We start from the raw sequence: 72,089 nt of genomic DNA on the forward strand, positions 1-72,089 counted from the left end.
CTGTGTACAGCACATTCTCTAGCTGTGTGTGGTCATGCACACCTTCAATCCCAGCACGTGGGAAGCATAAGTAGGAGGATCTCTGTGAGTTCGAAGCCACCCTGAGACTACATAATGAATTCCAGGTCGGCCTGGGCTAGAGTGCGACCTGACCTCAAAAGGTAAAAAGGAGGGCTGGAGAGATGGCTTAGCAGTTAAGGCATTTGCCTCTGAAGTCTAAGGACCCAGATTCAATTCTCCACGTCCCATGTAAGCCAGATGCACATGGTGGCGCATGCATCTGGAGTTTGTTTGCAGTGGGTAGAGGCCCTAGTGTGCCCATTCTCACTCGCTCTCTATCTCTCTCTCCCTCTCTCTGTCTCTAATAATAAATAAATAAAAATAAAAATATATTTTAAAAGGTAATAAAAATAAATAAAAAGGGAATACATTCTCTGAATAGCTGTAGGTCCTTGGACAGGGGCTCTCTGGACCAGCCCCAGAAGTATAAAGAGAGCTGGTTGAGCTCCGGCTGTTCATGTTTGTGTGCTGGCTGGTGGTGGTTTCTCTCTGCTCGGACCTAGGAAAGGGAGCCAGCTTCTTCTGCCATTGATGGAACTTCCCCTGGATCTGCAAGCTTGAAGTAAATCCCTTCCTTCCATAAACTGTGTCTGGTTTGGAGGTCATCTCAGCCGCGTGGAATTGACTACAACAACCCCTAGCTTGCCAACGTTAGTCGGCTCACCCGCCAGCTGCCATTTGCCACTTGCTGTGGCAGAGGTGATATCCAGCCTCTGGTCATGCCATGCTTTCCCCTGCCATCATGGAGCTTCCCCTTGAGCTTGTAAGCTGAAAAAAAAAACTTCCCTTTCTAAGATTTTTTATATACTTATTTAATTATTTGAGAAAGAGAGAGAATGGGCGTGCCAGGGCCTCCAGCCACTGCAAACGAACTCCAGACGCGTGCGCCCCCTTGTGCATCTGGCTAACATGGGTCCTGGGGAATGGAACCTGGGTCCTTTGGCTTTGCAGACAAATGCCTTACCCACTGAGCCATCTCTCCAGCTCCAACAACGTTCCTTTTATCAGCAGCTTTTAGTCGCGTGCTTTTCCCAGCAACTAGAAAGTGCTGCAGCAAGTCTGAGCCAACTGCCTCATCTGACCTTTTAGTCTCTCTGCCCCACGGTGACTTTGTCCTCTGTGAAGGTCATCTTCTAGTCTTCTGCCCATTCTCATGGTCCCGTAAGGCCGTTCTCCATCATCCCCACCAACCGAACATTTTACTTCCTGAAATGCACGGACTCAAAACTCCACTAGAGTCATTATCGCAATTACTGCGCGAGGCTGCTTTTCACATGCCTTCACGTAGGCCATTATCACAGTCACTGTGCATGTCTTTATTCCAATTAAGAACAATTCCAGATTTTAAAACACCTCAAAGACACCCATTGTCTTGTCTTCACTCCTCACAACGTCATCCTCTATAAAGCTACGTGTGAAACAACATCTCTATCCATGCATAATAGTGCTAATAACCTTCTCTTCCTAATAAGCTTTGGTATGGCATTTCATCAGATTCCTTTTGATCATAAAACTTTTTTCATCCGCTGTATTCTTACTCAAATGTTTACTTACCCTGAGGGAAAACCTGGTAGATCAATGAATCATACATCTGACTTATGGAGTAAGATAGAATGAAAAGTTAAAATGGACTTCCATGGTCATGTGTTCCACTCACCCATGACCGCAGAACCTTACATGTCTCTTGGGGGCTTCCTGCCTGGAGGAGCAGAACCTCTGATCACGGGCTCCGTGTATCTGTAAGCTCATCTGAGTTATTCTTGAGCCCACGGTGTCTGATTCTCACCCATGCTGGGCCCCTGTTGGTAGCCTCCCCTCGTCCCATCACGGGTGCCCTTCAAAGCTATCCTTGCTGTAAGATGGCCACGCCGGCTTCATTAATGAAACAGCTGCACGGTCTGTGGTCTGCTATAGGTTTCCTGGGGGGCAGCTTCCCTGGGCTCTGGGCAGGCTGGTACAGAGCCTCTTAGTCTGCCTGTCAGCTAGTTTGCTCCTTTCTCCTTCTAATTAGTGCCCGCTTCTTATCTGAGCATCCCATTCTCAGACAGAGCAACTGAGTCATGGACAGGTTGTTTTCTTTTAGAACAGTTCTGTTCTGCCCAGACCTGAATTAATTAGGGTCTGCTCACTGTGGCACAGCGATTCGCCCACCAAGTCTCCCTGGTGCTGTTGAATCCTGCCCATCTCTTAGCAAAACCACTGCTTCCGGCTGCTTGCTGAGCCCCAGTGATTGTAGGCTTCTCCACGGAGAGTTGGGGATCATGCAGTGGTGAGGTGTTTGAGCTGTGGTATCAGGCAAAACTACCTCTGGCCCAAGAACTACTCTTGTAAAATTAAGATTTGTTGCAGGTGTGTTTGTATGATGTGCATGTGTCTATGGGTAGTCATATGTGTGGAGGCATAAGTTTATGTGCACATGCATGTAAAGGCTAGAAGCCAGCCTGGGGACTCAGCCTAGTTTCTGTGGTCTTTGTTGGGTAGGGAGGCTTAGGAAAGGCAGGCACTGGCTGGCCCCTCCCACCTTTCCTAATCTCGGGTGCCTATATTGGGAATGCTGCTTCCTCTGATCCAATCACCTTCTGTCATCTGAATGTCCTTTGGCTCTCCACTGAAGATCCCTAAGGGGAGGGCTTCTGCCACATACTTCCCCTCATTTCCTTCTTCATGCCTCACTCAGCCTCCCACACAGGCAATAAACCTCGACTTGCTGAATGCAATTAAGTTCTTTGAAGCCCGTATGAGTCAAGGTTCTCTAGAATTAGTGCCCACACATCTTTGCCCAACCAGACTCAAGGCCAAGTGAGTCCCTAGAGATGCAGGAGAAAGTGTGACCCATGAAGAGGTGTGTTGCACCCCACTTCTGGTACCACAGTATGTGTGCGTCAGGGTTCTCAAGAGAAAGAGATTCTGTGAAATGACTATATATACATATTACAAGGGGGATTTATCAGATTAGCTTTCAGGATACAGGCCAGGTAGTCCAACAATGGCTGTCTACAGGCTGGACAGTTGGAGACCCTGCCAGCTGCTTAGTCCATGAGGCTGTATGCCTTAGCTGATGCCAATCTGGGGCTGAAGGCCTGGAGGGTTCCTAAAGAGCCACTTGTATTCAGTCCACATTGGAAGACTGAACAAGCTGGGTTCTGGTGTCAGCAGAGGGTGGCAGCCAAAGGGTGGTTGTTCCCAGCAGCAAGGAGCAAACGTCGGTAGGCAAAAGCAGGTGGCACCCACTCCAGGGAGGGTCTTCCCCTCTGCCCATCCTCCCAGGAACTCCTGCCCACTCTAGGGAGACAGTCTTCCCCATCCATTAATCTTTCTAGGAAATCCCCTCACACACCTGCTCCCAGGCCGGTCACTTCCTTGATTCCTGGTCCAATCAAAGTGACCGTTAAGATTAACTACCATAGCACCCAAAGAAACCAGGCCACACTCCTTGGCCCTTTGCCATTTCCTGAGCTCTTGCTTTGTTCATATGCTTAGAGATGAAAACAGCCTCAAGCCCTTCCCTCAAGGGGCTCACAGTCCATGGAAGAGAGAAAGCAGATGACCAAATAATTATAATTAAATACCAATTACAAAACCATAAAACCTACCCAGTCTGAGTATAATTAAATCATCATAATTATTTAAATTCAAAACAATAAAGACAACTAATTGTCAGGCATGGGCTTATCCTTTACTTATGTTCTGTACTTATGCCATTTTTACAAGAGCGCTGTGAGGCTTGCAAGGTTCTTATCCCACAGTTAAAGCAACTGATGTTGTAGTGCCTTTAAGGAATTCACCAGCAGAGAAGCCATGACTGAAACACAGGTATGTTTGAGTATGAGAGTCATGTCAACTTCGGGTTGGCTAAGGAAGGTATAAGTTTCTTTTTATAAAATATTTTTCTAAGCCAGGCATGGTGACACCCACCTTTAAGCCCAGCACTCAGGAGGCAGAGGTAGGAGGATCGCCATGAGCTCGATGCCACCCTGAGACTACCTAGTGAATTCCAGGCCAGCCTGGGCTAGAGTGAGACCTACCTTGAAAGATAGATAGATAGATAGATAGATAGATAGATAGATAGATAGATAGATATTATATATAATTATTACATATATATATACATATATATATGTAATCTATTCACTTATTTGTTAGAGAGAGAAGGGGAGAGAGAAAAAGGCAGAGAGAGAAAGAGAGAATGGGCACACCAGGGCCTCTAGCCACCACAAATGAACTCCAGATGCATGCACCACTTTATGTATCTGGTTACATGGGTACTGGGGAACAGAACCTGGGTCCTTCGGCTTCAAAGGCAAGTGCTTTAACTGCTAAGCCATCTCTCCAGCCCAAGAGGTCTAAGTTTCCAGTAACTTTAAGGCCACCCCAAGGTTTCTCCCTGCCACAGTGGTAGGAGGAGGCTAGATAGCTAGGCAGGACAGGGCAGAAAGCAGAAGGGCCTTGTCCTGTGTCCTCCGAGATGACCCACTCCAGACCTGGCCCCTGAGCCCTCAAGCCAGCTCGGAGCAGGAAAGACACGGGATCTGTGGGTCCTGTGTTGCTCCGTCCACGTTGCTGAGCAGGTTTCCATGAGCGGAGAGAGGTCGTGGAGGGGGTGGGAAGGCTGGGAGAAACAAGAGAGAAATCAGGCCTGCCAGGAACTCAGAGAGGAGCCACAGGAAACGCTTCATCTAAAAATATGCCCGTTTCTGCAAGGAAAGCAGTCATTTGCAGGTGTGCAAAGGCCCCGTGGCGAGGAAGGTGAAACAGTGCCGCAGGCAGACCAAGGGCCTCGCCGCAGACAGGAGCGTCCCGGGCAGCTTCCCAACATGCCGCGGGGAGGCAGGAGGCAAGAAACTGGTCCCGTGAATATCTTGCTCGCGTCGGCTGGTCCAGTGACAGATTTCGGCTAACATTTCCTGGGTACTTACTTACTACGTGCCAGGCACAGCAAGGGGCTTTGGGTATGTCACCTCCCGAAGTCCTTCAAACGAGGATGTGGGAGAGAAAAGGTGAGTCTGAGGCACTGTGTCTTTCCAAGGCCACACAGCTGCTGAGGGACAAGGATAGCGTCCCATCCTAGGTTCCTGGACACCTGCTGCTGACAGTCCAGCAGACCAAGCCACCTTCCCTCAGATCACGAGCTCTGACCCATTTCAGGTCAAGACCATTCGCTCTAATTATCCTAACAGACGACAGAGGTTTATCTTGTGTTGAGGTAAATCTGGTAAAATACACTTGCTAGATTTTTTTTTTTGCACATGTATGTGTGTTTGTATGTGTGAGGGCACGCGCGTGCGTGCAGGTATGTGCACCCGAGTACATGGGTGTGTGAGCATTTGAAATCCACAGGTGTCTTCACCAATAGCCCTCCACCTTACTTTTTAATACGTATTTATTTGCAAGCAGACAGAGATGGATGGAGAGAATGGGTGCACCAAACAAACTCCAGATGCATGCACCCCTTTGTGCATCTGGCTTTATGTGGGTACTGTGGAATCCAACTCAGGTCATTAGGTTTTATAAGCAAGTTCCTTAACCACTGAGCCATCTCTCCAGCCCTAACTTATCTTTTGGGTCAGGATCTTGTGATAAACTGAGAGCACACCTATTTGGCTGTACTGGCTACCCAGTGAACACCATTGATCCACTTGTCTCAGCCTCTCCAGGACTGGGAGTATAGGTGTGTACTACCTGTCCCGCACTTTTCAGCTGGGTGGTGGGGATCTGGACTCAGGACCTCATGGTTGAGCACCAAGCGTTTTGCCCCTGAGCCAGCTTCTCCGGCCCCATGTGCTTCTTTTGTCAGTTAGACGATGGTCCAGCCCCACAGGACTGGGGGCTGGAAGGTCCATTGTCAGGGAGAATGGAGAACCACTGAGCCCCTGGATCCAGAGACCTTCCGCAGCGATTATGAAGCAAGCAGCCCTCCTCTGTGGAAAATTCCAGAGGCTGGAGCAGGAGATGCGACGACCTTAGGGAGAGGGGCTGTTCCATCAGAAGCATCCAGCCTTTAGGGAACGTACCCTGTGCCCAGAGCAGGGAAGAGAGTTCCGTGCCATTCTCAGTCCACCTTGACCACCTTATCTGCCACCCTTCACCTCCACCAGTCTCCTGTACCACCACCTTCCACCCCCCCAACACCCTCTCTACTAACCGCCACCACCCTTGACACAGGCACCTCGTCAGCCTTTGGTGGCTGAGAAAACGAGCTCTCTGAGTTCAGACCTAGCTACTGTGACTCTGTAGGGCAGAGGAAACCTGACAGTGGGCAGGCGAATGGGACAAAGGCGTAGTGACGCATGATGTGCCCAGAGGCTGCCGAGGAAAGAGTGAGGACTCCAGGGCCCGGCAAGACTTACAGAGGACGAGGCCCTTGCTGGAGGACAGTGAAGACAGGGAGAGAGTACGGACGCACCAAAAAGCGGCGGTGCCCTGTGAGAGAGTCGGCCTGGGCGTGGCATCTGTCCTCCGCCTTCTTCCCCGTGACTGAGCCAGGCTCCTCCGTGACGAGGCCCAGGACGGGGGTTCATGACAAGCAAATTATCAAGCGAATTCTTCCTGGAAGATTCAGCCTAGAGGCAGATAGGGAAATTTAGAGAAAGCCCTTCCTGGTGTGTCTGGAAAGAAAATGGACAGGGAGAGAGAGATAGAAGGCAAGCAGAAACAGTAAATTACTTAATGTCCTTGTTGCTGTGACAAGAAGTAACTTCTGTCTCAGTTTCTCAAAAAAAAAAAATATGTATTTAAAAAACAAAAACGCAACTTGAGGCTGGAGAGTTGGCTTAGTGGTTAAGGGTTAAGGTGCTTGCCTGCAAAGCCTAAGGACCCAGGTTCAATTCCCCAGGACTCACATAAGCCAAATACACAAAATGGTGCATGCATCTTGGGTCCATTTGCAGTGGCTGGAGGCCCTGGAACACCCATTCTCTGTGTGTGTGTGTCTGTCTGTCTCTATCTCTCTCTTTCTCTCTGTCTCTTTCTCTCCCTCTCTTTATATCTATCAAATAAATAAATAAAATAAACATGAGAAGGAACTTAAAAAGGAAGAATTTATTGTGGCTTACAGTTTGACAGGTTCTGGTCCATTACGGTAGGGATGCTTGGGACATGAGACCGATGGTCCCAAGCTGACGGGAGCAGTGTGGGTGGAGCCCAGTGACATTCTGTGGGCCGAAGCACTTTTGAAGTAACAGTTGTGTGGGACATACTGTGTCGGCTTAGAGGGTGTGACACTCAGCAGAGAAAAACAAGGGTTGAAGAATCACAATGAAATTCTTCCTTCAGGCTGAAGCTGCCACATCACCATGCACTCTGTCCTGACGACCATCCTCGGTCACACATTCCCCATGGAGTCCTAGAGGCAGGCCATGAAAAGTCGGACATTTGTGTTTTCTGCTTGCTTTTATAGGGAACCGCCTGACTGAGCAGTGATTGGATTTAACTTAACAGGGTAAAATACTTGTTCTCCAGGGGCCCCAAGGTCCAGGACACTGAATTTTATAATGCACACAAGTCCCTTAGACCAGCCTAGTTCATGGGAAAACCTTGAACCGTGTGCAGGAATCTGTAAGCCCCTCCACAGTCTGGTCCGGTATCCCCTCACCTCCCTTCTCTCCTGCCAAAAGCGACCACATCCTATACTCGCCTCATACAGTCTGCCCCAAGCTGTAGAGTCCAATTCTGGCTTCCTGCAAAGCCCACCATCTCCCCACCATTCATACCCAAGCCCAGCCCTTCCCAAAGCCATCTCTGATGACGTCTGCATTGCCTGCCTTGCCTCCAAGCTAGAGGTAATAACTGAGACCCTAGCGTAAGAAATGAGGCTATCTCATATTCCATGAGCTAAGCGCTAAGCTCATTCTCATTTAGTCCATTAATGACCCTATCGTATAGGTATGACTGCAACATACCCATTTTCAACAAGCATTACAAGAGGTTATGAAAAGTACCCAAGCTCGTGTTGTTAGGTCAGCAAGAGAGCCAAGAGTTGAAAACTCAGAGTTAGTCCTAAGTCCATGGCATGCAGCTTCTTGGTGACATAGGTTTCATGCCACAAAGCACTGCTTCCCACCATGCACAGTTAGAATTACTGTTCATTTGTTTTTTCATCAGCAATATTTGTATCCAAATACCATAAATGATTTTTTAAATTATTTTTATTTATTTATTTATTTGTGAGCAGAGAAAGAGAGGGAGGCAGAGAGAGAATGGATGTGTCAGGGCCTCTAGCTACTGCAAACGAACTCCAGATGCATGCACCACTTTGTGCATCTGGCTTTATGTGGGTCCTGGGGAACCGAACTCTGGTTGTTAGGTTTTGCAGGCAAGCACCTTAACCGCTGAGCCACCTCTCCAGCCCTATGATTCTTCACACTTCCAACAACCATAAATCTTCAGGAATGAATGGATGATGAATAAAGGAATGCCTGGCTGAGTGAAGGAATGAATGGATGAGAAGATGCCTATGAGAGCATCCAGTTAAGGTAATGTTTATAAACATGAATAGGAGCCCCGTCACATTCCTCCCATTCTGCGGGGCTCTGGGCCTCACAGTTGAGACCAAGGCCCATTAGGCCTTCACATGTTCCACAAAGTTCCACCTTCCCAACCTCTAAGACGAGCCTTCTATCTAGGACTGACTTTCTGTCTCTTAGCAGCTTTTCTTCTCGTTATTGCTTGGCAAACAATATGATTTATGCATGAGACACACACATTAAGATGCAATGTAGTTATTCCAACTGTCATAACTACTAAATTGAATTGAATGGCAATCCAATGATAACTCAACCTCTGCAGAAAAAAAAAAAAAACCTCAGCCTGAAAATAATCAGTACAATAATACTGTAGACACATTGCCAGAAAAAAAAAAAAAAAAACTGCATAGACCGTAGGAAAGGTGATGTCATGACTGTCGTTTATTAATGCACACAGCTTGGGTATTGTACACTGAGGTGAAGGCCACTGGAATGTGGAGCTAATTTATCCAAACAGAATTCCTAATAAATACTTTTGATTGCTCCTTTGTCTCCATCCTTTACTAAAGACAGGCAATTAACAGAGTTTGCAATATTACAAGCAAATGATATTGGGTCTCTGCCCAGCCTGCCTACAAAGGACTTTTGCAGCAATAAAAATAATCAATTGAGTTCTTCATTTTCTTCTGGGTCCATGTGATTTCCTTAATAATGTCAATGCAGATTGCAATTTGCAGGTTGTGGAAATAAATACTGCTTGCATGAGGCATGAAATTTCAGACCACAGCCATGCCATATTTTCTTACACAATTACTTTGTTAGGAGGGCATCTGGCTTGGACAATTACAACAGACCTCAAGTCTGTGCCCAAGTTATCGTTTATAGACTGACCTATGTTCTGCCTTTTACACACTTTGTGTATTTATTCTTCTGTTTCCTTGCTTGCCATGAGTTGCGAAGGGAAAGAACAATTAGGCAACCCAGCACCACCCGGACAATTTGGCCACTAGCTGATTATTTAACCTATGTGCCTCTCTGTAAAATAAGCAAGTGAATGTGAAAATGCCTGGAGTTTCAGTTCCAAAGGTACCTAGGACATACAGCCCAGGAGCTCCAGCAAATGAATGTCTTATACCACAGCCAGCATGTGGTCAGCCCAAATTAGTCAACATTAAAAACCAACAATCTAGGGCTGGAGACATGTCTTAGCAGTTAAGGCACTTGCCTGCAAAGCCTAAGGACTCATGTTTGACTCTCGAGATCCCATGTAATCCAGATGCACAAAGTTATGCCAGCGTGTAAGGCCACACATGCACATAAAGTGGAGTATGTGTCTGGAGTTCAATTGCAGTGGCTGGAGGTCCTGGTACACTAATTCTCTCTGTCTCTCTCTCTCTTGCTCTCTGGTCCTCTCTCTCTCTAATTAAAAAAAAATACATAATAAAACAACAATCTGGGCTGGAGAGATGGCTTGGTGGTTAAGGCACTTGCCTACAAGGCCAAAGGACCCAGGTTCAATTCCCAGCCACCCATATAAACCAGATGCACAAGGTGGTGCATGTGTCTAGAGTTTGTTTGCAGTGGCTGGAGGCCCTGGTATGCCCATTCTGGGTGTGTGTGTGTGTGTGTGTGTGTGTGTGTCTGTCTGTCTGTTTCAAATAAATTAATAAAAATTAAAAAAATATTTAAACCTCATGGGAAATACCAGCAACCCCACTGAGAAGGGACCCCAGTGGAATGGACGCAGGGACAAGGGATTTCTTAGATGCCCAGTTAGATTTCAAATTTCATAGAAACAAGTTCCTTATCTTTGATTTCTGGTTAAGAGCATAACATACCATAGATTCTACATAAATATCCATGGGCTGACTGACAGGGGGTGTCCACTCATGGAAGAAGCTGGTATATACTCACCAGCATCCCAGCTATGCCTTGGAGAGTCCACAGTGACAATTCCTGTGGTTCTCAGTTGAAATCACTGGGTCTTAGAGACTTACCTTCCATAGAAAGTGTTTGGACACTTTTTGCTGGAACCCTTCCTGGTGGTGAGGAAGCCAACGTCCTTGAGCCTTGTAGGGAGGGGAGGGGAATTGCACAACCTCTTCAGGACATCCCAAGATTTAAAATGCACATAACATTTTAAAGAACTAAAAGTACGCAAATAACCTTTGCAAGTGAACTTGTGATAGACTGACCTGTGTATGGAAAAAAAAATCACTGAAAATCTCTATGGCTGGCTTCGCTACAGAAGCAAAACAGAATGGATATATAGCTCAGTTGGCAGGTTGTTTGCCTAACATGCATGAAGTGCTGGGTTCAACCTCCAGACCACACCCACTGGCCATAATGGCACACACCTGTAATCCTAGCAACCAGGAGGTGGAGGCAGGAGAACCAGAAGCTCAAGGTCATCCTTGGTTACATAACAAGCTCAATGCTAGCCTTGGAAACGTCAGGCTTTATCTTAAAATTTTTTTATGTGAGAGTGAAAAAGAGTGATACAGAGAATTGGTTCCTCCAGCCCCTGCAATCAAACTCCAGACACGTGCATCCCCTTGTGAGCACGTGTGACTTTGCGTGCTTGTGTCACTGTGTCTGGCTTACGTGGGACCTGGAGAGTTAACATGAGTCCTTAGGCTTCACAGGCAAGCGCCTTAACTGCTAAGCCATCTCTCTAGCCCTGTCTTAATTTTTTAAATATCGATTAACAAGGAATTGGGTTAATAAATTATGATACACCTACGTAGAACAATGCTATTGTGCCTTTAAAAAGAATAAAATTGGGGCTGGAGAGATGGCTCAGAGGTGAAGGTGCTTGCCTGCAAAGCCTAACAACCTGAATTTGATTCCCAGGTGCCCATGTAAGGCCAGATGTACAAGGTGGTGCATGCATCTGGAGTTAATTTGCAGCAGCTGGAGGCTCTAGTGCACCCATTCTCTGTCTCTTCTCTCTCTCTCTCTCTCTCTCTCTCTCTCTCTTCCTCTCTCTCTCTCTATGTCCTTGCAAATAAATAAATAAATAAATGACATATATAGTCAGGTGTTGTGGCGCACGCCTTTAATCCCAGCACTTGGGAGGCAGAGGTAGGAGGATCCCCATGAATTCAAGGCCACCCTGAGACTACAGAGTGAATTCCAGTCAGCCTGAGCTAGAGCGAGACCCTACCTCGGGAAAAAAATAAAAGATGACTGAGGCGCGTGCGTACAAGACGGTGGTTGGGGCTAGGAGAAGTTGGCTCTGCAAAGCACGTTTGCGTGTGTGCTCACGTGTGCACGAAGTGTCTACAACAAGGGCAATGGCCGAGCTGGGGGCAGCGCAGGAGGCTTTGGGTCAGATGCAGCCAGAGACAGACAGCGTGCTCTTTATTCCCATGCATAAGGAGTAAATTCCTTAACAAGCACATGCGTAGCCTGTTTTTCCTTTATTGACATTTAATTTTATTCATTTTTAATAAGGCAAAACACATGCACAAAATGATAAAGGATATAAAATGGTGTATAGAAAAAAAAAATCTCCCTCTTGGCCCTGTCCTCAGACAGCCAATCCCTGCCCAGGAAGCAACTAAAGGGATTCTTCTGGAGTCTCTCTCAAAAGCGGCCCTAAGCTCTGCAAGTGTCCTTTTTATAAGTAACCATAATTAAATGAACGGTGCTAAGAAGCATCCACTGAGCCACACTGCTCTCCAGCAAGGTTCCAAGGCTAGGCCAGGCTGGTGCCCAGCACTGCCCACTGCATAGTGGGAAAAGAGCTTCCTTAGTTTTGGGATATGCAATGTTTCCTAAGCTCTTTTGGCCTCACTTCCTAATCTGTACAACGAATGATTAATTCCCACCTCTTAGGTGGTCATAGGAGTAAGAATGGTTCACAGAGCATACTGTCCCTAAGACGCTGCTGTGCTGAGATGGGGGACCAGCTCCCTCCCTCCACCCTTGGGCCACCCTGAGCAGAGTTCCTGAAACCAACAGAAAGCCACACACTCCTGAACAGAGTTCCTGAAACCAACAGAAAGCCACACACTCCTGGACGATGCTCCAACACACTGGGACTATCCAGATCCAGTGCTTCTTTCCTTTTTCTTTTCCTTTTTTTTTTTTTTTTTTTTTGCGGGGGGGGGAGGGTGGATGGGGATTTGAGGTAGGGTTTTACTTTAGCCGAAGCTGGCCTTGAACTCACAGCAATCTTCCTACCTCTGCCTCCCACGTGCTGGAATTCAAAGCCCGTGCCAGCACGCTCTGCTCATCTCGTACTTTCTAAAGCAACGTTTCTATCTAGCGTGGTCAGCCAGAAGGCCCTGTGTGAGGCCTGACGCTGCCCTCGCTGGCCCGTCCTGAGGGATTCTTTACCTCCACGCCTTGAGTGTGTGACTTCTGCACCCCAGACCCTGGCCAGCTTGCAGCCTCGATGCTGTGGTGTGTGTCGGGGAGCCCCGTGGTCAGGGAGAGGGTAGCGAGGTAGGTCACAGTGCAGGATACAGGATTTCCAACCTGAAGCACGGTCTATTGTGGGCTTACAAAAAGCCCAGCTTATAGAAAAACAGATTCCTCAAATCAAGCAAGATGAAAGTCTTCGAAAAGGGAGTAAAAGTTTTCAATGGTCAGTTCAGGTTTATCATCACTGTAATGAAATGTAACCCATGCTATGTATAACTGAGATGGAAGACTCGCTCTGTCCAGTGCCAGGTTACTAAGATCACAGAGACCGAGAAGTGACCATTAGTAACGCAAGTCCCCACTTCTCCACCGTTCCTTCCAACCCCAAGCAGCTCAGATCTGATACCTGGCAAGGAAGCATTTGTCACAAAACCCTGCCATTTCCAGGGTCACTCCTATGGTCCTAGAGGCAGAGGGGGCGTTGTCTGTGACAGGCTTCCCTGGAGCAGCACACATGCACACACGCACACACACACACACACACACACACTCATATGCACATACACAAGCACACACATATACACACATGCATATGTAATACACACAAATATAAAGCCATACACACACGTATGCAAATATAGGCAGATGTCTAGAAATACACGAATGCACACTACATAAATACTTACACACTAACGCATATAGGCACATAAACCCATCATACATATGTAAACACACACACTAGTATTGTCGGGGGGCGGGGGGCTGAGGAGAGGCTGCCACGGGATGAAAGAGGCGCTCCGTGTTCCTGTCACTGTGTCTCTCCTGGCCATTCTACTGCTCAGGGTTCAGACCTCATTTCCCAAATTAAATCACAGATAGGAGAAAGAAAGTTTCCCATCTATTTTTTTTTTTTCAAGTAAATCTGGGGCGTTAAAGAGCACAGCTGCCACCAAGAATGTCAGCCACACCCATTGAATAAAAATATCTCTTAGCAAGTTATCCTAAATCAATTTTTTTTAATGAGTCCACCTTTTTTTTCTGACTTAGTCCTGGTGATTTAATAGCTCTGGGAGAATGCTACTGAAACAAGAAAACTGAGTATTTTTCTCTTGTATTTTCTGGGAGATTTATCTGCTAATCAAACATGTTAATTCCCAACACACTTACTAAGGCATTCCCAGATGTTCCAGACCACTTCTGGAGTTTCATGCTTTTGAAATTTGCATCTAACATGAGGCTCTCTGGGATGGAACTATGTCAAAAATAGGGGGAGGGGGAGGCTTAATTTCCCAGTGGTATTCCATCTTCCCAAGAGAAGAGGCCACAGATATGAGGGTGGTTGGCGGCCCTATCTTTTTAGCTATCACCATGCCAGGTATGGGCGGATCGACGCACTCCCCAGGCTGCCCTTGGCACGTTAGCTGCACAGCTACCATCTCACACTTTGCTTCTCTCCACCTCACTGATTGACAGGTGAGTTAGTATTGGAGATCAAACCCAGGGCTTCACGTGTTCTAGGCACGCACTCTCCCGCTGTCCTATTCCAATTACATGTGTCGATGAGCCACTCACTGTGCAACAGACAGAAGCTCCCTAGACACACAGGCGGGTCTAGGCATCAGCTCTGCCCTCACAGGAACCTGACTAAACGCAGCCAGATGCCACGCCCGGAGTATGGGCCCAATGCCAAAGGACCGCTCCTCTTACGCATGTAACAAATCCTTATGTTTTCTTTTTGAAAAAAATATTTTCTTAGTATTTATTTATTTGAGAGAGATAGAGAGGCAATTCAAGTGAGAGAGAATGGGCACACCAGGGCCTCCAGCTGCTCCAAAAGAACTCCAGATGCGTGTGCCACCTTGTGCATCTGGCTTATGAGGTTCCTGGGGAGTCGAACCTGGGTCCTCCGGCTTTGCAGGCAAACGCCTTAACCGCTAAGCCAGCTCTCCAGCCCTCTTATACTTTCTATGGACCAGGCTGGCTGCCAGTGATGGCTTTACCAATGTCAATTCATCTAATCCTCCCACTACATCTAGATACATGCTCCTCTTATCCCTTGGTGCTGGGTGGTGGGGGGAGAGTGAGGCACAGAGCCAGGAAGTAACTTGCCAAGGCCCAGCAGCCAGTCAGCGTGGGCTTCAGGTTCTGAGCCCAGGCACTCCAGCTCCAGGGCCACGCTCCTGCCATTAGGCTACCCAGCCCCGATTCAAAGGTTCCCTAACTCAAGTCACCTGCAAGTGATGCGGGGAGAATGAGACTCTTACAGCCACCCCGAGGAAGTAACGTTCACCATGTAAACATGAGTGATGCGCTAATGTTAATTCAGCTAACCAGGGAGGAAGCGGTTTGCAAGCTGTGGTTCTGGGCGGAGAAGGCGCGAGATGTTCTTGGAACTGGGTGAACCTACTGTAACAGGAAGGTGGAGAGGGAAGAAGGAAACAGCCTGGGGTAGGAGCTGGAACACATGCAAATCTACACTTCTTTTAACATCTACAGACTGCTTGTTCCGTGGCCCCGTTTCCCAAGAATAAGAGGAATCTGTCCTACAGGTTCGGCAGGGGGAAACTATATCAGCTTTGTGTCATCGGCGGTCTCCTGGGCTAGTGGTGTGTGAAATGGGCTGGAAGGGGGGGCAGACCCACGGGGAGGCAGCAGAACGGGTGGAGTGGAGGCAGATAAATGTGGATCAAGAGAATTGGGTGGGGGGGGGCTGGAGAGATGGCTTAGCAGTTAAACACTTGCCTGCGAAGCCTGAGGACCCCGGTTCGAGGCTCAGTTCCTCAGGACCCACGTTAGCCAGATGCACAAGGGGGCGCACGCGTCCGGAGTTCGTTTGCAGTGGCTGGAGGCCCTGGCGCTCCCATTCTCTCTCTCTCTCTGCCTTTCTCTGTCTGTTGCTCTCAAATAAATAAATCAAAATAAACCAAAAAAAGAGAACTGGGGTACACCAGCAATGGTGATTAATAATGCTGCATTGGGACAGGAGGCGACTGACAGTCACTCTAAAGATGATAGGCTCTCCCTGGGACAGCAGGAGATGTAGGCTATAGGAGAAAGTCCATGCCACAGGAACATCACACTGACTCACATGGACTTTTATGTACTATGGAGCCACTGGACAGCCAGCCCTTCCCCTCCCCCTCCACCTGGCATCCCGGTAGTGCTTCCCAGGGACACCGAGGTAAAGGTGAGCGTGGCCCTGGGGCCCTTCCTCCTGCAGCGCTGAGGGCACCGCTCCTGTAGGTTCAAGTTGAGAACATGAGAAGTCCCATCAGCAAGGGTGCACGTATGGACAGGAGGAAGATATGTGCACAGGTAGACCATGCTCCTCTTTTCGTTCCAGACCCCATCCAAGGGATCTGTGCCCCAACATTTGTCACCAAGAATCTTTCTTTTCTTGCTAGAAGTGAGTTCTGGTGAAGAGAGAATCCATAACACATACTGTGTGCCTCAACTTCCCCTCTGAACCCATGTCCTGCTGCCCTTGCAACATGCATCTTCTCTCACCACACCCCTCTTCGCGTCCTTGTGTCCAACCCTCTGTCTGGCTCCTCCCCCTGCCCTCTCCGTTTGCAGAGATCCACTCTCAGGTGGGTCTTACCAGAACTTCTCCTCCTCATCTCCTCAGGTGGGAGATGGGGTGACCAGCTCGTTCATGCTTTGCCTGAGACTAAGCCGTTTTCTGGTCTGTTGGCCGTAGGGTGCTAAATGAGGGAAGTCCCACACGCACCAGGATGTCCACTCACCCGAGTCACGTGCCTGCGTCACCTCTGCAGGCGATCAAGTCTCCTTGTCCTTGTGGCTCCTTCCTCAGTGGTGGATGTGACTCCATGGGATCAATCCTTCACCGGGCACTTTACCTGGCCCAGAGCAGGTGCACAGTCCGTACCAGCGGAGCCAGTGTCGGACCTGAGTACAGGACGAGAGTCAGGGGTAGAAGACGGGCCCCGTGCCTCACAGGCAGAAAAGGGAGGCCAGGTGGTCAGAGGGCACAAGACCAAAAATGCTCACAAGTGCAACTCGTGGCCTGAGGTCAGCAGAAGCCTGGCGCATGGAAGCCAAAGAACGAAGTTCATGTGCTTGTTTCTTCTGTCATCTGCCAGCCAGCAGTCTAGAGGACAGCTGAGCAGAAACTCTCCGTGGACGCAGTTCACTTGAAGAGCTGAGCCACGGGTGCTGGGCAGACAGGCAGGGAGCAAGCAAGCCTAAGGGGGGGGGGAGGACCATTTCAACGACAGAGGCTGCCACCCCAAGTGCCACTTGGTGAGTTGAGTGTGGTTCTACTGCAGAAAGACACTTGCTTTTCACACAGTACAGCCCCTGGACTTGGAGAAATGCCTTCATCGGATGGTCAACTGAGGCAGGCACTAGCTGAATGAGCCCCGTGTTCCAAGTAGGCTTAAGAGACTTCCAGAATCGCTCTGAACTGCACACCACACACATACACGTGTAAAAATGGGGGCTGGGGTGAGGGCTCAGTGGGTAAACTGCTCGCCGTGTTAATCACGAAGACGTGAATTTGGGTCAACATTCATGTAAAATGCCGAGGGTAGTGTGGCACATGCCTGTTATCCCGACACTGAAGGGGCAGAGACAGAAGTTCTGATCCTTAGGGGAAGCACGGTAAGTCGAATTGGTGAGCTATACGTTCAGCCAGTGACCCTGTCTCCAAGTACAAGGTGGAGACCAACTGAAGTAGACATCCAACATCGACCTCTGGTCCCCACATGCATGCACATGTCACACACACCTGAGCCTATACACATATGAACATGCATACACACATGCACACTGCCATGTGCCCCCCCCCACATACACAACCAAAGCAATTCTGAGTATACCTTGATGGTGACTTTGGTTTCCCATGCATGACACTCAGGATCTTAGGGTGAAGCCTTCTCTGGGTTCCAGTCCCAGCTGTGACCCTGGTAGCTAAGACCCTAACCTTGAAAACCTTCGGTTCTCAGCATCTGACACTGAAGGGCTCATTGTGAGGATAAGGAAGAGAAGCAGCCTGGTCTATAGTAGGTGTTCAATATAGCAAAAGTATCATTTTTAGTGGTGCTGTTAGCACCACATTGGTACATGAAGCTACCTAGCCAATCTGAGCTTTCTCCCTGCCCCCAGGGCTTCTGAAGCAAAACACAGCTCATTAATAAACAGCCAGCATATTTGCTTCTGCGTTGTCAGTCACATTGTTTCCTTATCTGATGGTCTTGCTCTGGAGCCCTATGTATGGCCCAAACACACTGACTAATTTTAGCATCTGCAAAGTGCCACAGCCTCAGCCACAGCAGCTCTCTCAAAAGCTGTGACTGAAATAAACAGGCAATTAGCAGGTTTTACAGGATTCTCTTTCCCTCACCCCACCCCACCTCACCCCACCCCAATACCTCTGACACATTAAGCTGATCACAACAGTTATTTTAAGGGCATTCAGCTGAGGTACAAATGGAGTTAGTGGTAACCTTGTGTTCTTGTGTCCTTCATGGAGATAGATATATTCTTGAGTCCCTGCTAGATGTAACAGTGTGAGGGCTGGAGAGATGGCTCAGCAATTAAGGCGCTTGCCTGCAAAACCTAATGACCCAAGTTCAATTCCCCAGTATCCATGTAAAGTCAGATGCACAAAATGGAGCATGCATCTGGAGTTCATTTGCAAGGCTAGAGGATCTGGCGCATCCATTCATTCTCTCTCTTTGCAAATAAATTTTAAAAAATAATTTTTTTAAAAAAATATTTATTTGAGAGGGAGAAAAAGGGAGAGACAGAGAGAAAGAGAAAGAATGGGCATGCCAGGGCCTCCAAACACTACAAATGAGCTCCAGCATGAGCCCCCTTGTGCATCTGGCTTATGTGGGTCCTGGGGAATTGAACCGGGATCCTTTGGCTTTGTAGGCAAACGCCTTAACCACTAGGCCATCTCTCCAGCCCTAAAAAATAGTTTTTAAAAAGTGAAATAGCCATGTGAGCATGAGTCTCCAGGCAGGTCTCTCCCAAGTGTGGCCTCACTTTCCTTAAAGATAAAAATACAGAAGCTGGACAGTCTTTTAAGGCTGGGGTCCACAGTGGGAGTGGTACTGAGTTGCAGTATGCTTTGGTTTCCTTATGGCTGGCATTTAACCTTCGGATATCTATGAAGCTCCTTGTAGGATCTAGGTGCTATGCTGGGTGTTTGAAATCGTCCCTCTCATGTCCACCCTGCCTCAGTCACCTGGAGGGATATCCTCACTTTGAGTCAGGCTCCTCAGACAAATTAGTCCCAAGTTTGGGTCTTGCCCATGTCTGCGTGGAATCTCCCACCTGCTCTACTCTCTGAACTCTGTTAGAAGAGCAGGGCCCAGGCTTGGGGTCTCCCGCATAAAGTGACCAGTCTTGGGAGTGGGAGAAGTTTAGGAGAGAAGGAATACTTGGCTCTTTTTAGCATTCTCTTATCCAGTGTGTGTGTGTGTGTGTGTGTGTGTGTGTGTGTGTGTGTGTGTGTGTGTGTTAGATGTGGAATGTATGTGCATTTATATGTTTAGGCACATTAGAAGGTGTGCAAGTGTACACGGGTGTGTCTGTGTGTGGAGACCAGAGATCAATGTTGGGTGTCTTCAGGCTGGAAAGATGGCTTAGCAGTTTTCCTGAAAACCCTAAAGACCCAGGTTCGATTTCCTAGTACCCACATAAGCCAGATGCATAATGTGGCACATGCATATGGAGTTCATTTGCAAGGGCTAGAGACCCTGGTGCACCCTTTCAGACACACTGTCTCTTTCTTCTTCTCCCTCAAAATAAATAAATAAATAAAAATAAGCCAGGCGTGGTGGCGCACGCCTTTAATCCCAGCACTTGGGAGGCAGAGGTAGGTGGATCACTGTGAGTTCAAGGCCACACTGAGACTACATAGTGAATTCCAGGTCAGCCTGGACTAGAGTGAGACCCTACCTCGAAAAACCAAGAAATAAAAATTAAAAATACTGGGTGTCTTCTTAGATTGCTCTATTTATTGATTTATTTGTTTATTCAAGGTAGAGTCTCACTCTAGCCCAGGCTAACATGGAATTCACTGCGTAGTCTCAGAGCAGCCTCAAACTCACAGCGAACCTCCTCCCTCTGCCTCCTGAGTGCTGGGATTAAAGGCGTGCGCCACCACGCCCAGCTCGCCTTATTTTTTGAAAGATCATCTGTCACTGAACCCAGAGTGTGTCGATCCAGCTAGACTGGCTAGCCACCTTGCTCTCAACCTCTCCAGCACTGGGATCACAGGCACACACTGCTGTGGAGTGCTAGGGAGTGAGCCCACTAAGCGATCGCCTAATCCTTTATCCAGTGTCACAGTAAAACAACCCCACAGATGAACACGTCGCTCCTTCTCAAGGTTCCATTGGCAGCACCCGAGGACTCCTGCAGTGAGGGCTGAACCCCAGCGTCTTCTGATAACCTACTGATACGTTCACTGTTAGACCTCAGGGGGTCAAGGGCAAGATTGAGGAGTCTTGGTTCTCTCACTTGAGAAAGAAAAATCTCTTCACTTCTGGTTTGGTGGCCTTGAATTCATGGGCAGCTGTGAAAATAATACCTGTGCTTCTCTCTTGGCCTTCTACTTCATGGCAATATGGAGTTTAGCTTACAAATAAGCTGAAAAGATGGTTACCTGCATAATAGACATTTTGAACAGTATCAGAAAGTTTTGCCTCTCCAAAACTACCTTCCCCATGGCCAAAACTTCAACCATCAATGATTCACCGGTGGGGAGGGCTCACAGACAGCCTTCTCGGTATTCAGTAGAATCCTTGTTAGTAGTTGTACCGGTGTGATCCATGAAACTATGGAGAAAAATTCTAGTCACCGGGCCTATGGCCTGCTCTGGCTCCTTTGTAATGTTGCATTCATTTTTTTTTTCTTCCCAAACCAATCTATCACACAGGATTTATTAATCTGTGCATTAAAATCAGCAAGCTGAGGCTTAAGGAGTTGAGGGAACTTGACAAAGGACTATAGGAATGATATGTTCGGAATTAAATAATCTGGGTGAGGTGGAGACTGTGGTGGGTCCTGGAAAACTGGCCAGCAAAGAGGGGTCTATCAGTGACCCTCCGCTTCTTTTGCCTCTTTTAGTCCAGTTCCCCAAATGTCCCAAGGACAAATCCCACAAAGGCAGCCAGAGCTTCTTCAAAGAACACCAATGGGGTTGGAGGGATGTCTTAGCGATTAAGGCACTTGCTTGCAAAGCAAAGGGACCCAGGTTCGATTCCCCAGGACCCACGTTAGCCAGATGCATAAGGGGGCGCATGTGTCTGGAGTTAGTTAGCAGTGGCTGGAGGCCCTGGTGCACTCATGATCTCTCTCTCTCTCTCTGCCAAATAAATAAATAAAAGTATTTTTAAAAAAACAATAAATAGGGCTGGAGAGATGGCTTAGCAGTTAAGCGCTTGCCTGTGAAGCCTAAGGACCCCGGTTCGAGGCTCGGTTCCCCAGGTCCCACCTTAGCCAGATGCACAAGGGGGCGCATGCGTCTTGAGTTCGTTTGCAGAGGCTGGAAGCCCTGGCGCGCCCATTCTCTCTCTCTCCCTCTATCTGTCTTTCTCTCTGTGTCTGTCGCTCTCAAATAAATAAATAAATAAATAAATAATTTTTTAAAAATTAAAAAAAAACAATAAATATCATTCATTTTGCTAAGGGGTGGGCTCCAACTAGCTAACACAGAGGTGTTGTCTATAGGGCTCTCCAGTGCCCCTTGGCCGTGGATTAGGTAGGCAAGGCACCACAACACTGGGCTCTGGCTCCTGGGAAAACCATTACATAACTACCCTGTTCTCCTCTCACCCCAGGAGAGATGCCAGCCCAGCCATTACACGAACAACACTTTTATTTTTAGAAACTGTTTTTCCCTGATAGCTTCGCAACCTCTCAGCTGCCACTCTCCAGACGAATCTAAATTAAAACACAACAGTGAAATATGGAAGCATGTTTTGTCCCGTCATCCTCTCTAACTCTCTGAACCCAGTGGGTGGGGCCCCTAATTTGTCTCCCAAGCAACAGGGAGGGGGAAGTGGTGAGAGAGGCAGTGCCTGGTCTGATGGTTTGCTGCCAACCAGTTATTATGACACCAGCCCGCTTGCAGAGCCTGTGAGAGCCCATAGGTGGGGAGTGTGGAGGACTGTAATTACACCAGGTAAAAGTGGCTCACCTGCTGAGCAAGAAGAGCCCATTAGAGAGTGTAGGGCAGGGTAGAGGGGAGGCTGGAGAGATGGCTTAGTGGTTAAGGCACTTGCCTGCAAAGCCTAAGAACCCATGTTCGACTCCCTAGATCCCATATAAGCCAGATGTACAAGGTGATGCATGCGTAAGGTCATGGATGTGCACAAGGTGGTGCGTGCATCTGGAGTTTGACTGCAGTGGCTGGAAGCCCTGGCACTCCAATTCATTCTCTCTCTCTCTCTCTCTCTCTCTCTCTCTCTCATAAAAACAAAACAAAAAAAAGAGTGGAATGGGAACAGTGTTCTCAAGGGATTGGATTTCTAGATTGCATATTCAAGTTCACTCTCAGGTTTGCCTTCTAATATCAGAAACAAAAGAGCCCTTGAGGAGCAGGAAAAGGGGACCCTGTCATTGTCCTCTGTCAGGTCCTGATAGCCAGAGCCCTAGGAAGACAGACATCCTGTCTCAGAGTCCTGCCCCAATACTGGAAACTGAGAAGCTAGCATTTCATGAGGTGCCAACTCTGCAATACAAGAGGGAAACAATAGTGTCTCAGTCCAGCAAGGCGGAACCACTGGCCACAGTGTGGAGCTTCCGCCAGAGAGCCAAAGGCTCTGACCCTGACTCGACTATTCCCCAAAGATCTCTGTGTCTAGTGTCCTGGCCTGTAGAATGGGAATCATTATAATGTCACCTTGATTGTGAAATGTAAGAGACAAAATGGCTTTAAACTTACAGGCATGTCCAATCTTTTAATACTGTAACATGACATTGTCATCTGTATAGCATTCATGTTCAAGAACTATACCATCAAATTCTTTTTGAAACTCTCTTGGTTTGGGGCTGGAGAGATAGCTCAGCAGTTAAGGGCACTTGCTTGCAAAGCCTAACAGCCTAGGTTCAAGTCCCCAGTATGCACATATAGCCTGATGAAAGCGGCGCGCGCATCTGGAGCTTGCTTTGAGTGACAAGAGGCGCTGGAGGGCTCGTGCTCACTCGCTCGCTCTCCCTCCCTCCATCTCTACTTGCAAATAAATAAATAAAATAATTTTAGCCAGGCGTGGTGGCGCACGCCTTTAATCCCAGCATTTGGGAGGCAGAGGTAGGAGGATTGTCATGAGTTTAAGGCCACCCTGAGACTCCATAGTGATTCCAGGTCAGCCTGGGCTAGAGCGAGACCCTACCTCGAACAACTAAATTTTATATATATATATATATATATACATATATATATATATATATATATATATATTTTTTTTTTTTTTAAGGGCTGTAAAGATGGCTTAGCGGTTAAGGCATTTGCCTTTGAAGACTAAGGACCCAGGTTTGATTCCCCAGGTCCCACGTAAGCCAGATGCACATGGTGATACATGCATCTGGAGTTCATTTGCAGTGGCTAGAGGCCCTGGTATACCCATTCTTTCTTGCCCTTTCTCTGACTCTAATAAGTAAATAAATAAAGAAAAAAACTTTAAGAAAAAAGAAATCTTTAGGTGAAAATATTTTTACATATATATTTTAAATAAAAATAAGAAAATAAATCTTATGCTTTAAGTGAGTTTACAGTTTGGTATTGAGCCATATTCGTAGCTATTCTGAGCCACATGTGGCTTGCAGACTGCAGGTTGGATATGCCTTCAACTTCCAGAACAAAGAAACTGTCCCATTTACAAACTCTGCTAAGTCAACAGCACCAGGTGCCAGGCAGGACACAGTTTTGGAATCAGCTACAAGGCCACAGTCCCGACCCCTCAGGCCCCTTTGTACAGCACAGGAATAACTTCTGGGAGGAGACTTGACATGGACGGCTGCAAGGGAACCACAGCTTGGACAGAGATTCAGTCCCATCCTCCTCCCCTGGGGCCTGGCCTCAGGATCTGATCCTAAGGGCGTTGGTGAGTCACTGTTGGTTACAGTGACAGCCCACTGTAATGCCACCTGCCACAAGATCCTTCCGGGGCACCAACAGGCCCGGAGGCTGGGTGCTCCCTCTTTCACACGTGCCCTGGACTTGAAACTCTCTTCCTTGTGATGCATTCCTGACACAGTGGCTACCTTGACACATCCCAGAAAGTAACAACACGCACATTGTTCCACCTTCTCCAGCCTCAGGAAGTGCCCTAGCCAAGCACAAAGGTGCCACCCAGATTCAGGCAGCGGGGACATGTGCTCCAACGCTTCCACCAGAGTCATGGTCACCCTCCCCTAGGTGGCCTGGGGCCCACTTGGGCCTCAGTTGAGGAAGTTCTTGGAGTCCTGATTGTGAAGGGTGGCTACAGGAAGGTAGACGCGGGCACAAGCTCAAACCATGTTCTTCTCTGCTTGCGACCGTGGAAAGTTATGCACTTACTACGACACAATGTTAAGACGTTAACATTAGCATAGTGAATTACCATCGCAACTGTGTCATTCAATCCATCCCACATTATCGATGAGGACAACCCAGTGAGGCTACATGACTTGCCGAGGCCACAGAAACCCACAGGCTCACCATGGTCTAAAATCCAAAGTCAGAGCCTGGGAAATCTGCCCTGCCCCACACACTCCAACCCACCCTCACTCGGAGCCTGGATCTACTTCTGGGGTCCTTTATTTTAGCTCATCGTCCCTCCCTCAGGTAGATGAGGTCTGGAGAGATGGCTTAGCAGTCAAGGCACATGCCTGCAAAGCCAAAGGTCCCAGGTTCAATTCCTCAGGACCCACGTTAGCAAGATGCACAGGGTGGCACATGCATCTGGAGTTCGTTTGCAGTGACTAGAGACCCTGGCATGCCCATTCTCTCCCTCTCTCTCTCCCTTTCTTTCGCAACTAAAAATAAATTTATTAAATAAAATTTTAAAAGGTGGATGAGACCAGAAGAATAGCATCAGAACTTGTCATCTGTGGCATCCTACATACATATATACCCCAAACACAATATGCACCCCACATACACATGCATATGCACATACACACACACATACACACAATCTTGGCTATAAATCCTGGCTCTCATCCTCATCTTCATGGCCCAGGAAGGTCAGCTCCCTGATCTATGCAGTTTGATTCTGGTTGTCAAAGCTTCCAGAATTCCACCTGTCATTCACCCAACACACTCCTGGGCCTCACCAGTGAAGCCTCCCTCACCTGCCCTGAGCCCGCAGATGAGAGAAGGAGGAAGAGAAGGAGAGAACAAGGCAAAGAGAACAACCGAAAGAGGCTGGGCTTTCCTAGCAGGCAGGGAAAAGCCAACACTGTAACCAAGACTCGGCCTATAACTCAGAAGAGTACTGACAGCTTGAAAGTCAATGTTTGGAGCCAGGCGTGGTGGCGCACGCCTTCAATCCCAGCACTCAGGAGGCAGAGGCAGGAAGATCACCATGAGTTCAAGGCCACCCTAAGACTACATGGTGAATTCCAGGTCAGCCTGGGCTAGAGTGAAACCCTACCTTGAAAAACAAAAACAATGTTTGGGGCTTACTTGTTGAGGCATTTGATTCCCCAGGACCCAAGTAAGCCAGATGCTCAAAATGGAACATGCATCTTGAGTTCATTTGCAGTGGCTGGTGTGCCCATTCTCTCTCTCTCTCTCTCTCTCTCTCTCTCTCTCTCTCTCTCTCTCTCTCTCTCTTTCTCTGTGTCTGTCTATCTCTATCTCTCTATTTCACAAATAAATAAATAAAAATTTAAAAAATAAAAATAAGAGCTAGAGAGATGGCTTAGCGGTCAAAGCCCTTGCCTGCAAAGCCAAAGGACCCAGGATGAATTCCACAGGACCCACATAAGCCAGATGAACAAAGTGGCACATGCGTCTGGAGTTCATCTGCAGTGGCTGGATGCCCTGACATGCCCATTCCCTCTCTTTCTCTCTCTCTCTCTCAAATAAATAAATAAATAATAAACTAAAAAAATCAATATTTGCATATCTTAGTGGAAAGATGACACCTTGACCACCTTGATCACGTTTTTAGTATAATTTAGGCCATTACTAACCAAGTGAATTAAGCAGGGCACCCAGCCCTGCTGCAGAATTCTCAGCGTATGTGCTGATGCATGGACGTGAAGCAGCCAGTGGTAGACAAACGTCCTGCCCTTGCTGACGGTAAGTGGTTCCTTAGAGGTGTCCTCTCGGGAAACGCAGTAGACGCAACAGACCGCACACAGAGGAGGGCCGGCCCTAGTGTGCTGCGGGCTGCAGCCCCCCACTAAATGACAAATGGCTCCCCTGAGGGCGGAGCTGGAAGGTTATGTCCAGGTCCTCCCTCCATCCCCCTCGGAGAAAGCCATCTGTCAGTGGCCACTAATCCTCAGCAGTGGAAGGGCGGGCAAGGGAGGCGCTCAGGCTGCAGCTCTTGGCAAGGGAAAAGGGGTCTCTGAGCCAGGGACCTTCATGGGGGAAGCTGCTCCCAGTGTGAATGGCAACGAAGGTACCATGACCAGTGAGGCGGGAGTAGGGCTGCTGGGCTGTTCTCGAGCTACAGGGGCCACTGACAGTGTCCCACGATGGCAAAGGGGTCATTCTCCCCCGTGCCCACGACCCAGGAGTCAGAGTGTCTCTTCCAGGGGAAGCATTTTCTAGGTTGCTGGCAGTCAGTGGCATGCTCTGACCCCTCCGTGGCCCTTGCACTCTGAATCCTCCGGGCTCTGCCCACCACTCTCCTCCTCCTCCTCCGCTTCTCCCTTGCCCCACCCTTCCATACTGGGCCTCTGTCACACTCTCATTGCCTCAACCCAGGCCTGCTTTCCCACCTATCTTTTCTTTATTTAAAAAGAAAAAGATTTTTTTGAGTTTATTTTTTTTTTAATTTTATTTATTTATTTGAGAGCGACAGACACAGAGAGAAAGACAGATAGAGGGAGAGAGAGAGAATGGGCGCGCCAGGGCTTCCAGCCTCTGCAAACGAACTCCAGACGCGTGCGCCCCCTTGTGCATCTGGCTAACGTGGGACCTGGGGAACCGAGCCTCGAACCGGGGTCCATAGGCTTCACAGGCAAGTGCTTAACCGCTACGCCATCTCTCCAGCCCTTGAGTTTATTTTTATTTGAGACAGAGAGAGAGTGGGAGAGAGAGAGAAGAGAGAGAGAGAGAATGGGTGCACCAGGGGCCCCAGCCACTGAAAACAAACTCCAGGCACATGCACCACCTTGTGCATCTGGCTTACGTGGGACCTGGAGAATTGAACCTGGGTCCTTAGGCTGCGCAGGCAAGCACCTTAACCACTAAGCCATCTCTCCAGTCCTTCCCGCCCATCTTTGTCCTGTTGTCCACACTTGGACTGTCCCTTGTACTTGTGCTACAGGCTGATTTACCATAGGCCCAATAAAGTTTGTGTTTCAGGGACTTTCATCCCCCCACACCCCTCCGAACCCCCTCCCCTGCCCGGTCTATAGTATATAAGCAAGGACTCCAAGCTGTTGGCTCTCTTTTTCCACACAAGACCAGTTAGGCCCCATAAACCTGACCGTCTTCTACTGGCACAAGCATCTCCTTGAGAGCCCTGCGTGCCTTCCACACAGTGAGTGTTTAATGAGGGTCGGCCAATTGTGACAAATGGATCTTGACTGAAAATAAAATTAATTAGGACCCAGCGTATCACAGGAGAGAGAGAAGTCTGTGTTTGCCTCGGGCAGGCTTTAATAATTCTTCTATCATTAAACAGGAAAAATCCCACCACCTCCTCTAACATCCCAGCCAGTGATTCCAACTCCAGCTCATCCACAGAATCTTCTAGAAGGCTTGTTCAAAAGTGGCCAACTGAGCCCCAGCCCCCAGAGTGTCTGGTTCAATATGTCCAACAGGACTGAGAACTTGTATATCTTGCAAGTTCCCAGGTTCCACCACTGGTCCCACGACCACCAACCACCCTTTGAAAATGTGCTTTGAACCTAGTGAGGGTCATACGGCTCCAAAAGGATGAAAGTCAGTCTTGTGGGGAAGAGAGCAAAGAAAACCTTTTTATATAAAGCAGATTTACACATAGCACACAAGCTGACCTGGGGCGGAGGAGATGACTCAGTACATGGAGTGCTTGCCACACCAGGCGAGTACCTGAATCGGGTGCCCCCATAACCCTGGCTGGTGGCGGGTTGGTAGGTGGAGCCTTGCTGGAGCAGATGTGTTGCTGGGCCTTGAGGTGTCATTAGACCCTAGCTGGCCAGTGGTCGTCGGCTCGCTGTCCTGCTGCTCTTGTCCACCTGAGGTTGACAGAGAGGTGATGTCCAGCCTCGGCTCTTCCATCTTTCCCCCGCGTCACGGAGCTTCCCCTTGAGACTGCAAGCCAAAGTAAATTCTTTCCTCCCATTAGCTGCTTCTGGTCTGGTGCTTTGTGCCAGCAACAAGAAGGCAACCGCAGCCGATCCCACATAAAAGCTGGAAGCTCAGGCTGGAGAGATGGCTTAGTGGGTTAAGGCACTTGCCTGCAAAGCCAAAGGACCAGGGTTCAATTCCCCAGGACTCACGTAAGCTAGATGCACAAGGTAGTGCATGCATCTGGAGTTTGTTTATAGTGGCTAAAGAACCTGGGGTGCCCATTTTCTCCCTATCTGCCAATCTCTCTCTCTCTCTCTCTCTCTCTCTCTCTCTCTCTCTCTCTCTCTCTCTCTCTCATTCTCTCAAATAATTAAAATAAAATAAACGTTTAAAAAAAAAAGCTGGAAGCTGTGGTGGGCATGTGTAATCCCAGGGTGCTACACAGGAAAAAAGGTAGAGGCAAGAGGGTTTCCCAGAAGCCCACCGGCCAGCTAGCCTGGAGAAAACAGAGATGGATCACCAGGAGAGTGAGAAACCCTTCTCAGAGAAGGCAGAAAGCAAGGACTGATGCCTGAGATTATCCTCTGACCTCCACATGCCCACCTACACATGCATACACATGAATGTGCACACACAACCACACATGCCATACACACCAAAAATACTGTTTAAAAATTGATCTGGGGTGCTGGAGGGATGGTTTAGTGGTTAAGACGATTACCTGCAAAGCCTAAAAACCCAGGTTCGATTCTCCAGGACCCACATTAGCCAGATGCACAAGGGGACACAAGTGTCTGGAGTTCGTTCACAGTGACTGGAGGCCCTGGTGTGCCCATTCTCTCCCCCTCTCTCTCTCTCTCTCTCTCTCTCTCTCTCTCCTCTCTCCCCTCTTTCTCTGTCAAATAAATAAATAATAAAATATTTTTTAAAATTATCTGGGGTAGAGAAATGGCTTAGTGGTTAAGGCACTTGCCTGCAGAGCCTAAGGATCCAGGTTCAACTCTCCAGAACCCACGTAAGCCAGCTGTACAAGATGACACGTACATACAAGGTCACATGTGCGCACAAGGTGGAACACATGTCTGGAGTTCAATTGCAGTGGCTGGAGGCCTTGGCACACCAATTCTCTTTCTCTCTCTCATAAAGAAAAATAAAATGAATCTAAAAATTGATTTAGTAGTTTATCCACAGTGTTACAAGTTCATGTACAGAAGGGGATAATGGTAGAAAGACTCCTTATGGGTAGAAATAAAGAAAAATCCAGAAACACTGAGCTGCCCTGTCTACCTACTTGGTGAGCAGCCAAGTCCCCTAGAGCTCTTGCCTGCAGACACCTGGAGCCCACAGCACGTCTGATGTTAGGAAAATGCTCTCTATTTGCAGTCAAGTGACCAGGTTCAAGTCCTGCGTGTGCCCAGAAGAGCTGCCCGCATCTCCTTCAGCTTCTGTGTGAGAACGGCAGTTATGGGGATCAAGTCTGCTCTCAAGGGGATGCCGTGTGTGCTTGGGAGAGGTCCTTGAACGGGTTTCTTGGGGTGAGGTGGAGGGGACTAAAACCCCAAAGGGTAAGATTGTACAGCAAAAAGGGTATGTCAAATCTCCGCCCCCGCGGGTGGCCTGGTGACATCTCCTCCCCGTGCTGAGCCTAGCAGTGTGGGAATGCACAGTTCAGACAGAGTGGACTTCCTCTGCTCAAAGGGACGTCAGGGTGATGTGGCCAGGCTGGAGACAGAGCGTGTGTCAGCAGCTTAGGTGGCTGTCTCTCCAACTGACCCTGACAGGCCACACGTTCTGAGTGGTAGCTGTCTTAAACTCTCTTTATCACGCCCGTGAACTCTGCACTCTGTTTCTAAATAATGCTTTGGGGGGAGGCTGGAGGCTGGAGAGATGGCTAAGCTGGTGAAGTGCTTTTCTTGCAAGCATGGAGACCTGGGTTTGATCCCCAAATCTCTCACTAAAAAAAGTTACATGTGAGCCAAGCGTGGTGGCGCACGCCTTTAATCCCAGCACTCAGGAGGCAGAGGTAGGAGGATCGCCATGAGTTCAAGACCACCCTGAGATTACACAGTGAATCCCAGGTCAGCCTAGGTTAGAGCAAGTCCCTACCTCGAAAAAAACCTGTCAGGTGTGGTGGTGCACTTGTAATCCCTGCGCTGGGGAGGCAGAGAGAGAACCTCTTGGACTTGCTGGCCAGACAGTCTAGCCTAGTGGGCTAGTTCCAGACCACTGAGAGATGTCAGCAGTTAAAGGTACTTGCTTGCAAAGCCTGATAGCCCAAGTTTGATTTCCCCAGTACTCACGTAAAGCCAACGTCGTTTGGATCTTCTCAAGGGCAATGAGTGTCAAGGACATGGGTCAGAGAGATCTGATTTGGTATGAGAGCTTCAGACGTAGGGTCCAAGAGGGAGTGGGAAGCAGAAGAACTAGCAAAAAATGGATAGAGGGCTGGAGAGATGGCTCAGCAGGCAAGGCGCTTGCCTACAAAACTTAACAACCCAGGTTCAATTCTCCAGTACCCACATAAAGCCAGAAACACAAAGTGGCACATGCATCTGGAGTCCGTTTACAGTGGCTTGAAGCCCTAGCGTGCCCATTCTCTCTCTCCCTCTCTCTCTCTCTCTCTCTCTCTCTCTCTCTCTCTCTCTCTCTCTCTCTCCTTGCAAATAAATAAATAAATTTTAGCCAGGCGTGGTGGAGCACACCCTTAATCCCAGCACTCGGAAGGCAGAGGTAGGAGAATCATCATGAGTTCATGGCCACCCTGAGGCTACATAGTTAATTCCAGGTCAGCCTGGACTAGAGTGAAACCCTACCTCACGAAACCAAAATAAATAAATAAATAAATTTTAAAGGGTGGATGGGGACATAGGACCTCAAAGACGAGGTAAGTGTTGGCTCTGGTTCCAACTGATACTTAGAGACGCCCACGTCCCCTCAATAGTCTCAGGTAGGTTTGCAAGGCAGTGAGGGGTGGAAAGATCATGGGCTTGAGATACCTGCCCTGCCTCGTGCAAACTGTGGAACCAGAGGTAAAGACATCACACCCTCAAGCGTCAGGTTCCGGTATGAACAGTGGGAGTGAAACGTCTGCGTCACGGGTTGTGAGATGTCAGCGCTTGGCAGGCGGCGGCGGGGTTGGAATGGGGTGACCATTTCCGGCCTCTTCATTATGGTCCCTGTCTCCTCTGAACACATTTCCACACTCCCCGGCTGCCCTCGGGTCACGTCCACAGCAGAATGCAATCATCCCTTGCCCCTCAAGGAGCACGGAACTGAACCGCGTGTCGCCTTTCTCTAAGTCGCTCGCTGCCACAATGCTGTCTGCCTTCACAGGAAGGAGGGGAGCAGACACCCACAATATTCACTCCTGTTGGAAGCTGCCATCAAAACACAAACACCTGAGACTTTCCGTCTGTGCTGCTGCTGCTAAGCCTGTCTCCCTGTCCTTCCTTAGCAGTTGGATTTAGGGGACCAGCACAGCCCTGTTTCTCTGTGTGTGTGCACGTGTGCGCACGCGTGTGTGTATGCGTGCCTCCCTCCCTCCCTTCTTCCTCACTCATCTCTTCCTCCCTCTTTTCTCTTTCCTTCTCATCCCTTGTATAAAAACCTTTTCATGCACATGCATATTGTGTGTTGTATATTGAGCATATTCCCCCCTCCCCAGCTCGGCCGTGATCACTTCTACCCTCCTGTATCAGTTTCTTTCTCAATGCTGGGACAAAATACCCTACCAGAAGTAGCTTAGAGAAAGAAAGAGTTTATTTCCACTTACAGTTCCACAAGATAGTGTCCTTCGTGGCAGAGAAAGCACGGAAGGACAGGCAGCCTGCATCACATGGTCATATCAGCAGAAAGGAAGTAGGAAAACAAAACAGGAAGTGGGGCTGGACTACACAGCCTCCAGAGCCCTGCGAAGTGAATCGCTTCTTCCAGCAGGGTTCTACAACCGTCCAGATCCGTGCCGCCAGCTGGGGATCAAGTGTTCAAGCCCATGAACCCATGGGAGCGATTTTACTTTCAAGCACCAAATTTCCCCCACCCCTTTGCCCACCATCCCTCCTCCCCTAGATAATTTCATTTCCACTTTCAGTTAGTACATACATGCATTATTTTATGTGACTATATAAAATCTAAAAATCATGAGCGAAAGAAAATGTACAATATTCATCTTGCAGAAAGCAACTTAACTCTTAATATAATTATTTCCTATTGTATCCCTTTACCCACCAAAAACAAAATTTCATTCTTCTTTATGGCTGAAAAACTCCTGTTTGTGTGTGTGTGTGTGTGTCCACGTTTTGTTTATCCATTCTTCTGTTTTTGGACACCTAGGTTGGTTCTATACGTTCGCTGTTGTAACTGCTGCAATAAACATGCATGTGTAAGTGTCCCTGTGATGTGTCGAATGCCCACCAGTGATACAGCTGGGTCACAAAGACGGTCCATTATTAAGTTTGACTTCTATAGTGCTGGCCTGGTTTACATTCTCCCAACAGGGCATAAGGGTCCCTTTCCCCCTGATTTGTTGTTGCTTTCTTCACAGCTAACATTCTGACTGGGGTGACATGGAATCTCAATGTGGATTTGATCTACACTTCCCTGAGGGCTAATGAGGCTGGACTTTTTCACATAGTGATTGGCCATTGACATTTCATTTTCTATGAACCGTTGGCTCATTTTAGTGGCCCAGTTATTGATTGGGTTGTTTTATTTTCCACCCTAAGTCCATATTCTTTTTTAAAATATGCTTTTATTTATTTACTTGTGTATTTATTTGTGCATGTGTGTGTGTACCAGGATCTCTTGCCACTGCAAATGAAAGCCCATTCTGCTTTTTGTGGATGGTTGAGGAATTGAACCTGGGCCAGCAGATTTGCAAGCAAGCTCCTTTAACCACTGAACCAACTCCCCAGTCCCCGTATTTGTTTTCTTGTATTTTTTTTTCTTTTTGTGGCTATTTGTAGAAAATTTTTGGATTTTGTCTCTGGTATTATTTCTATCTTGTAAACATCAGCGATTTGGTGAATTTATACTCTATATTACTGTTCAAATCAATGACAAAATTGCTGATATCAAGAATTGGGTCCGAAGTCTAAACACAGCAGCCCTTCCTCAAGGACACAGTACTCCGTTAATTGGCTTTGGGCACATGGCTCCAAGAAGTGACTGATCAGCCTCACGTCTGTCACGTCGGATCCATGTTCCTCCACCTCCCGCACAGATATTGGTGAGACACCAGTCACTTCGCTGCTCAGGCTCTGCTCTATGCCACTTCTCATTAGATCAGCCTGTGGGTCCTGTGGATGCCTCCTCAGAAGGCCTCCTGTGTTCTTTCCGCTATGTCTCTACAGAACATACCTCAAAATGACTTTACTGACCTTCCTGGAACACGGAGGTAGCTTCCCACCTAGTCCTGTCATCTTTATAACTTGGCTCTTTCCAGAAAAGTCATATGGTAGCTCAACATATACGTGTTCAAATGTGTCCTTCTTTTTAAAAACATATTTTGCTAGCAAAGAGAGAGAGAGAATGAGAATGAGCACTCCAGGGCCTCTAGCTGCGGCAAACGAACTCCAGATGCATGTGCCATTTTGTGTTTCTGGCCTTATGTGGGCACGAGGGAATCAAACCCAGATCATTAGACTTTGCAGGCGAGCATCTTTAACCGCTGTGCGGTCTCTCCAGCTCACAAATGTGTCCTTTTGGACCCGGTATAAGTATTACCTAGAAACTCTTTTCCTACTTAATGCCTATGATTCTTGTTTTTAGTTTTCAGTTTTATCTTCTCATTTTTCTTTGATGATGACACATCTGCCAAGGTGACAAAAACTAGAAATATTTTCCATATATTTTTATTATGTGTATGCATGTATCAGTGGATGACTATGTGGTGTGTGTGTGTGTGTGTGTGTGTGTGTGTGTGTGTGTGTGTGTGTGTAAGGGCATGCATGTGCCATGGCACACATGTACAGAGGTCTGAGGGCAACCTTGGAGCTCTTGTCCTCTCCTCCCACTTTTATTTTAGTGAGACAGGGTTTATCCCCTGTTGTTTGATTTTTTTGCTACTTAATGTGCACCAGGCCCACAGGTTTTCAGATTCTCCTGGTCCCACCAGGGGCACATTGGGATCAAAGACACATGTGCCACTTTGCATCTGGCTTAAGTGGGTGCTGGGGAATTGAACTTGGGTTAGCAAGCTTGCAAGCAAGCCCTTTTTATGACGGAGCCATCTCCCCAGTGTGGCAGGAACACGAGGAGAACTGACCCAGCTACAGATTTTACAGGCACTTGCATCAGGCTAGCTGAACTGAGAGATGACATCTGGCTGAATCTAGTCACAAGAAGAAAGGCATACATTAAATTGTCATGAATATATTTTCCAGTTTTCACAATGCCATTTTTAAAACCCTCTGCAGAAGCCAATTGCCTTATGAGAAAATTATCCTACCAAGATTTCTTTTTAGCACAAAGAAGCCCAAAATTTCTTTCTTAACCCAAATCCATGCATCTGGCTCTGACACTGTGATTCTGAGAAGAGAGCCGTCTCGAAGCTTCTGGCTCTCCACACTTGAGGAATTTTCTACAGCCTCAAGTAGGTATGAAGCACTGAGAGACATCTGTTATGTCTTGGTGCTAGGAGGTGGGAGTGAAGGCCCAGCCAGCCGTGTTCCTGGGTTAGTCGAGTGCAAGGGGACCCTGAGAGGTAAGAGTGAGGCGGAAGCTGAGGAGGCTTGAGGCTGGATATTGAGCTCGGCACTTTGTCCCTTGCTGGCCAAGAGCCTCAGTACATTCTGGGCTCATTAACTGCTGGTGCATGATTGGGAGATGCCTGCGGGCTGGGTGCCTGAGATGCCAGGGGCAGAGTAACTGAAGGGCAGAGCCAATGAGGATGGGTGACAAGGCAGCTCGTGAAATGCATCCGGTAGAAGCTGACTTGCCACAGCACCGTCTTGTTCTCTGCCTTGTGCTGTTGTTTTTGGATCCTGCCCCCCCCCCCACATACCATCCAGAAACCATTGCTTCTCTCCCCACACTGAAGCCTAGCTAACATGTGTATACCCTATATTGTGGAGGGGGGGTTAAATGCATTTATTTATTTATTTATTTATTTATTTATTTATTTATTTATTAAGAGGAGAACGAGGCAGATGGAAAAAGAATGAGCACTTCGGGGCCTCAGAAGCCTCCAATGAAGTCCAGAGGCATGTGCCATTTCGCACATCTGTCTTTACATGAATACTGGGGAATTGAACCTGGGTCCTTGGGTTTTGCTGGCAAGCACTTTAACTGCTAAGCCATCTCTCCAGCTCCATGCTTTTTTTTTTTTTTTTTTTTTGGCATGGAGTCTAGGCTGAGCCTGTGTGGACAACAAGATGGAGACTCACTATGCACTCTGGACAGGACGTAGGACGTAGCACACACAGGTGTCAAGTAGACATTCCTTCCCTGGGGGTTGGAGAGGCGGTTCAGTGGTTAAGCATGATTTCTGCACCAGTGGAGAGTGGTTCAAATCTCCAAAACCCAGGTGCTTGTGATCCCTGTTCTGTAGAGGAGATCCAGGATCAGTAAGAGACTCTGACTCCGACAAGAACTATCACAAAGAGTGACGGAGCCAGATACCTGACTTTCAGTGTTACCACGGGCAAGCATGCAGGGCATTGCCAGGGCCTGTGCATGTTCAAATGCCACACATTATGCACACACACACACACACACACACACACAAAGCATGAAAGAAGGGAGGGAGGGAGGAAAGGGGCTGGAGAGGATGGCTTAGCGGTTAAGGCACTTGCCAGCAAAAGCCAAAGGACCCGGGTTCAATTTGATTCCCTAGTACCCATGTAAAGCCAGATGCACAAGGTACCGCATGCATCTGGAGTTCATTTGCAGTGGCTAGAGGCCCTGGCATGCTAATTTCTCCCTCTCTCTCTCTCTCTCTCTCTCTCTCTCATAAATAAATAAATACATACATACATACATACATACATACATACATACATACATACATACATACAAAAACAGAAAGACAAAGAAAGGAATGAAGGAAAGAATCATTTGCATTACATCACCACTAGGATCCCCTATTTGGGAATCCCTTGGCATTGGCCTGTCATCAGCCATGCCTTGAAGGCCACAGATATCAGAGTGGTTAACTCTAAGTCACTGATGGGTGAGGACTGGGGTAAAATGTCCTCAAAGCAGAAACAACTTTTCTTCCGTAATTCTGATGAGCACACGGCAGTGGGTTCCGTGACTCTATTTTCATGCATGTGTGTGTTGTGTTTTGCCCGCGGCCCTCTCTTCCCTCTCTTGCTCTTGCTTCTCTCTCTCCTCTTCCCAGCCAGTTCCCCTTCACTGTCACATCTTCAGGAACAAGCTTTCTAAACTAGACTTTCAATGCTCAGGAGAAGGTATAAATTCACTTAGCACTTATGAATTCAACTCGCGGGGCACTTCTATGTGCCAGGCAGACCACTGGGCTTTGAGGACACAAAGATGAATAATGCATGGTTGCCACCATCCCCAAGAAACTCTCTTCCTGTAGACATCTTCCAGCATTTAATGAGCCCAGAAGGTTCTGAGGTGCTTTGCCTTCCAGGGCCAAGCACAGAGCAGGCTTCAGAGTATGAGCCACTTGAGCAGGGACAAGTGTCAGGAGCCATGGCGGGCATGACAAGCCCCAGCCAGAAGTCTCTGAGCAGAGGGACCCACCTCCAGAGCCAGGGATGGGCCTCTCCCACATGTGCGCACGCACACACACTCACACCAATCCTGGTGTGACATGTCTTTACAGTCCTGTGACCTATTTCAAGATCAGGTAGGACATAATTTTCAAGTGGACAGAAGAAAAGAAATTCTAAGAAAGCTCTGTTCGCTTTCTTTCTGTTCACAGAACTCCATATACTCACTTAGAATCTTACCGCAATTGACCAGAGGTCAGGGCCATAAGCCATCCTGGCTGAGGTGGGCCAGCTCCCTCTAGACTCGCTCACAACTCCAGGCCTATAATGGTGAGGTCACTCCAGCCCATTTGGGACTGTAACCTCTGAGAGAAGAAAAAAATAAATATGCCACTATCACACTCCCCAAGACAGAGTGATGAGAGTCACCCACTTAACTGTTCTTCTTTTTGCTATCTTACGGTCACCTTTGTACCATGCATGACAGAAATGGTTTCTGAGGGTTGGTAAAGTATTCATCCCACAAGCATGAGGACCTGAGTTCAGTCCCAAAGACCCACATAAAATGCCGGAGGGGTGCTGGAGAGGTGGCTTAGCGACTAAGGCATTTTTCTGCGAATCCCAAGGACCCATGTTCAACTCTCCAGGTCCCATGTAAGCCAGACACACAAGGTGATGGAAGAAAGCAAGATGGCACGTGCACACAAGGTGGCACACGCGTCTGGAGCTCGATCGCAGTGGCTGGAGGCCCAAGTCTCTCCCGTGCTCTTTCATTAAAAAGTGGGGACTGGAGAGATGGCTTAGCAGTTAAGGACCCATGGAAGCAAGATGCACAAGAGAGGCACATGTGTCTGGAGTTCATTTGCAGTGGCTAGAGGCCCTGGCATGCCCATTCTCTCTCTTCTCTCTCTCTCTCTCTCTCTCTTTCTCTTTGTCTGTCTTTCTCTGACTCTTTCACTCTCTCTCAAGTAAATAAATAAATAAATATTTTTTAAAAAGAGGGGGCTGGGCGTGGTGGCACACACCTTTAATCTCAGCCCTTGGGAGGCAGAGGTAGGAGGATCACCATAAGTTCGAGGCCACCCTGAGACTACATAGTAAAGTCCAGGTCAACTGGGCTAGAGTGAGACCCTACCTCAAAAACAAACAAACAAAAAACACCAAAGGCACATTGAGACATGCTTGTGACCCCCGGGCTGGGGAGACGGCGAGATAAAGTCAGGAATAAGACAGCCAGCCTAGCCTACTCGCTCCAGGTCAACAAGAAACCCTGACTCAAAGAGGCGTTCCTAAGAGAAAACACCTGAGGTTAGCCTTTGGCCTCCACATGCATACACACCCCCACACACGTACACACTTGAGCCCACACACATATTGATACACACGTGCACACACCTTTAACAAAAAGCAAAAGAGAAATGGTTTCTGGGTCTCATATGGGTAATTCTATAAGTCAAAGCTACGGAGGAATTGCCATTTTTATCCACACCAATCCTATTACCTCATTGTCACCAGAGTAGAGGGGGGTCTCCCAATCCATCAGGACAGGGGTCAACAAGCCAAGACAACCAGAGTGGGTTGAGAGCCCCACTCTGCACAGCAGCCTGAGCTCTCGGATCAGCTAGCCCTCCCCCCCATTTCCAACAGCTCACTTTCTAGTTCTTTCAGGGGTTTAGAACAAATTTAAATTTTCTTTTCTTCTTTTTCTCCTGCCGACAATCTCAAATGTGTTAGAAGAAAGGAAATCTCTACCATTATTTGTCAGAAGTGAGACTGAAATAACATGCCACCATCAAACACCAGTGTTCTTTTCACCAGAAAGCGACACACAGGGACGTAACAGATCGCTAAGTGCTTCCCAGAGCTATAAATCCAAATGGCCCCGTTATCGGAACACAAGAAGAGCGAGGCGGGCTGTGCCCTGTTTTCTAAAACTGCCATGGTTCCGGGGGCAAAGACATGATCTCCCCTTTCTTATGTGGCACTGGGGACAGCAAGAGAACCAGAGAGAAAGAACAGAACTTATATGGTCAAATGTGTTTGGTTATATTTCTGAGTCATATAGAAAGTGGGATTTGGGGTTACATCAGAGGTCCCCAATTTTCTGAGGCAACTGCATCCTGACATCACAGCACCGGGACAGACCACCCATCCATGCAGAGACCGGGCACCTAAGAGGTGGGGATCCATTATAAAGCTGCCTGGGTGCTGGGGTATAGACGGCAAGAGGAGTCCTCCACCTCGTACTCACTGGAAACTGGAAGCTGCTGTGTATCATGCTAGCCTCACCATCCGCTGGTTCGGAGCCCTGGTAGTTTATCTAATCAGGTGCCTCTTTGTGCATGCGCACACGCGTGAGCACACGTGCGTGCGTGTGTGTGTGTGTGTGTGTGTGTGTGTGTTCATGTGTATGTGTGCCTGTGGAGGTCAGAGGACAAACTATGTGTCCTTCCTCAGGCGCCATCACTTTTGCTGAGTCTCTCGTTGGCCTGGAGCTCAGCAAAAAGTAGGCTAGAATGACTGGCCAGTGAGCTCCAGGAATCCGCCTGTCTCCACCCGCCAACGCTGGGATTACAGGCGCATGTATCCACCCAGCTTCCTTTACGTGAGTCGCAAAGATCGGACCCAGGTCCTTGTGCTCGTACAACAAGCTGCCAACTGAGCTGTCTCTCCAGCCCCTCCCTTCTTCGTCTTTAAAAGGTAGAATAGGATCTAGAGAGATGGCTCAACAGTTATTTCACTTTGATCTTGTAAAGCCTGACAGCCTGGGTTCAATTCCCCAGTACCCACGTAAAGCCAGATACACAAAGTGATATATGAGTCTGGAATTTGTTTGCAGCAGCCAGAGGCCCTGGTGTGCTTGCTCACTCTTCCCACCCTCCTCTCTCTCTTTCTCTTTCACTCTCTCTCTCTCAAGTACATATTTTTTTTAAATGAAAGGTAAGGCTAGAGCGATGGATTAACAGTTAAGGCACTTGTCTGTGAAGCCTAAGGACCCAGATTTGACTCCCCAGAACTCATGTAAGATGGATGCACAGGTGACGCATGGGCGCAAGTGGCGCATGCACCCAAGGTGGCACACATACCTGGAGTTCGTTGGCAGTAACTAAGGCCCTGGCATGCCAATTTTTTAATTCTTTCTCTCTCGCTCACTCTCTTGCTTTCTCTTCACCATAAATAAAATAAAAGGTGGACTAATAGAAGGTTTCAGTACTGTATAGGGTTATTGTGAAGATTGGATGGATAGATAGATAGATAGATAGATAGATAGATAGATAGATAGATAGATATCAAGCACAAGGTTTGACATAGAGTGTATTTTCACATCCAAGTGCCCTTCTTAGCTTCCAAGATCAGAAGAGCTCAGACACATTCAGGGTGACATGGCTATAAACCAATGTAGATTCTCAACAGTTGTCCTGTGGTTTTTCTTGCCATTATTGAACAGTTACCCAGTTAGCAGGATCCCTTCAAGGTGGACAAACATCTTGTGGTGATAAAAATAGCTAGCTATTCAAATGATAAGAATGATGAACTTCTTGAGAGCCCTCCTCCACTTATGTTTCCAATGTGACATCTTCATGCTACACGCCGCCCACACAGCCCTTCTGTTCTTTGGACTAAATATCCCTTTAATGGGTCCTCCAGTGACATGGCCTTCAATCTCTTACTTTCATTCACTATCCTTGGAACATCCATCTCCAAAGCCATCTCGTCCCTAACCAACACTCCACAGCACCCCCCCTCACTGAGTTGAGCACCCAAGGCCATGGCTGGAATACAAACCCCATCTGTGCAGCCACAGCTGATTGGAGAAGCTGCATCACGAACTCATGGCCTCCCGCCTCAGAGGAGATGAGTGCTGAGCCCTCCTGCCCGTACTGGCAAGCCTCTGGTGGGGGATCTGACTACGTGAGGCTCCCGCGGGCTGCTCTGCACAATCTGCCTCCCCTGGTCCCGTCCCAGTGGTGTGCGGCCCGCCTAGGCCGGGCTCGGTCGCTCTGCAGTACCCCTGCCTGCTTTTCGCTGGTCTCAAGCAACACCTGCTGAGGGCCCCTTCCCGCAGGGCCTCGAGCTCATAATGAGGCTCTCCCAAGCTGAGAGGGGAGAGATCATGCAGGAAGGGAATGTCACAGGGCGGGGAGATGACACAGTTGGTAACCACCTTACTGCGCAGCATGAGGACCTGAGTTCAAATCCCGGAACCCATGTAAATATAAAATCCAACACGCTGGGCAGTGGAGAGAGAAGGGTCCCCAGGGTAAGATGGCTAATGAGTCGAACCTCAGCAGTGAGCTCTGGGTTCGGGGAGAAACCCTATCTCAAGGCATATGGTATAGGAGAAACTGAGGGAGAAACCCAGCATGGGCTTGTGGCTTTCACATGCAAGTGCACACACGTATATGCACACTCGCATGCACACGCGCCCCCACACACATATGAATGCATGCCCACACACCACAAGAAAAAGACAGAGGATGTCCCCCGTCTAGTGGCTACACTGGGGACAAGGGTGTTGTCTTGCTGTCTTCACAGATCTTTAAAACCACAGCCGGATGGAGACCAGAAATAGCAACCACACCCAGATGGCTTTGGCAAGGATCACTGCAGCGGGTTCGGTGCTCATGCCACCGTGGGAAGGGCACTCTCCCGCAGAAGGACCCCAGCCATCTGTTGCAGGGACACCATGGCTCAGGGAGGGGCCCTGGAGCAGAGCCACAGCTGAGAAGACCCGCACAGTCGGCCCTCTCCGATCCCTCCTCCTCTGTCACTGAGCTTCCAGTCCCAGCCCGGGCCCGCTCTGCACAGCTCAAGTGGGCGGCAATGCTTCCTTTCTGCAGACACGACCGAGCCAAAGCCCAGTGCTGTCCTGCAGACGCGGGCTCGGTCCGGCCCTCGGCCTCAGCCAAGGGAAGCGGCCGCAGGTGCGTGAGGCGATCCGCAAGCCCCGCGTTTTCCAGCTCTAATTCACTCTGGAAACGAGACTGGCTTTCACCCCCGGGGAAGTTACTTGCAGTTTCTTCTTCCTTTATCCTCTTGAGAGAAAAGCAGAGGGAAGGAGAAAAATATGTTTATCTTCGTTTTTGTTCTCACCTTAAAAGAAAAGGAAAAAAAAAAAAACAGAAGAGGGATTGGGGAAGTGATACAGTCAGTGACGTGAAAGTCACTTAAACATGAGGATCAGAATTTGGACCCCTGCAGTTTGGATCCCCGCACACTGCCCCCCCCCCCCCGTGTGAAAGCCAGACGCAGCAGGCCATGCCTATAACCCAGGCACCGGGGAGGTGGAGACAGGAGGAGCCCTGGGTTTGCTGGCTAACTAGTCTAGCTGAATCAGTGACTTCCAGGCTCAGTGAGAGACCCTATCTCAAAATAATAATGATAAAGAAAGTAGAGATGGGCTAGAGAGATGGCGTAGCAGTGAAGGCACTTGCCTATAAACCCAAAGGACCCAGGTTCAATTCCCCAGGACCCATGCACAGGTGGCACATGCATCTGGAATTCATTTGCAGTGCCTGGGGGCTCCAGTGCACCCATTCTCTCTCTCTCTCTCTCCCTCTCCCTCTCTCCCTCTCTCCCTCTCTCCCTCTTTCTCTCTCAAATAAATTAATCAATAAAATATTTTTTAAAAAAATAAAGTGGAGCCGGGCATGGTGACACACGCCTTTGATCCCAGCACTCGGGAGGCAGAGATAGGAGGATCACTGTGAGTTCGAGGCCACCCTGAGACTACATAGTGAATTCCAGATCAGCCTGGGCTTGAGCGAGACCCTACCTCAAAAAATAAAAAAAAAAATAATAAAGTGGAGAACATAAAGTGGAGTAAAAGATACTCAACATCAACTTCTGGCCTACACACACATGTGCACACCTGTGTGACATACATATGCATATACAATAAACACACACACAAGGAAAAAAATTATAAACCCAACTGAGTTGATTTTGCTCATTATTAAAGGGAGAAATAGGATGATAGCCGCCTTACCTCCTAGGACTGCGATCTGTCATGTGTATCTACATTGTGTGACCAATCTCCTCTTTAACTCAGAGCTTTCTCCCCGCAACCCACAAAGAAGTGTTGATGCTTGCCTTGTTTTGGATAACCTACAGGGTTCACTAAGGTGTTGCTCTCTCAAGGAAAGGGAGGGTGGTCTCCAGGAGGAGCTCCGGAATGCAGGAAAGGTTGTTGGCCAGTAACTTTGAAACTCACACTCTAGCAGGAACCACCACGCTATGGTAGAACAAAGCCGATGGCCCCGAGCAACAGTGAGTCCAGCCCTAGCCCCTCTGTGACAGATGACCGTGGTTAAAGACGCGGGGGAGGGAGCCTTAACCTCCATACTTAGACGGAAACAGAAGTCCTTGCTAGCTGGCTCTGTGCCCTCCCCACAGCACATCCCCACTGTGCTGCTTAATCTGAACTAAATTAATCAGTTAATATGGGAGCGCTTGGCATGCTGCCTGCGCTCGGAGAGAAATTGTGTCCATCCGTGAATGTCTGTCGCAGTCTCGCGGTCACTTGAGCGGGGCATACGCGCTGATCATTGGAACCGCGGACTGAAGCTGCGGCCACCAAGTCCTTATTCAATCCCAGCTTCCTTGAAACCTTATCTCCCCACTTGTCCTGAGCCTTAGCCAGCCCTGTGTAAAGAACACCCAACGTGACCTTGGCAAAAGGGCATGGATATGATTGGTAATGTTTCAAGTTAGCTTAGAGCCCGCAACAAGGCCGATGAGGCCGGACGAAGAGGGTGCGAAGAGGTGGGGAGGTGAGGGCAGGTTAGCGGCAGCATGTCCTCTTCCCGCAGCCACAGGTTCTCTGTCAGCGTCACCTAGGAAACACTATGGAAGGTTCTGGGAGGGGACTCCACACACCCCAACCCACAGACTTCTCCCCGCAGCCCCGATGAACCACATGCTGTCTTCTCACTCCGGCTACCTGATCCCCCAAATCCCAGGTTCTTGGAGTTAGCGTAGAGTGGCAAGAAAGCCCTGGCTGGAGGCTCAGGAAGAATGCTAGCGACGGGACTCACTTTCCCACTGCAAAATGGAGCCATGCTTTCTTTTCTTATCAGAAAGAGAGAGAGATAATGAGTATGCCAGGGCCTCCCGCCACTCCAAACATACGACAGACAAATACACCACCTTGTGCATCTGGTTTACATGGGTACTGGGGAGTTGAACCTAGATTCTTTTTTTTTTTAATTTTTTTTTGTTTGTTTATTTATTTATTTGAGAGCGACAGAGAGAAGGAGGCAGAGAGAGAGAGAGAGAGAGAGAGAGAGAGAATGGATGCGCCAGAGCTTTCAGCCTCTGTAAACGAACTCCAGATGCGTGCACCCCCTTGTACATCTGGCTAATGTGGGTCCTGGAGCCTCGAACTGGGGTCCTTAGGCTTCACAGGCAAGTGCTTAACCGCTAAGCCATCTCTCCAGCCCTGAACCTAGATTCTTAAGCTTCACAGGGAAGTGCCTTAACTGCTAAGCCACCTCTATAGCCCTTTTTAATTATTTTTATTTTATTAAGGTCATGCTTTCTACTTCAAGCGGTGATGGGAGGATTAAAAAAGCTGTTGGGAACTTGGTGGGTGTTCAGCAAATACATTTTTCACAGGAAATCCATTTTCCACCATCCCTGGCACAATCCTTGTCCTTCCGTACTGTTCTAACGTATAATACTGGAGCTAAGGAGACGGCTCAGTGTCTAGGGGTGTTTGCTGCACAACCAAGAGGGTCTGATCTGCCCTAAGTTCAACTCCACAGCACCCCTATAAAAGTCAGGGTGCGTCCATGCACACTTGTAATCCCAGACTTGTGAGTGGTGGAGACTGGAGAATCACTGGGACTCACTGGTCAGCCAGTCTGACTGAAAATGGCAGCTCTGGACCCAGTGAGAGACTCCATTCAAGGAAGTACATGGGGGAGTACCAGAGGAGGGTGCCCCACATTCTCCTCTTGCCTCCTCATGAAAATGCACTGGGTGCATGCATCTGTGCACATACATGCATACACCATACATACACACACACACATGCACCACAAGCCACACACAGGAAATAAGTAAACAAATAGATAATGGCCACAATATCACTTGTTAATTCTTCAACAAGCCAGGGCTCTCTCTGTATCCTAAAAGCATTAACACACTATTTCCATGCATATAACTGTTTCCTGGCCTCCTAACTTTATACTGTTTGATCAAAACAATATACCAGTGTGATCAAACAATATTCCAGTGTGATCAAACAATATGCCACCGTGATCAAATAATATACCAGTGTGATCAAATAATATACCAATGTGATCAAACAATATGCCAGTGTGATCAAACAATATGCCACTGTGACTTTAGTCACTATTACCAGTAGTACCAAGCCTGTGTTTGGAAACAGAAACAGAAATGCATTGTGCAGCAGCACTTCTCCTTTTTTTTTCACTCTGGCCCAGGCTGACCTGGAATTACTATGTAGTTAGTCTCAGGCTGGTTCCAAACTCACAGCAATCCTCTTACTTCTGTCTCCCAACTGCTGGGATTAAAGGTATAAGTCATCACATCCAGCTAAAAGTGCTTCTTTTGGGGGGCGGGAGTGATGGCTTAGCAGTTAGGGTGCTTGCCAGCAAAGATGAAGGATCAAGGTTCAACTCCCCAGTACCCACATAAAGCCAGATGCACAAAGTGGTGCATGTGTCTGGAGTTCATTTGCAATGGCTAGTGGCCCTGGGGCACCTATTCTCTCTTTCTCTCTCTTTCTCTCTCTTTCTCTCTCTCTCCCCCCCTCAAATAAATAAATAAATAAAATATTAAATATATATATATATATATATATGTGAGTGTTTCTTTTTATGAAAGGAAAACATGGATCTGTATCTCAGTTTCATAGTTTCTTCTCTTTCTTGCTTTCTTTCTTACTTTCTTTCTTTCTTTCTTTCGTTTTTGAAAGAGAGAGAGAGAGTGAGCATCCAGCCACTGCAAATGAACGCTAGATGCATGCACTGCCTTGTGCATCTGGCTCTACATGGGTCCTGGGGAATCGAACCTGTGTCCTTCAGCTTCATAGGCAAGTGCTATCTTTCCAGCCCCTAAAATTGCTTCTTAACATGATGAGACTAGATGTCAATCAAATGGGGATCTATCACCATCCTGACCAGTCAACTTTCTTATCCTTGTGATTGGTATTGACAACGAAACTCACATAGAACAAAATGGCTTTTAGAAATGGCAGCAGCTATTCATACACTGACTTATTTCCTGAAGACTTTATTCTGATCCATAGTTAATAAAATGTCTGTTGTAAATCATATTAATTTCTCCATTCGTTCAATGTGTAGGTGTCGAGCACCTTCTGAATGTGTTCAGGGTACAAGCACGCATTGATAGTCTAAGCTCTGATGTGGAACACAGACCCTCTAGTTCATCAGTATGACAGTATGCTTTTAGCCACAGTTAATACCTGCGACAGGGAATATATCTTACAACTGCTGTTGGCAAGGCCTGGAATGAAACGGCTTCCACAGTCACATGTGTTTTCTTCAGTGGTATGGCACAAGTTAAGCTTAATTGCTAGTTACGATGTCTTGGAGAAGACTAACCTATGATTTGTACCCAAAAAGCCACAGAGATGGCAGTAAACTATAAACTTGATCATTGGAGGAGTGACCACCATCCCATATTTTCCTACACAGTAATAACCTGGTGTTTGATGGGAAGACAATGACACTATAAGAAGCTGAGCTTCACTGGTGCATGTGTAAAAGGACCGTCCATCAGCCCTCCTCCCCACCCCTGCGGGAAAGCCACAGACAGGAGAGACAGTGACAAACCCTCAGAGGAAATGAAAGAACTCTCCGGTCAGCAGGAGGTCCCTGGTACAGATCCACGCACGGCGCAGGCTATCATTAAGGCCTCGTGCCACAGTTTAATTTGTAGCTTTTTCTGTTCTTGTTCAGGGGTAGAGGTAACAATGGCGTAGTGTGCAATGCCGGGCATATTCGAGTCAGTGAAATACTGTAATAAACAAGTAAGCAAAACACAATACAAGACCTGAAAGTGTTACAAACCAGTTCCCTGTCTCAAAACGGAACAAAAATATGCCATGAAAGTGAATAAGCGGAGATCCTGATGCTATAATTTGTACATAGGGGTCCATAAAGGTCTCCCAGGGAGGAGAAGCCGGCCTCATAAACAGTCAGTGGAACCGTCCAGGCCACCAGAGAGCCGCTGGGGAAGTGCTGGGTGTGGCGACGCACACTCATAACCCGAGACCTGGAGAGCAGAGATGGTAGATCCCTAGGGCCCAATGGACAGCCAGTCTAGCCTAACTGGTGGTCTCCAGAAAAATGAGAGCCCCTTTCCCCCCTAAAAAAACGGACAGAGGTGGGCTGGAGAGATGGCTTAGCGGTTAAGCGCTTGCCTGTGAAGCCTAAGGACCCCGGTTCGAGGCTCAGTTCCCCAGGTCCCACGTTAGCCAGATGCACAAGGGGGCGCACGTGTCTGGAGTTCGTTTGCAGAGGCTGGAAGCCCTGGCGCGCCCATTCTCTCTCTCCCTCTATCTGTCTTTCTCTCTGTGTCTGTCACTCTCAAATAAATAAATAAATAATTTTAAAAAAAAAATGGACAGAGGGGCCTGGGGGGATAGCTCAGTGGGCAGGGTAAGGTGTATGCCGCACAAGCATGAGGACCAGAGCTTGGGTTCCCAGTGCCCACGTGACATGCTGGCCATTGGTGGTGTGTGCCTATTACCCCAAAACTGGGGAGGCAGAGACAGGGGTGTTTCTGGGACTCGCTGGTTAGCTAGTCTAGTCTAACTGAATAAGTAAGCTCTAGGCTCAGTGACAGACCTGTTTTAAAGAAGTTTTTAATAAGAAAAGCCAGTGTGCATGCACGTATACACAGATCAGAATCAATTCAGTGAATGAACAGAAAACACATCCATAGAATCCTTAATACATAGCATCTTTTCCCATTGACGTCTTTTGTGTCCCTGTGTGCGTACAGAGTGTGCGCTGACGGTTGTGTGTGGTATGGTGTGAGTGACATATGTACATGTGTGCAGATGTGTACACCACATGTGCACGTTCGGAGGCCAGAGAACATGAGGTGTCCCCTCTATCACTCATCAGAGGCCAGAGAGCATGAGGTGTCCCCTTCATCACTCATCAGCTTGTTCCTTGAGAAGGAGTCTCTTACTGAGTCCAGAGCTTGTTGTTTTGTGGGGTCTCTGCTCCCCACATGACTAGGGCTACATGTGTGCATGGTCACACCCAGCTATTCACATGGTTGCTGGGGAATCAAACTCGGGCAGTCTCAGGACCCTCAGGCCCTCACGCTTGTGTGGGAAACGCTGTTAGCCACTGAGTCATGTCTCCAACCCTTCCTCCGCTGATTATTTTGCATGCCTGTTTCTAACTAGGCCCGGCTCTGCGGGACATCTTGCCTCACCCTTCAGAGGGCAAAGACTGCTCACACCCTGCTTCTCCGAGGAGGAAGTTGAGAGTGGGTGACTCATGTAGGCAAACGATTTGGCTGAGGTCATAGGCCATGGGTGACCATCTGAAATCTCTGGAAACCTCAGGTTCCAGAAATGACTATGCAAAGGGTATCTGCCTTCGGTCCTGTTGTTGTTGATGTTTGGGGTGCGTGGTATAGTAAGTGTAGTGTGTGTGGTGTGTGCATTGTGTGTGCAAATACATGGACACAGATGTGTTTATTTGTGGAGGCCAGAAGATGTCACACGTCCTCTATTGTCATTTGCCTTACTTCCCCGAGACAGAGTCCCTCATTGAACCTGCATCTCCCCATTTTTTTCAGTTAATTTGGCTGACCAGTAATCCTCCTGTCTCTGCTCCCCTTAGGGCCAGGGTTATAGTGTGTGCAGCCACACCAGGATTTTTTTAAAATATATTTTATTTATTTATTATTTATTTGGGAGAGAGAGAGGGAGAGAAAATAGAGAGATTGAGAGGAAGAGGCAGATAAAGAGAGAATGGGTGTGCCAGGGCCTCCAGCCACTGCAAAGAAACCTCAGACATATATGCTACCTTGTGCATCTGGCTTTACACGGGTACTGGGGAATCAAACTTGGGTCCTTAGCCTTTGCAGGCAAGTGACTTAACTGCTGTGCCATCTTTCTAACCCAACACCCAGCTTTTTATGCGGGTGCCGGGAACTGAAATCAGGTCTTCCTGCTTCCACAGCAGGCGCCCTCCCCCACTGAGCCAGCTCCCCGCCCACATGTGCTTCTGAGGGTGGGCTCGCTGTGCTGTCCACACCAGCCCCAAATTCCTAGACTCGAGGGGTCCTCCAGCCCCAGCCTACCGAGTGCCGGGCCTCCTGGAGCACAGCGCTACATCCAGCTCTTGAAGTCCAGTCTCTGTTGATCTTCAAAGGGCTCAGAGAGGCACCGGCTGGAAACTTAGCAAGAGCCGTGCATTTCGGTTCAGGTGGTGTGGCGGAGGGGAACAGCACTTCCCTCCCCTGAGCTTCAGTCGGCAACAGACCACACATACCACAGTGGCCCCAGAAGATGGTTATCGGCCTGGAAACTTCCTGTTGCCTAGTAATATCATAGCGCCACACATCACTCACGTGCCTGTGGTGAGACCAGAGTAAGCAAAGCACCCACACTGCCAGTCCTATACACAGGCAATGCGTATAAACACCCACACTACAAGAAAAGTAACAAGAAATGGCTGGATCGCCGGTCTATGTAACCACCATGCCATATTTTCATTATTATTTTAGAGTATACTCCTCCTTATTAAATAAAAGTTTACTCTGAAGCAGAGTGCCACGTTGTATTGGCAGCAGCCTTACACACTTTATGCCTAAGCCTTATAGATTTTGCGAACTGTGTCTCCTGGTCATGTCGTCTTCTGTTATTTGCTTGAGTGACTAACATTGTTTTATTCACCGTGGCCTCATGGACACACACACACACACACACACACACACACACACTCCTCACATAGGCCAGTTGTGTAGTAGGCTGTACCATGTAGATCTGTATAAGGTCCCTGTATGATGTCCACACGATGATAAAATAATCTGATGATGCAGCTGTCACCTCACATGCCAGTAGCTAAGCAACCTACGAACCGTACTTCGGCATGCCAAGGGCTGGCACACACCCGCTCGTTCTGCCTCGCAAGAGCCACACCTGAGAGGCTTGGTCGGCACGTTCGTCTTGCAGACGGAGAGAGCGGAGCTCAAATAGGTCAAGGGGCTTCCCCGAGGCGGCTCAGCTCACGGCCAGCAGAGCCAGGCCTCCGGGACTCCAGACTCCGCATCCCCGATCTTCCCTCTCCACCACATAGAATGCTGCAAAATGGCCCTGGTCTTATGTAAACGTGACACACTGACAGCTAAGATGCTAACCTGTGGCCTTCTCTCCCATTCCTCCTGGGTCCCCGAACCCCACTGGGGAAGGAAATGAAACCACTTCATCACCAAGCCCAGGCCCAGACCAAAGGACACAGGCAGTCACCTCATCCCGCCATGTGTCACCGGCTCTCCGGACCCCAGCCTCGATGCTGCGGGGCTGTGGATGACAAACGCCACAGTGCCCGATGTGAGGCCCCAGGCAGGCTCTCTGCAGAGACATAGAGGTGGAGCTGACAGGACCCACGAATGCAGAAAGACAAGGACGGCTTACTCCTGGTTATCTTCATCTAATTTTTTTAGGTTTTGGTTTTACAAGGTAGGGTCTCGCTCTAGCCCAAGCTGACCTGGAATTCACTCTGTAGTCTCAGGGTGGCCTTGAACTCACGGTGATCCTCCTACCTCTGCCTCCCGAGTGCTGGGATTAAAGGCCTGTGCCACCACCACTCCTGGTTGTTTTTATGGGCTGGAGAGATGGCTCAGTAGTTGAAGGTGCTTGCTTGCAAAGCCTCGTGTTTGATTCCCCAGAACCCATGTAAAGCCAGATGTACATGTGTCTGGAGTTTGTATGCAGTGGCAACGGGTCCTGGCACATCCATACTCACTATCTCGGCCTCTTTCTCTATTTCTCTCTCTCTCTCTCTTATAAATAAATAAATAAGTAAAATGTTTTTTATTTTAAAAGGTTGGCTCTCTCACTCTAGTAATTCTACTTTCAGAAAAACATTCAAGTAAACATTAGTATGGGATATAGAAAAAATGTCTATGAGCCAGATGAGGTAGTGTATACCTGTCATGTCAGTACTTAGGCGGCTGAGGCAGGAGGATCATGGGTTTGACGTCAACCTGGGCTACATAACTAGACCTTGTCAAAGAATAAGGGGAAGAGGAGGAGGATGACAATGACAAGGAAGACAAGGAATATGAGGAGAAATAAAGGAAGAGGGAGAGAGAAGAGGAAAGGAGGGACATAGGGTGGGAGGGAGGGGAGAAGGGAGGAAGGAGAAAGGAGAGAGATAGGTCTATAAATCATACCACAATGTTTGCTTACATTTGAGATAAAAAAAAAATGTCTACGCAAGCCGGGTGCGGTAGCGCACACCTTTAATCCCAGCACTGGGGAGGCAGAGGTAGGAGGATCACTATGAGTTCAAGGCCAAACTGAGACTACATAGTGAATTCCAGGTCAGCCTGGGCTAGAGCGAGACCCTACCTTGAAAGAAAAAAAAAAAAGGTCTATGCAACTTAAATTACTATAATAGGAACAACTATAAATGAGAATTCTCTGTGGCCATGAAAATTAATTATTAATGTCATAGGGAAAGATTCAAGGCAATACGTTATAAAACCAGAACTCTAAATTAGATGTATGATTATGCATACACACACACCTAAGAGCGCATAAACATATGATTATGCATCATTAAACTAGAAAGAAGCCATTATACATAGTTGTCTCTGACTGTGAAACTGGAGATAATTTTGATTTTCTTATATTGTGGTGGGTGTTTTTCTATTTTTATAGGTTTTCTACAATGAACATTTAATCCTTTCTGAATTCAATTTTGTAAAAGTTCCATTTCCATTTACAACTTGATTTATTTGGTGTTTTTAAGAAAGAAAAGATCAACCAAGTCAGAAGTAGAAATACACATTTTTTAAAAATGAGGGGCTGAAGCCAGGCATGGTGGTACACACCTTTGGGAGGCAGAGATAGGAGGATCGCTGTGAGTTCAAGGCTACCCTGAGACTACATAGTGAATTCCAGGTCAGCCTGAGTTGACCTGCTGGAGAGATGGCCCAGCAGTTAAAGGTGCTTGCTTGGAAAGGCTGCTGCCAAGGTTCGATTCCCCAGTGCCCATATAAAGCCAGACACACAAAGTGCCACATACATCTGGAGTTCATTTGCAGTAGCAAGAGGCCCTGGCATGCCCATTCTCTCTCTCTCTCTCTCTCTCTCTCTCTCTCTCTCTCTCTCTCTCCTTGCAAATAAATAATTTTTTTTTTTTGAAAGCCAGAGATGTTGGGAAATAAAAAGAATGACCTAGGTCTGCCAATCTGTTCAGAAAAACCGTCAAGGGCTCCGGATCCAAGGGTGGGTGTGTGTGTACATATTTGTTTGAGACAATGTCTCATGTATGCAAGGCTGGCCTCAAACTTGCTCTGTAGTAGAGAATGGCCTTGAACTCCTGATGCTCCTGCCTCTACCTCCTGAGTGCTGAAATTACAAATGTGTGCCACCACAGCCAGTTTAGGTGCTACTGGGCATCAAACCTAAGGCTTTGTGCTGTCTAGGCAAGCACTCTCCCAACTGAGCCACATCCCCAGCCTTGGATCTGAGTCTTGTCAAGAGAAGGTGGAATCTCAGACCTGTCGCAGCTCCTCTTCAAGTGGTCTCTTCACAGTGCCAAGCCTCAGCACATGCGTGTGCCCTGGGGTGGGGCCAAGCACTAGCAGCTCTAGTTACACCCTAGAGGCCAGGGACAGGGAGGAGGGGGAGACAAAATCCTGGTCCCTGTCCTTCAGGTGCACAATCAGTATGAGGAATCAAGACAGCGTGAAAAAATGACCTGTCACAATGAAGGTCATTCCACAAACAGTCCCCAGTGCCCAGCCCCAGCACTTTCTTTCAGCTCCATTAAGGTCGACAAAACACGAAACACCCCAAAATAACAATTAATTAAATAGAATTAAAGTACACAGAAAAGGAGACATAGAGGGACACAGAGAAGCAACCCCCCTCCCCCAACCTGATGAAGGTTTTACCCCAGGCATGCTCCATCGGCCGGAAGCAGGCAGCTACCTAGAGCTCCATTATTCACGATGCACAGCCCCCCCCCCGCCCCGAGATCCCACGCAGCCTAGTCTGGAATCAAGGAATCCATTTAACGGAAGCTTCACAAATTCTGACGGCTCTAAAATTCCAACTCCCTTTCCACCAAGGCTCTGTTTTGAAAGATGACACTCTCTTGATGTCAATTTGCAGCCTGCCCCATTAGCGAGACTTCACTCAGAAAAGCATTTTTAGATCAACCCCATCCCAGACACTTGTTCCCAGGGACAAGCTAGAAGACCTTGCACCCTCTAGAGCCTTTATGATGATCAGAGTGAGGGAAAAATCCTAGAACACATGTTATAAAACCAAATAGTCTCAACCACCCTCAAAGCAGACCCATTCCACTGCGCTCCTAGACACTCAGCTCATGTGAAGCTGGCCTCTTTGGCCCTGGCTCGGATTAGTCAAGCCAACCCTTTCAAAAATAAACAGCCTGCAGAACAATGGGAGAAAGCATTAGAAATCAGAGGAGGAAAGAAAAAGGCAAAGGAAGCAAATAAATGAAAAAAGGGGAAAAGGATCAAAAAATCGACCACAGTTGACATGCACCTCATTTTACCAAAAAAAAAAAAAGACACTTCAGTAAACAGCTAACTAGAACTAGTTTTGTCCTTATTCATTCTTTTTTTTTTTCCTGTTTTTTAAAGTATTTTATTTTTATTTATTTATTTGAGCGAGAGAGACAGATAAGACAGAGAGAATGGGCATGCCAGGGCCTCCAGCCACTGCAAACAAACTCCAGATCATGTGCCCCCTTGTGCATCTGGCTTTTGTGGGTCCTGGGGAATTGAACCTGGATCCTTTTGCTTTGCAGGCAAGTGCCTTAACAGCTAGGCCATCCCACCAGCCTTTTTCTCATTTTTCGAGGTAGTGTCTCACTCTAGCCCAGGCTGACCTGGAATTCACTATGGAGTCTCAGGGTGGCCTTGAACTCACAGCAATCTTCCTACCTCTGCCTCCCGAGTGCTAGGATCAAAGGCGTGCGCCACCATGCCTGGCTTTTTTCCCTCTATTTTTATCATTTACTTGCATGTGTATACGTGTGCACGATGCATGCACATGTGTGCATATGATGGGTGTGTATATGGTTGTATGCATGCCACGGCACACGTGTCGGTCGGGGTATTGCTCCTCGTTCACCTTCCTGGGAGACAGGGTCTCCTTGCTGCTCCCTGATAGGGCTCCCACAGCTGTGGGGAGAGCGGGCTTACAGACGATTCTGCGCCCAGCTTTACTTGGCTGCTGGGGAATCGAACTCGGTGCTGCCGTCTCCCCAGCCTTGCTCACTCTTAAGCAACCGAGACATCTAGAGAGACCCCCAGCGCAGCAGTACCTACGTCCTGGTGCCGCTCACTAGCGGCTGCAGCACCAGAATCTCCTCCCCGCAGGCCGGGCCGCCGGTTCTGCCCGCCGTGGTAAGAAGAGCGCTGCCGCTTCCAAACCTTGGAGCCATTTGCTCCTGGGTAAACAAACATCTCCTTAGGCTCTGCCAAACTCACCCAGCCAGAAAGCCATAATGCTGAATTAGTAGCGTTTCAATCACTTCTATGACAAGCTGGTGACAGGCTGGAATATGATTAGTGGAGCAATCAGATGTTGTTATGGGAAAGAGGCATGAGGAGAGAATAATAACAGGGTGGCAGAGTCATTGTCATCACCAGCATGGCCCCCATCGGCATAAAGTCAATAATTGCCGGAGGAGCAGACGGAGCACCGACCCGCGGCCGACGGAGATCAGCCTGCTCTCCCGCTTCCTAGCGGCGTGGCGTGCCCAGCACCCGCAGCTTGACCTCCTGAGCCCCGCGCCCCTCCTTATCTGGTCATGGTGGGCACTAATCTCTGCTTCGTTAGATTGCTTAGGTGGTGAAAGACACAGTGGCTGGAAGGTAGCACATTTACACTTGGGGTGCTGATGCCGCAAGTGGTGTGTTGTGCTGCTGAGAAAGGGTCTGAGGTGGCCGAGCCTTGTTTGAAGCTGAGGACCATCTTGAACTTTTTAAAAAATATTTTATTATTTATTTATTTATTTACTTGACAGAAGAAAGAGGGAGAGAGAGAGAGAATGAGTATGCCAGGGCCTCCAGCCACTGTAAACGAACTCCAAACGCGTGCACCCCCCCCCCTTGTGCATCTGGCTCACGTGGATCCTGGGGAATTGAACCCCGGGCTTTTCAACCAAGCCCCTTTAACCATGAGCCATCTCCCCAACCATGATCTGGAATTTCTCTATATACATACTCACACATACATATATATTTATGTGCGTCTATATATATATTGTTTATTCATTTACGTATTTGAGCGAAAGAAAGAAAGAGGCAGACACAGAGAGAGAATGGGCACACCAGGGTCTCTAGACACCTCAAACAAACTCCATATGCATGTGCCACCTTGTGCATCTGGCTTTGCATGAGTACTGGAAAAGCAAGCCCAGGTCCTTAGGCCTTGTAGGCAAACACCCCCAACTGCAGAACCATGGTTCCAGCCCCTGACTTTGAACTTCTGATCCTCCTGTCTCTCCTTGCTGAGTGCTGGGATTACAGAATACACCATCACGCTTAGTTCATGCAGTGCTTGGGATCAAACCCAGAGCTTCATGGGCAGGTTAGGCAAGCATTCCACAAACTAGGTGACATTTCCAACCCTGTAAATAGTATTTTCTATTATTATTTTTTATTTTTATTATTATCATTTTTTTTTTTTTTTTTTTTTTTTTTTTTTTTTTTTTTTGGTTTTTCAAGGTAGGGTCTCACTCTGGCCCAGGCTGACATGTAATTCACTATGTAGTCTCAGGGTGGCCTCAAACTCATGGCGATCCTCCTACATCTGCCTCCTGAGTGTTGGGATTAAAGGCATGCGCCACCACACCCAGCTAGCATTTTCTATTATTTCAGCTAGTATTATATACTGTTCTGTTTAAACTCTTCATATAGGAGAACCACTTTTAATCCTATATGGTTGAAAATAAACATACAGGGCCGGGCGTGGTGGTGCATGCCTTTAATCCCAGCACTCGGGAGGCAGAGGTAGGAGGATCGCAGAGAGTTCGAGGACACCCTGAGACTACATAGTGAATTCCAGGTCAGCCTGAGCCAGAGTGAGACCCTACTTCAAAAAACCAAAAAAAAAAAAAAGAAAATAAACATACAGGAAAGGTCGCTGTTTAGCCCAACAAATACAAGTTAATGGAGGAACAAGGAAAGCACATTCATTTCCTACTGCCTTGATTACAAAAAACTGTACATTTCATGACTTAAAATGACTGGGGAGATGGCTCAGTGGATTGCTTGCCTTTCAAGCAAGAGAACCCAAATTCAATCCCCAGTACACACATGTGCACATATGCACACACAGACTGCCCAGCGGTGACAACACATGCCTGTAACCCCATCACTGAGGAGTAGAGACTGGTGGTCCCTGGAGCACACCAGACAGCTAGTTTAGCCTAACTGGTAAGCTTTAGGCTACTGGGAGATCCTGTCTCCATAAGTAGATAGCATTCCTGAGGATGACACCCAAAGCTGTCCTCTAGTCTCTACACACACACACGCATGTGTACATGCATGCATGTGTACATGTACACACACACGCATATGTTATTATCTTACTGTTCTGAAAGTCAAAGACCTTAAAACCATGGTGCCAGTTAACAGAGCTGTGTGCCTCTAAGAGAATAGTACCCTCGCTCTTGCCAGCCTCTGCAAGCTGCCCATAACCCTTGACTCTTGGCCCCTTGGTTCATCCCCAAAGCCTACAGCACAGTGGACCCTGTTTCTTTCTGAGTCACCTCTCTCAGCCTTGAAAGGAAACTTCGTAAAGACATTGAGCCATCTGTAACCTGCATTTCAATGTGATCACTGATCACATCTTCTAAGACCCACTGGCCGTATTATGCTGTTCATACATTATAGGAATGAAGATGTGTACTTTTTTTTTTCTAGGTAAGGTCTCATTCTAGCCCAGGCTGACCTGAAATTCCTTATGTAGTCTCATGGTGGCCTCGAACTCATAGTGATCTTTCTACCTTTGCCTGCCAGCTGTTTGGATTAAAGGCGCGTGCCACCACACCTGGCAAGATGTGAACTTTTTTTATATATTTATTTGTAAGGAGAGAGAGAAAGAGAATGGGCATGCCAGGACCTCAACCACTGCAAACTAACTCCAAATGTATGCACCACTTTTTACCTCTGGCTTTATATCGTTACTAGGGAATTGAACTAAGGGTGTTAGGCTTTGCAAGCAAGTGCCTTAACCATTGAGCCATCTCTCCAGCCCCATGAATGTTTTTGATTAATGTTATTATTCATCTTGCTGCAGATCAGATCTTGTTCTGTGGATTATAACTACTTGGAGTTGGGTTTTGTTGTTGCTGCTGATGATTTTCTTTCTTTCTTTCTTTCTTTCTTTCTTTCTTTCTTTCTTTCTTTCTTTCTTTTCTTTCAACTCTCTCATTTACCCAGCAAGGACTGTTTGCAGCTACTGTGAGGACTCACTCCTACATTCTAACCTGCACCTCTCTGGCTATGGCTACATCAGAATCAACCTTTATTAGTGAGAAATAGAAGAGCTCTATACATAGAAAGCCTGAAATATCACTAAAACCTACACTTGAAAGGCAGAATGAGCCGGGGGAGACCATTAGCCAACCCTCTTATTCTATAAAGGTGGAAACTCAGAACCAAGGAGTGATATGCCTCCCCAGGGCCAAGTCGTTCGTGAGGGGTTGTGAGGCCTGAATCTGAACTAGGGGAAGACAAGCCAACCGAGAGGCGTTTGGGAGACAATCCGGTGGTCTGTACAAACTGACTAGAGGTGAGGCCAAAGAAGAGTAGGCGTCAAGGTAAAGTTCACGGCTTCAGGTGTTGGTCACGGGGCAGAGACAGGTAGCGGGGAGAGGGCGTGTCCCAGGGAATGGGAACGTGTGCAGTGTAGTCCAGAGTTCAGGCCATTTTCTACAGGACTGTGACGTTTCCTGCTACCCTTTCTCCTCTCACTTCCTCCTCTCACAAGTGTGTGCACGGGGTGCTTTCGGTTTTAAGAACGAGCTGGGAGGGCTACAGAGATGGCTCAGCAGCTAAGGTGTTTGCCTGCAAAGCCTAACATCCCAGGTTGAATTCTCCAGTACCCACATGAAGCCAGATGCACAAGGGGGCACATGCATCTGGAATTCATTTGCAATGGCTAGAGGTCTTGGCATGCCCATTCTCTTCCTCTCCCTTTCTCTCTCTCTCTCTCCCTCTCTCTCTTCTCTTTATCTCTCTCTCTCTGATTGCAAATTTAAAAAAAAGAACAAGTTGGTTTCAATAGCCACCATCCTACACGTGACCTCAAGGCAATGAGATTTGCTGTGCATCTTTGCTTGAACTTCGAAGATGTTACCCAGCTGTCATGTGGCTTTCATTGTTTCTGACGAGACGTTTTCAAGCACTGAGCAGCAAACAGCATGGGACAGTGACCTTGAGAGAGGGGTAATAAAGGAGGAAAGCTTTTCAGCTGTTCACTTTGCAACCTGGAGAGCGTTCCTAGCCCACCAGCCTCTCCGTTTGGAAGAGGAGAGACGGGGTTTGTAGCGCTGGCAGGCTGAGGCGCTCAAAGCTGACAGGGGAGAGTCCCGCCGAGCTGCAGCGGCCCTGGAGTCCCCAGCCAAGTAGAGATCAGTGCAGGCAGGCCTCTGAAGGAAGTACTGCAACATGATGACAAAGAGTGAGTGTTCAACACCACCCACTAGCATGTCCCTCAACAGCTGTATTTGAGTAGAACGGTTGCTGCCTGTGGTGGTTTGATTTGGGGTGTCCCCCATAAACTTAGGTGTTCTGAATGCTAGTCTCCAAAGCTGATGACAATTGGAAATTTAAGCCTCCTGGAAGCTGTGTATTGTTGGGGGTGGGCTTATGGGTGTTATAGCCAGTGTCCCCTTGCCCGTGTTTGACACACTGTCTTGTTGCTATTGCCCACCCGACGTTGGCCGGGGGGTGATGTCCGCCCTGTGCTCATGCCATCATTTCCCTGCCATCATGGAGCTTCCCCTCGAGTCCGGAGCCAAACTAAACCTCTTTTCCCACAAGCTGCTCTTGGTTGGGTGATTTCTGCCAGCGAACCTGACTGCAACATTGCGTCGCCTCATCCTAACCCCCACCCTCCCAAGTAAACTTCCCACAACAGGTACTTTCTCGTTACTGGGACAAAACACCCAACGGTGGGGAGGGGCCGAGGAAAGAGTCTGCTTCTGGCATAGAGTTTTGAGGGAGGCTTTATCATGGTGGGAAAAGCATGGCAGGCCTGAGTAGGAAGCCTGGCTCACAGCTCCAAAGCAACAAGGAGGAAGGACAGACAGCGAGCTCACTAACCCTGGCCAACAGGGCTGGGTTACATAGTCCCAAGGCCCACCCACAGTGACACACCTCCTCCAGCAACATTCTGCCTCTCCGTGGCTCCATCAGCTGGGGATTAATTAAGTATATGGAGAACATTTGTTTGTGTGTGCACATGTGTGTGTGCATGCATATGTGTACATGAGTGTGACATGTGTACATGTATGTGTGCATGCGAAAGTGTACATGAGTGTGACGTGTGTACAGGCCATGCATGCTGGTGGAGGTCAGCGGACAACTTTGGATGTTTCTCCTCTCTTTCCACCTTTTGGGGTATGTCTCCACTACTGGGGAATCGAACCTGGTTCCTTAGGCTTTACAGGCAAGCGCCTTAACCACCAAACTATTCTTCTCGTAGAAACAGGTGACACCAGAAAGAAACAAGAGTGTGTGCAGAGATCATGAGATGCTGGATTCTAGATCCAGCATCCAGAAACAGGATGGATTGATGCACATGTGTGTTACCTTTTCCATACTTCAGTTTGGGGACAGGTTTCTCTTTGCATGTGCAATGTGCATGTATGTGTATGCATGTTCATATGTGTGTGCACATGCAGACGGGAGCCAGAGGTCAACACCATTGTCTTCCTCAGTTATTCTCCACTTTCTTTAACAAGACAAGATCTCTCATTGAGCCCTGAGCTGAAGGATCTGGCTACACTAGCTAGCCAGCATGCCTTGGGGATCCACTGGTCTTTGCTTCCCACAGTGTGGGATCACAGGCGCACCCACCATTCCTGGTGTTTACACGGGGGCTGGAGGCCCTAGCTCAGGTCCTCATGCTTGTCGAGCAAGCGCTTTTCCCACTGAGACATGTCCTCAGGCCCCAACAATTCTTTTTTAATTTGTTAAAAGGTGTGTTCCTGAAAATGACACCTGAGGTTGTCCTCTGGCCTCCACGTGTGTGTGTGTGTGTGTGTGTGTGTGTGTGTGTGTGTGTGTGTGTGTTCTGGGCAAATAATGCCCAGAACTTTCCTCTTGTCTGCGGTGTCCTATCTCCAGCCTATTCCTAGAAGGTAGGCAGAGGTAGCAAGTGATGGCTGTGGTGACAGCCCAGTAGTTCACGACCACAGGAAAGAGGCTGTGGGTATTAAAAGAGGAATGGGTCCCTGCCTCTAGATTTCCCTCCTGCCCAATATTGGCTCACTGTGACAAGTTTTTTCCTAGGGAGGAAGAAATGAAATGATCTTGTTGATTTAACTCCGTTAGTCGTGTGCTGAAGCGCAGGCTTTGTGCTGGGCCCTGGGACCCGTGGATTCATAAAATAAGTATCACATAGTGCCGAGTCACAAGAGCAGCATTTAACAAAGAGCCAGCCTCACCTTTGAGGGCTGTGCAGCGGTCTGGGTGGTCCAAAGAAGGAGCCCACCACCACCAGAAAAGCTATTCACCGTCCCTCCAGGCCGAGGGCTAAGGTTCAGGAAGGCAGGAGGAGTTCTGAATCACGGGGATTTTCAAAAGCTTGGGGGTTTCCAGGTTGGTCCCTGTAGGAGCCCGGATGGCGATGGGGAAGGGGCACGTGTGAACCTGTCCTGCCTCAGTGAGGGGTGGTCGCCTGAAGTTGAAAGAAAGAGGAAAGAGGCGTGGGAAATGACTCCGTATGGGGATGAACTGGAGGAAGAGGAATCCAGAACAGAGTGTGGAGAAGGGAAGACATTTTCAGTCCTCCACCCTCCCAGCAGGTTACCTAAGGCGCGCAGGCCTGGGCAGCAGTGGTCACTGAGTTCATGAGGGTGAGGATGAGGATGGCTCTCTCCCCTCACCCTCTTTCTCTCCTGGGGGTGAGCGGGTGAGGTGGGAATGGGGGGAAGGTCTTGTGTCTTCTGTGGTAAGGTCCTAGGGAAGTGCTGGCTTCCCTGACATCCACAGCATGCATCCTCCCGAGACAGGCTGAGCTGGTCTGTCTCAGTGGGTCCTGTACTGTTACACACACACACACAGAGAGAGACCTACAGTGTCCACATTCAGGGTCCCCGTCTCTCCTCCCTCCCAGGAACTCTCCAAGCCTGAGCCTACATACCCTACCCCATCCCCCGCCTCAGCCTCCCCCACACCCACTTCCAGGTAGCCTGGGCTGAGCCAGCTACCCCGCAGAGGCAAAGAGCCCGGGATGTCACCAACGAATCACTGCCAAACTAGAAACAGCACCGGAGCGCGCTCCCTTGAGGACCCGTCTCCCTCCAGGGAGATGCTGAGTCCTAGTGACACGTTCCCTAGTGCGTTTCCAAATCCAGACACGCAGCAGCTTTGCTCTGGCCTCAGTGTAAGCCAGGGCCCCGGGCTCACCTGCAGCCACCCCCGGCCTTGGCAGCTAACCCCACATGCCCTGAAGGGCAGCACCCAGCAGGCCCTGGGCAAGCAGCTGCGGAGCTGCAGGCTGCAAGAGCTGCCAGCGCCAGCCTGGGGCCACTGCTGGCCCACTTCTCTTCAGTAACTCTGCCTCTCTCTGCCAGCGCCTGCCCCCTCCTTCCCTGACCTCATACTTCTTTGTCGGCCCCCACAGAGCCCAAGTCATCATGGCTAACCTCTGGGACAGCTGGGTACGAGCCGCCCAGCTCAAAGACTTGCGTACTGCCTCCTGAGTCCCAATCCTTCCAGAGGGCCTGGTGCATCTTAGCTGCCAGCGTGAACAAGAGGTGCCGATGGAATTTTTCAACATTTGTTACTTTTGACATATCCAAAATATGCTAGCTCCCAGTCCTCCCTGGGCCCAGCCTAGACGGATGGGCTGCTAGCAGAGTGTCAGGATCGGGAAGATCTGGGAGAAACCCTGCAGCAGAACGAGGCTGTCTCCCAAGGCATCTGCTTCCCCCGCCTGCCGCCACCCAGCGGAAGCTTCGCCGGGGCCGCGGCACCCCTGCGCTCCTGCGCAGCCCTGCCACCTGGCTTCCGGGCCCCCGAGCCCGCCTCCTTTCCCGTAATGCCGTGCACCATAACTCTTAGCACTTTGCCATCTGCCAAAGAGAATCTGTGTGAGCTCCCTGCAGGGCTGTCATTCCCTCTCAAACCGCCTTACCCACTCAGGTCAAGCTCAGAAGAAGTCCCCTGTAAGGGCCAGGGCCCTGGGGCCAGGGAGGGTGAAGACACAGCTCAGGCATGATAACCAGACTTCTCTCTAGGCAGGAAGCTAAGAAGACACAGTGGTGGAGTGGACTCCTTGAGTCCACTGCCAGGCAGGGAGGGGCCAATACCCAGCATCCTCTGGGGTTTCCAGGCATCGGGAAAGCATCCAGTCAAAAAGTGGAAGCAAGCCGGGCGTAGTGGTGCACGCCTTTAATCCCCATACTTGGGAGGCAGAGGTAGGAGGATCGCCATAAGTTCAAGGCCACCCTGAGACTACATAGTGGATTCCAGGTCAGCCTGGGCTAGCGTGAGACCCTACCTCAAAAAAACAAACAAAAACAAAAAAAAGGAAGCAAGGGGCTGGAGAGATGGCTTAGCCGTTAAGGCGCTTGCCTGCAAAGCCAAAGGACCCAGGTTGGATTCCCCAGACCCACATGAGCCAGATGCACAAAGTGGCACAATTGTCTGGAGCCCATTTGCAGTGGCTGGAGGCCCTGGCATGCCCTTTCTATCTCTCTCTCAAGTAAATAAACAAAAATAAAATATTTTTTTTTAAGTGGAAGCAAGAAGCAATAATCAGGGGCTTTTTTCTTATTTAAGATTAGATTTTGGGGGTGTTGAGGTAGGGTCTCACTCTAGCCCAGGCTGACCTGGAATTCACTATGTAGTCTCAGGGTGGCCTTGAACTCACAGCAATCCTCCTACCTCTGCCTCCTGAGTGATGGGATTAAAGGCGTGAGCCACCACACTCGTTTAAGATTATTTTTTAGAGGTAAATACTTCACCAAGCTTGGTGGATGATGCCTGTAAACACCACACTCAGGAGGGTGAGGTAGGGGAGTCAAAGGTTCAAGGCCAGTCTGGATGACACAATGATTTCCCCCATGTTTTTATTTCCAGAAAATTTCTCCTGTATCTTTTCCATGTTTCTTTCTTTGCACAGTTCAAAGCAAATCTGAATGTATTTGCTTAACCTCTCACAAAAAGTATCACACTCTAGGGCTGGAGTGATGGCTTAGCAGTTAATGCATCTGCCTGCAAAGCCAAAGGACCCAGGTTTGATTCCCCAGGACCAACATTAGCCAGATGCACAAGAGGGCACATGCATCTGGAGTTTGTTCGCAGTGGTTGGAGGCCCTGGTGTACCCATTCTCTCTCTCTCTCTCTCTCTCTTTCTCTGTCAAATAAATAAATAAATGTTTAAAAAAAGTATCACACTCTACATAGCATTCTGTACTTAACGTTTGTCACTTAGCAGTACATTCTAGGACTGGGGATGTAGCTCAGTGGTAGAGCGCTTGCCTACCAGGCACAAGGTCTTGGGCTCTGTTCCAAGCCCTACATAATAAAAAAGAAGAAGGAGGAGGAGGAGAAAGAAGAAGCAGAAGAACTAGGGCTGGAGAGATGGCTCAGCAGTTAAGGCACTTGCCTGCAAAGCCTAACTACCCAAGTTAAACTCTCGAGTACCCACATAAAGCCAGATGCACAAAGAGACACGCACATCTGGAGTTTATTTGCAGCAACTGGAGTCCCTGCTATGCCCATTCTCTCTCCCTCTCTCTCTCTCTCTTCTTTGTATATCCCTCTGCTTACAAATATGTATATCCTAGAGATCTTTCCAAATCAGTACAGGCCATTTCCGCAGTCCAGCCTCAAAGAATGTCATTGAGTGGTTTGTCCATTCTCTTTAAGTGTGACTGTGATCTAGGGTAATCTTACCCTGTAGCTTTCATCTTAGGACCAAGGCTAAGGGATCCCCTACATGTCAAAGAGCCTCTTTGTTCCTTTGTTGGTGAAATGTGGCTGAGTCCTTGGCCTATTTTTCTTGAGGTTGACAGTCAGGTTTCCTTGACCTTTCAGCGTTCTTTATATCTCAGGGAGATGATTGCCCTTTGTTATGAATTGCAATTATTTTTTTTCTCACCTTATTATTCATCTTTTGGCTTTGCATAGGGTGATTTTATTTTATACACAAGTTTTGTGTTTGATTTAATGTCGTCTCACTTCATTGTCTTTCACAACTTCTGAATTTTAAGTCACAGAAGTCCTTGCTCAAAAGGCTGACAGGAATTTACCCATGTTTTCTTCTGGTCATTTTATGGTTTCAATAATTTCATTCAAATATTTGGGAATTGAGATATAGCTCAGTGATAGAGTGCCTGCCTAGTATATGGAGAGCCCTGGGTTCAAGCTCCATTACCTCCCATACGACCAAAAATTGGTTTGCTTGGAATTTTCCCTGATTTGTGGTGTGAGGTAGGGATCCAACTGATAGCTTTCTTTTTCTTAGTCTCACAGTGGTATTTTTTAAAGTCTTTCTTCATGCCACCCCATTTAAGTTAATATTTTTATCAAACATTGAATTCAGAGCTGGAGAGATGGATTATCAGTTAAGGCACTTGTTTGCAAAACTTGATGGCTCAGTACCCATGTAAAACCAGATGCACAAAGTGGCACATGCATCTGGAGTTCATTTGCAATGACAAGAAGTCCAAGGGTACCCATTCTCTCTGTCTCTCTCTCTCTCCCTCTCACTGCAAATAAATAAATTTAAATATTTAATTCAAACATACCTATTTGGATATTCTGAATATGAATTCTATGTGACTATACACATTTTGAATTATTTAGAATTTATGGTCTGTTTTAATTTTTTTTTTCAAGCAGAGAGAGAGAGAGAGAATGGGCATGCCAGGGCCTCTAGGCACTGCAAATGAACTCCAGATGCATGTGTCACCTTGTGCATCTGGCCTTACTTGGACATTGGGGAACCAGACCTTTCTGCCTGATTAACTCTGATCCTATGGAAAAGAAAGGAAGTCCACGCAACAATTGTGAATGGAGTGAAGGATGGATGGATGGATGGATGGATGGATGGATGGATGGATGGATGGACGAACAGAAAACACCCACCCCAAGAGTCACTGTGGGCCCAGATTCGGATTTCTTAGCAGAGTTACTGGCCTTGGTGCCTTGTTATGACCATGAGGATCAGAGGGAAGCAGGACCAGGCTAGAAGTCACCATAGTCTCTCCCAGGAAGATCTGTGGTCACGGAAGGAGTCTGGTCCACTTTGAGGTGTGTCCTACTGACCCCGTCATCCACAGCGAGGAGCCCGGCATCTTTCTCACCTGGGTGGAAGATGCCCAATCTAGCTGCCAGCAGCCACCTGTGGAAGAGGGAGCAGCCCTCATTCTCCTGTGCCAGGCACGGGTGAGCTGATACTAAAGCAGTACCTGTCCCCACCCACCAAGGCCCCCACTGTTATTGTCACCAGCAACCACCCCACAAGAAGAGCGGCTCTGGGCTGCAGTGGGCACCGCTTGACAATGCACCGAACTCCATCACTCCACGTGAGGCTCTCCGCCCCACTCGCCCGCGTCACTCTGCTGGCCTCACTTGGACGATCTTGTACGTCATGCCTCAGGCAGGGAGGTGAGGGCTAAGGTCAAGTTCAAAGCCAGGAACTGCATGGCCATCATATACCCAAATAAAAATGTGGAACCAAAACACAGCTGAGGGCTGGGAAGATGGCTCTGTTGGTAAAATGCTTTCCTAACAAGCATGAGGACCTGAGTTCAACCCCAAGACCCATGTAAGCAAGCCCATCATGGTGGTGTATGCTTGTAATCCCAGCACGAGGGAGAGGCGGAGGCAGAGACAGGAGTATCCCTGGGGCTCACTGGCCAGCCTAGACTGCCTGGCAAGTTCCAGCCCATTGAGAGACCTGTCTGAAAAACAGGTGGAAGGCTGGAGGGATGGCTTAGCTGCTAAGGCGTTTGCCTGCGGACCCGAAGGACCCAGGTTTGATTCCCCAAGGCCCATGTTAGCCAGATGCACAAGGGGGTGCATGCGTCTGGAATTTGTTTGCAGTGGTTAGAGACCCTGGTGTGCCCATTCTCTCTCTCTCTCTCTCTTTCTCTAATAAATAAAATAAAATAAAGAACAGTGTTCCAAACGGATAGCACAGGAGGTTGTCCCTTGGCCCCTCATGGAGTTCAGGCTGCCCTCAAACTCACTCTGTAGTGGAGGATGGCCTTAACTTCTGAGTCTCTTGCCTTCACCTCCCAAGTGCTGGGATTATAAAACGTTCGCCACCACACTCAATTTATGCAGTGCTGGGAACTGCACCCAGGGCTTTGCCCATGTTAAGCAAAGCATTCTATCAACTAAGCTACATCCCCAGCCCCATCCAAGTGACTTTGAAGTCAATAATGCCCAACTTTAAACCACTGGCCTGACCCCAGCAGCCATGGTCAGAGTGACAGCTATGTTTATAGCATAGGATTGTTCTTTTCTGGGCCAGAGGACAGGGTTTGCAGAGTTTTCAGGGAAATTGTGAAATTATGGTACTCCAGAGGACCCCTGCCAGGACTGAGAATATTTTCAGCAGTGTGTGTTTACAAAGGAAGAGCACAGGCACATGCACACACACACGCACATACAAACACACACACACACACACACACACACACACATACACACAGGCAAATTAAATAATGGATCGTGAAGATGTTTACACACAGCTCTGGGAGGGGCACATGAGCACCTGAGGCTCCTGCCTTTCACACCTGCATCGTCAACACCAGACAGTCATGGTCAATGCAGCACCGGCTCAGCGGAGCGGCGGTGCCCAGCAATGCCCCACATGGGCGAAGGCTGGTCGCGACGCTCTCTCTCCTCTGCCAGGTGGCCCAGCTTCGTGGCCTGCAGTCACCCATCTGATGACGTCTCTGCCCAAGAGGAAAGTGAAGCAATTTGTTCTGGTATGAGCTATTAGAAACCTCCTACTCTGAGGTTCTTGACTTGGGAAGAGAGAGGAAAAACATCACTTACTGCAAGGAATCTTATATTACTGATGCAGTCGGGTGTGGTGGCACATGCCTTGAATCCCAGCACTCGGGAGGCAGAAGTAGGTGGGTTGCCATGAGTTCGAGGCCACCCTGAGACTACATAGTGAGTTCCAGGTCAGCCTGGACTAGTGTGAGATCCTACCTCGAAAAACCAAAAATAAAATAAAATAGCCAGGCGTGGTGGTGCATGCCTTTAATCCCAGCACTTGGGAGGCAGAGGTAGAAGGATGGCCATGAGTTTGAGGCCACCCTGAGATGATATAGTGAATTCCAGGTCAGCCTGAACTAGTGAGAGCCTACCTTGAGACCCCCCCAAAAAATAAAATAATAAAAAAGACAATAAATATGAAACTATTCATGTATGATCTCAGAGAAACAAAATTAAATATCTATGAGGCAAATTTCTATGGAAGAAAACACTGGAAGGAAATGCTCCAGTGTTCCTTTTTTGCATATTTTATTCATTTACTTGCAAGCAGAGAGAGAAGAGAGGCAGAGAGAGAGAGAAAGAATGGGTACACCAGGGCCTCTAGTCACTGCAAACAAACTCCAGATGCATGCATCACTTTGTGTATCTAGCTCTACGCAGGTACTGGGGAAACAAACCTGGGTCATTAAGTTTTGTAGGTAAGTACCTTAACCACTTAGCCATCTCTCCAGCCCTTCCCTTTATTAATATTTTTTATTTTATTTATTTATTTGACAGAGAGAAAGAGGGAGAGAGAGAGAGAGAGGAGAATGGGCGTGCCAGGGCCTCCAGCTGCTGCAAACAAACTCCAGATGCATGTGCCACCTTGTGCATCTGGCTTACATGGGTCCTGGGGAATCGAACCTGGGTCCTTTGGTTTTGCAGGCAAGTGCCTTAACCACTAAGCCATTCCTACAGCCCACCCTTCCACATATATATATACAAATATATATATATATATACATATATATATATATATATATATGTGTGTGTGTGTGTGTGTGTATTTATATATATGTATGTATATATATGGACACACATATATATATGCATAAAGATCCTTTATTCATTTCAGTATTTCTCAAATTACACACATACAGGGAGCATGGAATCATTAATTCTACAAACAGAAAACTAAAATTCACACCAGTTGAGAGTATCTTGTACAATATGGTAGTCTGAATGTAAATGACCCCATAGGCTCCTGTGTCCAAACACTTCATCCCCAGCTGGTGATGCTGTTAGGGAAGGCTGTGGGACCTTTAAGAGGTGGAGCCTTGCTGGAGGAAGTGTGTTGCTGGGGATGGGCCTTGAGATTTTATAGTCCAGCCCTGTTCACTGCTCTGTCTATATCTACCTACCTATCATCTATCTATCTATCTACCATTTATTTATCTATTATCTTTCTATCTATCATCTATCTATCATTTATTTATTTATTATCTTTCTAGCTACCATCTATCTATCTGTCATTCATTTATCTATTACCTTTCTATCTATCCTCTATCAATCATTTATCTATTATCTTTCTATCTATCATCTATCTATCACTTATTTATCATCTATTATCTTTCTATCCTCTACCTCTCTCTGTCTCTCCTTCCTGTGCTGAGTGTCACAGGGACTTCTCGCTCTTCCCTATCACAATGGACTCTACTCTTGGGAACTTTCACGGAATTAAACCCTTTTTTGCTGCTTCTGGTCTGGTATTTACTCACAGCAACAAGAAAGTGATGGATACATCTACTAACACAATCTTTTCTATATTTTTATGCAGCCTGTAGCCCAATTTGCCCTCAAGCTCATTTCACTGTCTGGCAGAGGGTAGCCTTGAACTGGGTCCCTTGCCTCCACATCCCAAGTGCTGCAATTCCAAGTGTGCGCCACCATGCCTAGTCCATGAAGTCCTGAAGATGGGACTCAGAACTTCCTGCTTTCTAGGACAATACTCTACCAACTGAGCTATACCCAAGCCCAAAATCCCAATCATTTTTGAGAAGACAAGGTTATAGGCCAGGTAAGGAGCGGGATGGAGAAGACTTCCCAGAGGCCCGGTCTTCTGCAGCTGTGGACTGAGCAGCCGGGAGTGAGCACATGCGTTCACTTAGGCAAAGGCCTCAGTGCGCGGTGGTGTCATTGGCTACCATGGAGGATGTAGGCAGAAAAGAAGGAGAACGGGTTGGGACAGGTAAGGAGAACTAATGTGATTTGGTTTACTGAATTTGCAGTGCCCAAAGGCTCGCTAGATAAGGAAGGAGACATGGGGAAGGGGCTTCGCTGGAGGCCAGGGTGTGAGACCCAGCAGGAGAATTCCTGAAGCCATGGACTTAACTGAGTGTGCCCACATGACTTGCATGTACCCAAAAGGGAACAATCAGACTGTTCCCGTGGCTTACAGAGCTCACATGGGCTCTGTCATCCATCCATGCTGCCCAACTTGCTCCCAGCACTGCTGCTGAGTTAGTATTGAAGACCCTCTTAGAACCTTCCAGTGATTTTCCTACTGCCTGGCCCTGGGGGTCCCATGGCTGTACCCTTTGTGGGTGTGATGTCCACACATCAGCCCTAACTCTCGCCCTGTGTTTTCAGAACAATCCGAGAGAAGCCATCCCTGTCCTAGGATCTGGAGTGGCGTGAGCCTTCCTATAGCAATCCTCTAATGGCTCCTATTTCCCTTTTAGATTTGGCCAGTGGGAAGCTTAGCAGACAATCTGTGACCTCTCTTTAGCACCTGATAGGATTGCAAAGTGTTTTTGGGACACTGAGATAACTAACATTCTATCTTGGCTGTCTTACAGCCCTTAGTCTTTGTGCCAATTTCTTCAGCAATGAATTTCTATAAATGAAAGTCAAATTTTTCTTCCATATCATGCCCTCCCATTGATCCTAACTTCTTAAGTTGCACAAAACAATTTTACCCCCTCTCTCTCCACGATAGCCCTTCAACTCATGCTCTCCACTGAATGTTACTATTTTAGGCTCCAGAGCCCAGTTTGGGTTTTTTATTTTGGGTTGTTCTTTTTTATCATTTCTCATGGACTTGAGATGCTAAGGAATCTTCGTCCTGGGCTGTGGGCACAGCTCAGTTGGTAGAGCACTTGCCTAGCATGCTCAGAGCCCTGGGTTCGATCCCCCGCGCTGCACAGAGAGTGGCGGTGTACCCCTGCCCTCCACCTCAGAGGTGGGGCAAGAGGATAGGAAGTACAAGGCCATCCTCAGCTACAGAGCCAGGCTGAGGCCAACCTGGGCTACATGAGGCCCTGTCTCAAAAAAGAAAAAAAGCTGGGCATGGTGGTACACACCTTTAATCCCAGCACTCAGGAGGCAGAAGTAGGTGGATTGCCGTGAGTTCGAGGCCACCCTGAGACTACAAAGTGAATTCCAGGTCAGCCTTGAAAACCAAAAAAAAAAGAGGTCTGGAGAGATGGCTTAGCAGTTAAGATGCTTGCCTGTGAAGCCTAAGAACTCACATTCGAATCTCCAGGTCCCACGTAGCCAGACGTACGATGACACACGGTCGCAATGTCGCACATATGCACAAGAGGGCACACGTGTCTGGAGTTCATTTGCACTGTCTGAGGGCCCTGGCGCATCCATTCTCTCTCTCTCTCTCTCTCTCTCTCTCTCTCTCTCTCTCTCTCTCTGCCTCTTTCTCTCTTCCTCAAATAATTTTTTTTAAAATAATTTTTCATTATAGGCTCCACAGGAGCCTTGTTTTCCCTGGGCATCTCTTTTACCCCTTCCTTAGCCCCTCCTCAGTGCCCTCAGAATCAGGGTGCCCCCCGCAGCACTTGGGATAGCCACAAGCGGGGTGTGCTCTCCTACCTGTCTCCCCCATGGGACTAGAAACTCTGGGCCTCCAGCTAAGGACCAGCTGGGTCGGGAGCACCAGAGATGCCCAGCAAGTGTTGTTGGTGCTGGGGAGATGGCTCAGTAGGAAAAGCTCTGAGTTCAGATCCTGAGACCCACACTAAAAGCCTAGTGCTGCAGGACACCTGTAATCCCAGCGCACTAGAGAAAGGAGGAGGATGGAGACAGCAGCAGTGGTGTCCGAAGGCGCTTGAAGTTGTCCATGCAATTTCTGACCCCACGCACCCAGATGTGGGCACCTGCACTCATGTACGTGAACACACACACCCCAAATAAAAGCATTGATTGAGGAAGTGGGAGGATCAGTGAGCACATCCCCCTCACTCAGAAATCCCAGCACTCGGGAGGCAGAGGTAGGAGGATCACCATGAGTTCGAGGCCACCCTGAGACTACACAGTGAATTCCAGGTCAGCCTGAGCTAGAGCAAGACCCTACCTGGGGGCTGGGGGCAGTAAAGGGGCAGAGAACGCCTGTTCGCTCCATCACGTGAGCCTGTCTGTCTGACATCTCCTTTCCATCCTCTTTCCTGCACCGCCTGGAGGCCCTGGTTACCTGGGTCAGAGTTTGTTCTCCCCAGCTAAACTCAGAGTAAATGTCGGTAAATATACATAAGACAGAAGTGGTCCTTCAGGGGCAGCTGGGGTAAATTTTCACAGAAGTACAAGATTTCACAGATCAAGCATGCCAGACACTGGGTACTCTGATCTGCATGCTTACCCAGGGGCTAATGATGTGCCAGGCCTTGTTCTGAGCTCTCA

At 48.2% G+C, this 72,089-nt stretch overlaps 1 long non-coding RNA gene across 1 annotated transcript; it reads right to left on the bottom strand.

Moving 5' to 3' along the window:
* Positions 1 to 7,083: 7,083 nt before the first annotated feature.
* LOC123464101 lies at positions 7,084 to 16,808 on the bottom strand. Its single transcript, XR_006639356.1, has 2 exons — positions 16,640 to 16,808; positions 7,084 to 7,402 (listed from the first exon to the last, which is right to left on the bottom strand). It is a non-coding gene; the product is annotated as an uncharacterized LOC123464101 (long non-coding RNA).
* Positions 16,809 to 72,089: the final 55,281 nt, after the last annotated feature.

The sequence above is a fragment of the Jaculus jaculus genome, chromosome 10 (assembly GCF_020740685.1).
Source record: "Jaculus jaculus isolate mJacJac1 chromosome 10, mJacJac1.mat.Y.cur, whole genome shotgun sequence".
NCBI classification, from domain to species: domain Eukaryota; kingdom Metazoa; phylum Chordata; class Mammalia; order Rodentia; family Dipodidae; genus Jaculus; species Jaculus jaculus.